The 52,509-nt window shown below is 37.6% G+C and overlaps 2 protein-coding genes across 2 annotated transcripts; both read right to left on the bottom strand.

The window, feature by feature from the left end:
• Positions 1–12,221: 12,221 nt before the first annotated feature.
• On the bottom strand, positions 12,222–27,742 carry pde9ac (phosphodiesterase 9ac). Its single transcript, XM_053507279.1, has 19 exons — positions 27,674–27,742; positions 25,598–25,668; positions 24,603–24,680; positions 24,467–24,510; positions 24,261–24,315; positions 24,076–24,146; positions 23,882–23,969; positions 23,715–23,796; positions 23,546–23,620; positions 23,353–23,439; positions 23,166–23,270; positions 22,972–23,054; positions 21,842–21,998; positions 21,619–21,732; positions 19,015–19,119; positions 18,792–18,920; positions 17,186–17,281; positions 12,704–12,781; positions 12,222–12,257 (listed from the first exon to the last, which is right to left on the bottom strand). Exons 1-18 carry the CDS (start codon positions 27,740–27,742, stop codon positions 12,731–12,733), a joined length of 1,560 nt encoding a protein of 519 aa, XP_053363254.1. The 3' UTR covers positions 12,222–12,257; positions 12,704–12,730.
• A 5,597-nt stretch (positions 27,743–33,339) lies between these two features.
• hepacama (hepatic and glial cell adhesion molecule a) lies at positions 33,340–48,721 on the bottom strand. Its single transcript, XM_053507283.1, has 7 exons — positions 48,516–48,721; positions 43,192–43,530; positions 40,563–40,844; positions 38,315–38,408; positions 36,947–37,011; positions 36,029–36,105; positions 33,340–35,914 (listed from the first exon to the last, which is right to left on the bottom strand). Exons 1-7 carry the CDS (start codon positions 48,601–48,603, stop codon positions 35,612–35,614), a joined length of 1,248 nt encoding a protein of 415 aa, XP_053363258.1. The 5' UTR covers positions 48,604–48,721; the 3' UTR covers positions 33,340–35,611.
• Positions 48,722–52,509: the final 3,788 nt, after the last annotated feature.

The following is a 52,509-nucleotide window of genomic DNA, read 5'->3' as shown; positions in this document are numbered from 1 at the left end:
TCCCTCACTTTCAGATTGCAGCCAGTTTTGCTTTTATGGATATGGCATTGTGGGTTTTGAGCTCTCAAATTCCCAAACATTATGCAAACTCCTTTCAGAATCACCTAAATTCTTTTTGGTTTGCCTACACAGCCATTTCATAACCCTAAATTTTTGAACAAGATACAGTACAGTACAGTAAGCTGTGATCTAGCCAGTACCAGACCAGTGTCCCACTGAGATGGATGTGGATTCACAGAACTCTGACCAAAATAAAGTGGTAACTAGAGATGGATTAATGTTAAAAGGGGTATAAAACCGGATACTGTAGTCTAAAGGTGTAAAGGCAAGATTATACCATGTTGTATTATAAAGGCAGTCCCAGTTTGCTCAGAGATTAAGAGCTGATTTACTTCTGTGAACATGTCAGGGTGTTAAGTTTGTATGTCTGAATAGGGTGAAGTCATCATACTTGCATGTAATGTAGTCATGTCCAGAAGGGCACCAAATCTGCTTTAGGATTAAGAGAGAGAAAAAGACATTGAGACAGCCTTGGAAGTTAAAAATAAAAAAAAGAGAGAGTGCTGTGTTTTACAGTAGGAGCAGTAAACAGAATGCAACATGGGTATAGCTTTGTTTTGTAAAGTGGGTATGTGAAAAAATAATTTGTGTAAAACAAGTAAATTCTCACTCATCTTTTTCTCATATCTGTAATAAGGAGGATCAATCACAAAACAAGTAAGTTTTAGCAGTCACAAAATAATCAATGCTGTAGGTATTTCTAAATGATTTGCTGTTGTTCACAGAATAAGTGCAAGGTATGCAATCCTGCAGGATTAGATCAACCATTTTATATACGAGTTATAGAAAGTATTACGTTTTTGCACTCTATATAATCTCAGAGAACACAATATCATGATCATGGTTATATAATAAATCTATTATAAAACAATATAATCATATCGTCATGTTTGATGCCAACATGAAACACAGAGAGGTAAAAATGATCTACTTGATCTGCTCGCTCCTGCTGTCCATACAGTTTTATTATATGAACCATCCTGGGAATTCAATAGATTTATTCACTTTCAAATATTTTTTCTTTTTTCACAAAGATTTTTCAACTATTATATACTGTCTGTAAGATCTTCAAAGGACAAAATTTTTTAAAAGTTGTATGTAAAATGTGAATTTGTTTCCAGTCTAGGATGTAATATGGTACACTGATGTTCACACTTTATTGTGGAAATCCTTACTGTTTAAACATTAAAACTATTACACTTTGGAGAAACATTACTCAGAGAGCTGGAAATAAAACCACAAAAGAAAGATTAAGTCTCATTACAACTTTTCAGCATTCGTCTGATGCCCCGCTGACAGCTTTAGTAATGCCACTGCTCCACTGCCATGTAAGAAATACATCTGCTACACTAATGTGCAAATACACATTGATTTCGAAGCATGAGCAGTGGTTCAAGTCAAACCGGGAAATTTCTCATCAGCGGTTTAAAACTAATTGACATTTACAGGAGACTTCAAGTGAGACTCTTAGTAAACCATTCGAATGGTGAGTTTGAAAAAAGGCGTATTTCCATGAATTATGATCTCGAGGTGGCTCGGAGCTCACTGCAGCTGTTTCTGTAAACATTCAGTGAGTGGAACGCATGATCCTTTAAAATCGATAGATAACTTGTCGCAAACTTGCGAAAGAGACTGCTTTTGGGAACTGTCCACACAATTATTTACGAGTACAACTTGCACATCACAGGAACTTGGCTGGGAGTTATTGCCACATCCCCCTTACAGTCCTGACCCCGTTCCAAGCAATTTCTACATGTTTGCGCCTTTAAAGGAGTCCCTGTTAGGCCAGCGTTTCAGACTTGAAGTGAGTCAGATAATGGCTTTGGGATACCTCTAAAAAGGTTCTATGTTGGGTGGAATCATTCTACGAATGATGGTATAGAGAAATAAAGGTAATTTTTACTTTCATAACTGTTTTCTTTTATTCTGCACTATCGAAAGTCACCGTTTGACTTGAACATCCTTTGCATAAACCAGGCCAAGTATTGACCACTAAAATCTTGCATAAGAAAATGCATAAAAAATGTATCACTGTCCTTAAATTTAATCACACAGATGGCTGGTCAAAATTTAGCCTGAGAATATAATCTTAGTGTCTAGGTGTGAAGACTTTTATTAGGCACTTCACAACAACAGGTCTGTTTTCAGTGTGTGCTTCTCCCGGGACCGGGTACACTAACCAGACATACAGAAGAGCCGTTTACATAGTACACAATGCCACATGGAGACCTCAGACTGTTTTCATCATTGAGGAAAGAACACATGGTAGTTCTAAACCAACACTGTGTCAGCATGTTCACAAATCAGATTTGGTTTCATGCAACTTCCCGTTGACTCAGTTTAGTGGAAAAGTTGAGTCAAATAAAGAACTGACAGGAAATAAAATTTTCTAGATTGTAATCCGGAAGAATGATTTAACTTAAACTTCATGAGGCTTCTAGCTTCAAACAATGTGCTCTGTAAGAGCTTTAATCACTCTTCCAGAAAGAAGAGGAGGAAAAAAAAACATGTGAGAGCAGAAGAGCAATATTTAGATTTAAAAAATGGATCCAAGCGTGTGCTGTATAAGTAATGGAAATTTCTTTAGTGTGAGTGATGAGAGGCTGCTCAAGTTTGCGGTATCCAACCGGGTGGGAGGAACATCGTCTCACATGTGTGTCTCTGTCAGAGCACTTCACCCTTGAAGTTGGAGCACAGGCACAAATGGAGGACAGGCTTTAGAGATGATTTAAATATTGAGTCATTAATTTCTCATCCAGATTTTTGCCAGTGGAATGATTCCACGATTGGGTAATTTGGTGATTTGTATAAATAATTTATTTTTTCCACTAATTATTATTATTTTTTTTTTACTAATATTGACTGTATTTTATCTGAAATAAAAAATTGTGTTGAATATAACAGGTTTGAACGTGCAAATCGTTAGGTAAGGATTGCACCATCAGTTTGGTATTTGCTTTAGATAAAGCAAATACCAAACTGTGGTTGGAATGAAGACATTAAAACATTAATGGTTTAATTCAAATATTCTTTACCTATGATTCGAGCATATGATTGTATTGCCTTGGCCTTCTAAGTCAATGTCACAATTTTCTTTATGGACATAAAGGAAAAAGGAATAATGTGACGGGTAATTCCAGAACATTTTAAACATGTGTATGTGTTTAAGTAAATGGATGGAACATTTTTCACGGCCTGTAATGGCCACTGATAAGAGTGTTTCAAGCATGAGATGTTAAATGGAATTGCACATTAAGTATTTTAATGACATTTTAAGGTAAAGTACAGTTATAGAAAACTCAACCTGGCAAATAAAAATGTAGATACTGTAGGTGTAGATAGGTTTTTATTTTCATTTTTTAAAAGATTATTATCTGAATTATGCACATGTATTGTTGCGAAGGACACATGACAAAAGTTTATAACGTCATTCTTTTTAGTGATTTTATCTTTTTTGCTATTTGGAAATATGATTTCATTGGTGCAAAATGTACTCAGGAATGTTTTTATTCTAGTCTTGATTATTCTACTCAAAAGCAGGCATACTTACTAGTCCAGTGTCACTTCAAGTCTCTGTCTCAGCTGTATAAGCACATCTGCACTGCACATGTATAATGCATCACATTCCTTATTACATCTAACCATAACTACAATGTTAGACTTCACATTTGGTTTCATCACCTATTGTTCATATGTGTATTTATTAAAAACAAACAAAAAAAAAAACAGTGAAGGAAAAAAAAATCAAGAATGATCAAGAGTTTTTTTGCTGTATTGAAAATAAAGTAGTTGAAAACATTACTCTATTAGCTTTGTAGATTGCTCTGCTTCTTATTTACCCACCAACTTTATTTAAGTGACTTCCAGATGGGATTGCTCCAACAAGGCCAGAGTTACACTGAACCAAAGGCTGTGTTTAAAGAGAAGTCATATGAAATGTTGTTGATTTGAACTCATCTGTTGCTACGGGACGCCTACAAGATTTCCAAGCCGACTTATACATTTTTGCTCAGTGGAAATTCCCATTGTTGGGGACCACAAAAAAAAAGAAGGTATTTTAGATTACAAAAATAAACAAACACGTTTAGACGTATCCTGAGAAAGTGCTCAGCTCCCCCACAAGCAGTTCTAATGTCATACTTTAAATGTAAGATGAAAGAAAGTTCGCGTTTACCCACTACCTGCAGACGTATCATTTATCGCACTATTATGCAAGGTCAAAGCACTTAAAACATAATGGCTGTTGCTCCCTTTCTAGCCTGTCTTTAAGGTGCCGTGCACAAGACGACATCTTTCTATAATTACAGAACTGGAGCCAAGCTTTCATAAGCCTTTGCGTGTACATTCCTTGATTCATCCGTTTTAAAGGAATCTCATGACAGGAGAGTCTGGAGCAAATGGAGTTAAATGAGCACTAGTATGATTTCGTGTCATGGTGCAGCCATCAATTTGTACTTTTTCTAGTCTTGTTGCTTTTCGGATGGATGAGAGTTTCTATAAACTTTGAATAGTCAGTTAATGCAAAAGATAAAGTCACACAGTCCTTGAGACATACAGTAATTAGACAGCATGTGCTATTAATATGAGGAGTAACCACCGCTTTGGGTCAACTTCCATGGAAAAACTTACAAAGGCTGGTTTTGCTCCTCTGCTCTTCTAAGTAGCAATAATCCTAGCAAATCCACCCCTGGAGACGTAAATGATTTGACAATTTTCACAAACAAACACCGAGATCTGTTTCTGTGCTTTTATTTTTTCAACATGTACCTAATTACACCTTCCAGCCTCCTTTGTGTCCCCTATTTTATGTGAGGCATATACTGTAAAGAACAGACTCAAGCAGAACAGCCCTGTAGACTTTTCTGTATTGCGTCTGACAGGAAGTGGAGGATCTCTGGTGCACTCAAGAGAACTACAGATAACCTGCAGGCAACGGGAGTTACCCAGGCCAGGATTTGGAGTTGGAGAGCAAAATCTTTTTCTTGATGCTCATAAACACTTTTCTCAAGGAAAAATGCACTCTCGGGAAAGCCAAGCAGATACACTGCTGATCTTCTGCCAAAGCAGAATGAAAATATGGAGTTCAGCAGCCAGCCAACATATTCATCTAACTGTTACATTTTCCCACTGTTTTCACTGCATTGAATTGCGAGAGCCTTTATATCACACCATTACATTCGTTATACAATTTTTTATATCATGTATGTAACTACAGAACAGTTCTCACTCACTCATTGTCTATACCTCTTTAGCCTTTCTACAGGTTCGTGAGGTGGCCTGGAGCCTAGCACAGGGCACAAGGCAGGGTATACCCCGGACAGGGTGCCAATCCATCTCAGGGCACACACACTCTATAGGCAATTTGGGAACACCAATTAGCCTAAACTACATGTCTTTGGATTGCGGGAGGAAACCGGAGTACCCAGGGAAAACTTAGTAAGCACAGGAGCAACATGCAAACTCCGTGCACACAGAAGCGTGGAATCGGGAATCGAACCCGGACCATGGAGGTCCATGGCGACAGCTCTAACCACTAATCCAACAAAAAGCAATTCAGTTTATAAAATATGCAAAACACAAGTAAGACCTAAAACATAGTCCTCTCAGTACAGCAATTTACCAACAATTACCAATTTTGTAAAATTGTTTTAAATAATAAAAAAAATTGCGAAAACAACGTAATGTATACAGTATGTATTATATTTAATGCTTTAGAATGTTAACTATGCAGCACAATTTATAAGTGGTATAAAAAAGGGAAATTTCTCATTAACAAAGGAGCACCTTGACTCTACTAAAAACTAGTGAAATGCTGAATAAGTACATCAGTGTTGCAGGGGATAATATAGAGAAATTCTGGTAGTTTTTACTCTTTTAACCGTGTTTTTTTTTTATTCTACACAATCAAAAGTCCCAGTTTGATTTGAACATCCTTTGTTCCTTTGCTTATGTTCCTTCTTTAGAAGGAAACCAAGTTTGTCCTGAAGATTCTGAAAACTTACAGATGCTAGAGACAGCTTCTTGAACTCTGGAAAATAGTTTCATCTAGCCTGCCAAAACTCTTTGTTTTGTCCCGTTGAGAAAACGCAACAATTCCAACACAGAGGGTTTCCCTTTCAAAGAGTTTTTTTCTAGCTTTCTAAAAAAAAAAAACAGGATCCATTTGAGGAGATATTAAGGAGAAGAGACTATAACTAGATGTACATATCTGTTTATTAATAAAAAGTTAAGTTAGTTAACTGATTATTAACTTCCTGAAGGGAGTTTTAATGACATTAAACAACACATAGTCTAATGAAGAGCAAAAAGACAATTTTACAATTTAAACTGTAAGCAGAGGCGATAAGCCAAATGTCTAAGCATATTTATGACTACGATATAAGCTTTCCTCTTGCAGATCAGGCCAGTGAGATGTTTGGCCAGCACAAAGGATGTTATGACAAGTTGCAGACCACAGACTCATACTTTGTCTACATGAGAAGACACAGTGCGACAAGGTCATTTAAGGGCAGACACACAACTTTTATCCCCCATTGACCCCCCCTCCCCCCCCGCGCGCGAATTCCTTGCACATTTGTTCCAACTTTCGTCACACTGTCTAGCCATTTCAGACCCTTGCTGTCATTTATCAGTACTACGTGCACACTTGTGCAATAATGCAAAATGCTCAGATTTTCACTGAGCAGAAACCTGTTACAGGTGTTCTATTTTAAGAGTGGGTTCAGGATGTGAGAGAATCCTGTCTTATAAAAAACTCAAAGGGATGTTACTTTCTCACAAAGAGAAGAATGCCCCCGAGCCTCTGCTTTGTACCTCACAGGAAGATGATTCGAGTTGCACGGTGTGTGTGTGTGTGTGTGAGAGTATTTATTTGTTCACTCACAGTCCTCCTGTGAAGTAAGCAGGCCATATGTCTGAGTGCAAAGTTCCTGCTATTAACAGGCTTTTGTTCTCCCACCTTGTTTAATGCAAACCCACCATGGATGATGGCACTGACGTGCAAAGTCACCTTTATGTGTGAGTGAAAAGTACTAAAAAGAAAGGTCAGGGTCATTACCATTGAAGCAGTGAAGCATTTACAGTACAATGAATCTGCTGGAAATAAAAAGTAAAAACAAAAGAAAAAAACCCAATAATGTTTTATAGATTAGTTCTCACCCATAAAGGGAAATTAAAGAAGGATTTTCAGTTTCAAGAGATGAGTCATTTAGTCCGGGATGGCCGAGAATTTAGGCAGAAGTTAATCAGGGTTCATCCCACACAAATGACCCTAAGCTCTGACCTGCTCTTAGAAAACCCTCTGTTGAAAAAGACCAGACTGAAGAGGTTTTTAGAACTAGAATAGCATCAGGGTTTGATGGTTTGTGCTCTAGTAAGGGGATATAAAGACTAGAGTACACTTGTTTGTGGATAACAAAGCTCCATAAAATTGTTTAGGTCCTTTTTTGGCCATTAAGCAAACAAAATCATTGGAAAATCCCAAATTAATCAAGGAAAAATAAACATTACAGGGTGCGGTGTTAAAGCCAAATAATCCATGACGACATGGTATGACATGGTTAAGACAAAATGGATGGTTATTTTCGTATGCTCAATTTTTTTTCATTTGCCCATGCCTATGTACTGTGCAACAACAAAGACAATTCAAGGACAATTCATACAATATGTAAACACAGGTAATCATTAAAGCAAAGTGAGACATGACTTTCTAGAAAAATACTTAGTAACAGTAGGGTATTCTAATGTATTCAGAAAAGTTTTCTGTTTTTTTTTTTTTAATTAATTTGCTAGTGACTTTTTAAAATGGTATTTAAATATAGAGGGTTTTTTTAGTCAATGGTAACTGATAAAACCACATTATACTTCACCATTTATAGTTGCATTGAAGGCTGTAGAACATCTGCAATGCAATTTAAATCCTGTTTTCATTTGTGTTATAGCAGACATAAAACGTCACACCCTCACCAGCCTCTCTTTTGAAGAGAAAAACACAGCCTTTCATGTTAAATAGAAACTTTGTTGTACTGACACTGAAGACTCATTCCACAAATCTTCTGACCAATATTTAAATCAATCAGATTCAACTTCAGAGTTTTATCTAGTCCACTGAAAGGTTCTTTGTTTTGCTCCAGAACAGTACCAGTCTTTGATGGATTGTGCTCGAGTAAAAAGGAAAATAGTTTCACACTTGTTTGTGGTAAAAAAAAGGTCCATTAAAAAAAAAAGGTTTTTTATCCAACTAGCAAACTAAATCATTGGAAAATCCATAACTAAGTAAAGAAGTAAAAGCCTCCCAGGGTGTGGTGTTAAAAAATAATACATGATGGCATGATGTGACAGAGCTGACACAAATTTTCCAATAATTACAAGTTAATAAATGATGTCATTCTTTTTAACCATTTGTAGTTACATGCAATGCTGTGAAACGTCCAGGAGTCACAACAGCCCTTGTTATCACTTACTTTATAGCAGCTATAAACAGTTCTCTCTTTACCCTCCCTCTCTGTTTTTTTTTTTTGCCCTCTTTCTTGAAGTAAACAAGACCATCCTTTGTCTAGAACACTCTCCCATGCAGAAAAACTCATTTCGTCTTCTTTCATGTCAATTCACCTTTTCAAGTGTTTTTCTTTATTGAGTAACATCACATGTGTGAATTCATTTATTATAGCCTTATGTATTCTCGTCCACCATTCAGGTCTTTGTGAATTAGATGTTACCATAGAAACGACAGCATGTAAAATCGTAAAAATGTAAAATCATTTGAACTTGTCAGTGCTTTGTTGTTATACTGACCAGTCAGTGTGGTAGACATTTTGTGGCTAAAAAGAATACAAAGCAAATTCATTCATTTTGGTTATAGACAATTCCACTTCTACTTTCAATTTGACTATAGCATTTGCACCTTTCCAGATTTGATCTGTTTTGAATTACATTACAATGAACTTTCACAGGCAAGCCGTTGGTCAGATAAGTTGTGATAAGAGACTAGGGAAAGGTTTAGCAGGCTCAGATTACCGAGCAGCCCATATCTCCCACACATTGTGGTTAGAATCTGCTACTACCAGACACTAATTGATTCCTTTGATGAGCCAAGAGCAAACAAGATCTAAATTGATATGTACACCAACATACAGTACATTGTCCTAAATGCTTACAGACTGTTTTGTGAGTGACAAATCTTACAATTAAGTACAATTATGCGCATGCTCTGATTAAAACAGCACAGTACTTGCACACGCGGTGCTGTTTTACCTGAAGAAATAATGAAAACTTATGAGTAGGAAAAATGGTACATGGTAACTATAAATAAGTGTCTCTTACATGTATCTTACCATATGTTTGTCATCATGCGCGGTGGCCCTGGAGAAATGTTGCCACCCAGTGGAACATATAATTACAGCTTTAACACTTGTAATATAATGTTCATCATCTTCATGTTTATACCTTTTACTTTTTATTGTATTGCATAATGGAAAAGTTGCTTTCTGTACCTGGTAAGATATTCTCTATTCTCATCACCTCATCACCTCAATATATAAACACTATATTGCATATAAGCACTTATTACAGCGCATGTTATTTGTGAGTAGATGCCTTCAGGTGGCTGGCAGTGCATCTTGGCACACTACTAAAGACTGTGGTGGTGAAGCTGATCAAAAGTAACAACTATTTAGCCCAAAAAAAAATCACATCTGCCTCATTCCACACGTTTATAACAGAGTAGGTAATAGAATGTGTGGTGGCAGTTTATGAGCTTAGGGATACACCCATAATAATTATTATTTTTTTTAAACTACAGATAAACTGAGTAATGATAAAGTCCTAGTTTAACTGGCGTTTTAACAGCTTTTAACAGCTCTCAATTTTTCTAATGGGGTCCACCGACACAGATTAAACAAAATACACAGATTAAACTAGCCAAATTTAGTGTTATACTACAACTCTGACAATAAACTACTGTATATTGTCTGCTGCTTTTCTTTCTACTGAAAATATTTATAAAGCGAGTGTGTGGGGCAGCGTGATTCTCACCCCAATGGTGAGAGCACTTGTTGTACTTTTCTTTTTTAACCCATAGAATTATTGCAATAATACTATGCAGCTAAATGTTACTATGCATTGATGATTCTTTTGATTAAGTTTTTCAGTCACATTTTTTAGGTTAAAGTACTGGAGTGCTTGCTTTAAAAATAATTAACATCAATGTATTTTTGTCAAAATTCATTTACAGAACCAATTAAATAAAAGGCTTATAGAAAGATTAAAGAACACCTGATAAAAACACAATTAAATGACAAAAGGGCAGCCATTGTTTGATTTTATGTTTATTTAACAGACCCCAACCCACCCCCACAAAGACAGTGTGTGTGTGTGTGTGTGTGTGTGCACGCGCGTCTTAGGTCATGCAGTTAGGCAGTGATAAAGTATTCTTTATCTGCTTTAGCTATCATTACCACCACTATAAGTTGATAATAGAACTTGGAACTGTTCAAAGAAATTAGTTTTCTTTTCTATGATAAATACAGTTTATGGCTGATTGTATTTGTAAAGAGCTAAGAATTTGTGTTGACTTCAAAGCTTTGCGTCAGAGCAATGTAATGGGAACCTCTATATAAATGTAGTGGAGTCAAAAGTACAGTATTTGCCCCTGAATTGTATTGGAGTTAAAGTCATATGTTTCCACACACACACACACGCACGCACGCACGCACACACACACACACATACACACACACATACATTTAAGGTTGCTCTGGCTACTGCACATGCACTTTTCTCCATAACAAGCAGAGCAAGCACTTAACAGTGCCAAGTATATTTACGGCTGTTTCTGTGGTGATGATTGCTGCTTTTGGCATGAAGAGAAAACTTAAAAAATGTGTCTGTGATTAACAGGGCCACAGAAAAAGAATTGCCCTATACCTTACATTCAGTACATATTAAATTTGTTAGTGTAAGAATGTGATCAACTTATCTTCTCTTTCTTTTTATACCTTTTAATCAACAAGGTTTAATACAATTTATATCCTTTATAAATTCTGCACTGTGTATGCTTCTTATTTTTTTACCTTTTTTTTTAAAATAAAAATGTATTTAGCATTTGTTATAAATTATAGTGAAATTTTATAGTGACCTCAACGAATTTAGGATGGTTAGGATGAGAAAGGGGTTGAGGCCAACACTGGCGAGTGATCGGTCCAGTGAAGGAAACCTGCACAACGTTTGAACCCCTTCAGTATTATCAGTAGGAATCCCAGAAAGAGATAGTCCTGAGGTAGGGACAACAATGAAGAGACCAAATGTCTTAGGGGACCCTCCATCCAGCCCACAGTGGACCCATATGTGTCCAGTGGAGAGTCATTTGCAGGTTCTTATTCTAGAAAAAACTTAATTAGTGAATACAGTATATGAAAACCACGTCATTACATTAAAGAAAGAATTAATTACTGAGACTTTATTGTGCTATTTAGAGTAGTCATTAAAAAAATACAAAATACCAATAACAAAATAATTTAATGAAAAAAGGGGTTGAATACAGATTAATATTCAACAAACACAGTACATACTAACTTAAAAATTCTAACTTATGAAAGTTCATGCGTCACTCAATACCTTTGTTTTTTTATTATTATTATTATAATCATCACATTATTGCTAATTGTATGTAACAACTTTATAGATTATATTCTGCAAACCTTACTAGTAAAACACAAAAGAAATCCAGGCATATTTTTGGGTATTATTAAACTGCTCCAGTTTACAGGAGTCAATTAATATGTAACGTATTTCATTATGCTCAAGCACTTGTCAATAAGTGTTAAGACTTTACTCTGGCCTTGTTTGTAAGATTAATCAATAATGGTGTCATACAATATAATTAATGCTATTTGTAACCTCTAACAAACATCCCAATGTAACAATGCAATGCTAAAAAGCTTAAGACAGCACAAAAAAGAAGACAAGAAAGAGACAAACGTAGCAGACCAACAGTCTTCAAGTCTATCGGCTTGCAGCTATATTGAGAGAGCCCTTGCCCCCGTTCCACAATCCTGAGTATTTCACATGCCTCTTTGGATTCAGCACAGTCAGAAACCATCTCGAGCCCCACTTCAGCTTCAGGGAAGACCTATGAATGGAGCATCTTTATCAAAGCCTTAGACGGGCGCTCTGTGGAAGCGAGCCAGAAAGCAAGAACCCTGAGGGGGGAAAAACATACAGTAAACACAACAACCTTGTTTCGACATGATTTCAACAGTGCTCTGATGACTGGCACAACGGCCAACAGCCAGTCCTTAGGCGAGGGGGGCAAGCTTGGTGAAGTGTTAGTATAGCTGAAGCAGAGAAGTGGAACCGGCTAGTTCAGAGTCTATGAGAAAACAAATGGCTGCTTTCAGGAAGATAAAGAGGAAATCAGTATATGTAAGCTTGCTCTCTATGCCACAAAAGGAAGTTGTTTATAATTAAAGGAACAATATATTTTTTTATACAGTTATTTTAAGTTGCAGTCTAAAGCAGTATTTTGTCACAAGCTGAAGCTTTATTTAGTAGTATACTTTATACTGAGCATATTGGGTGCTGCTTGCCTGAGAGCTTGGCTAGAGAGAAAGTAAAAAAAAAGCACTCAGCACACTCATCTACTTACACAGTATCACTGAGCTCGCCCCAATGCTTATTTCTTCTTTCCTCCTAATGACATATTTTCAGTTTTTTTCTTCTGCGCCTCATTAAACAAAAAGAACATACTTTTATGTTAGCATGTGCTGAGCAAAACAGCATCAGTCAGCTAACCAACAATTTCCAGTCACAAATTTATGGCCTTGTAAGCAAACATATATATAAGATGATATATTATCAGTTTACCCCTAACCTCACATTAGCAAGTGACAAGCTGCTTGTTTCACTACAATTTATCACTTTTTTTGTTCAGTTTCCATAAGAAATGGTAGTACTTTCTAAAACTTAATGGTTAAACACAAACAATTCCATTAAATAATTCACTAATTAGTGTTAAAATTGTTTGCCTGATTTGCATAAAATATTCTAGGCTTTTTATTAACATTAGCAATGCAGATTAGCAAAGTCAGCTAACATAACAAGCTACAGTATGTAAATTTAGCAAAACGTTGTCTGCTATTTCTGCTTCTTTTTTTCTTATTGTACTGTTTTTATGCACAGTTAATGAGTTGTGATGGTACTGCAACTGTTTTAACCCGTCATATTTAATTAAATTAATGTTTTGAACTTTGTTGCCTTCTATTGTGAACACTATTGTGTATAACCCTGCAACCAAATGCAATAACGTTATCTTATCCTTGGTTATATCATAGGATCACGTTTAACTTTTCAATTAAAAGAACATAGATCATAGATCATATAGATGTAAGGGACTGCCCCTAGAGGGCACTGTGGCTGTGTTTTGTTTCGTTTGTAGTTTTGTTGGAAAGACCCAGTTTCCCAGAAGGCACCTCGGTCAGGTGAGGAAGGAGCTCACCTGCGCCGAGGCAGCCAATTAGTGAGACTATAAGTAGCTGGTAGTTCTGGGAAACTGGGCCGAGCATTGTTATTGTCTAGTGGGCTTTTGTTTTGTTTTGTTGTGTTTGTGCGTTGGGGGGTTTGTTAGTACTGGCTCTGTTTTATGTGGTTAAGGACTTAAGTTAATCCTGAGTTAACCCATTTATGTGTGAGTATGTTGTGTGTGTTTATGGTACCGTTAGTATGTCTTCTCCTGGGTTTGACCGAAGCTCTAGGCCTTGGTATGCTCTACGAGTGCGGCGCTGAGGAGCGCGAGTGTATGACTGCCGCTCGTAGGAGCGCGAGTGTATGACTGCCGCTCGTAGGAGCGCGGGTGTATGAATGCCGCTCGTAGGAGCGCGAGTGTATGACTGCCGCTCGTAGGAGCGCGAGTGTATGACTGCCGCTCGTAGGAGCGCGAGTGTATGACTGCCGCTCGTAGGAGCGCGAGTGTATGACTGCCGCTCGTAGGAGCGCGAGTGTATGACTGCCGCTCGTAGGAGCGCGTGTGTATGACTGCCGCTCGTAGGAGCGCGTGGGTGTGTGGGAGTCGCTCGTAGGTGCATACCAGGGGTAAGTTTACGTCTAGAAGCTTTGGTCTTATGTGTGAGTCTAGTAGAGTTTGATTGAGTTTGTGTATATGTGATTTGTTAAAGGGGGGCCTTGGGGCCCTGGTCACGGCACCTAGCTACAGCCGTGCGTCTAACACAGAGCAGACCTGTCATGTGTCCCAGGTATTAGAGCCTATGTATGTGTCCCAGGTATTAGAGCCTATGTATGTGTCCCAGGTATTAGAGCCTATGTATGTGTCCCAGGTATTAGAGCCTATGTATGTGTCCCAGGTATTAGAGCCTATGTATGTGTCCCAGGTATTAGAGCCTATGTATGTGTCCCAGGTATTAGAGCCTAACGGTCTGCCTGTGTTAGAGAGCCACAGTTCCATCACTAAGCGCCAGTTAACCGTGACGGGTTCCCAGAACCCCAGTATGTCTATTCCCTGTATTCCTGTGTGTGTGTTTAATTTCCAAAACCCTTGTGTGTTAAGTTTACAGAGCCAGTATTTTGTTTATTTAGTTCTACTGTGTTTGGTTATGTTTTGTTATTAAAAGACTCTTCCTTTTGAAAAGCACCTCTGCGTTTTTGCCTGCCTTTTTAAGCCCACGGCTATACCATCAGCCCTTAGTCCCAGATCATGACAGAATGCTCGGCCCTAACAAGGGCATAGCAGAGAGACAGCCACGAGAAAGGTCCCTTCAACCCCCGAGAACCTCAGAGGAGACTCCTGCATCACAGAGCTGCAGGGGAGGCACCGGCTGGGAGGACAAACCAGTACTGCATCCGCCGCCCGGCTTGGAGGACAACCCAGTACTGCCTCTGAGGCTCAAGTTTCACGAGCAACGCAGTGCTGCCTCCGCCGCCCGGCCTACATGATCCGGTACTGCCTCATCGGCCGGGTCCACAAAATGGATCCGAAACCATCAACACTTGGCTGGGAGGACAACCCAGCGCTGCATCGGCTGCCCGGCTTGGAGGACAACTCAGCGCTGCCTCCGAGGCTCGAAGTTCACTAGCGACGCAGTGCTGCCTCCGCCGCCTGGCCTACATGATCCGGCGCTGCCTCATCAGCCAGGCCCACAAGGCGGATCCAGGACTGCCTCCACCACCCGGCTTCAACCGCAGGAGCCCACCATCGCCTCACCTTGACAACGAGCACGAGTCGTTGCTGAGGCCGGGCTGATAGTACAGATTGCTGCTGCAACCGCCGCCCGGCGTTGAGGACAACCCAGTGCTGCATCGGCCGCCCGGCTTGGAGGACAACCCAGTGCTGTAGTCGCTGCATGACATGCGAAAGCGATTATGTGCTGCCTCCGCCGCCCGGCCTACGCCAGCGATCCAGTGCTGCCTCAACTGCTTGGGGCACAAGACGGGTTCCAGCATCTGCCTCCACGGCTCGACTCCGCGACTTTTCGAACTCGCCCACCCGCCCCCACCCAGCGTGGGGAGCTAGATCGTCGGGGGTTGGGTGATGGCATCTCTGTCAGCGCTCCGGAGGAGCGCCTTGGGGGGGGGGTACTGTAAGGGACTGCCCCTAGAGGGCACTGTGGCTGTGTTTTGTTTCGTTTGTAGTTTTGTTGGAAAGACCCAGTTTCCCAGAAGGCACCTCGGTCAGGTGAGGAAGGAGCTCACCTGCGCCGAGGCAGCCAATTAGTGAGACTATAAGTAGCTGGTAGTTCTGGGAAACTGGGCCGAGCATTGTTATTGTCTAGTGGGCTTTTGTTTTGTTTTGTTGTGTTTGTGTGTTGGGGGGTTTGTTAGTACTGGCTCTGTTTTATGTGGTTAAGGACTTAAGTTAATCCTGAGTTAACCCATTTATGTGTGAGTATGTTGTGTGTGTTTATGGTACCGTTAGTATGTCTTCTCCTGGGTTTGACCGAAGCTCTAGGCCTTGGTATGCTCTACGAGTGCGGCGCTGAGGAGCGCGAGTGTATGACTGCCGCTCGTAGGAGCGCGAGTGTATGACTGCCGCTCGTAGGAGCGCGGGTGTATGAATGCCGCTCGTAGGAGCGCGAGTGTATGACTGCCGCTCGTAGGAGCGCGAGTGTATGACTGCCGCTCGTAGGAGCGCGAGTGTATGACTGCCGCTCGTAGGAGCGCGAGTGTATGACTGCCGCTCGTAGGAGCGCGAGTGTATGACTGCCGCTCGTAGGAGCGCGAGTGTATGACTGCCGCTCGTAGGAGCGCGAGTGTATGACTGCCGCTCGTAGGAGCGCGAGTGTATGACTGCCGCTCGTAGGAGCGCGAGTGTATGACTGCCGCTCGTAGGAGCGCGAGTGTATGACTGCCGCTCGTAGGAGCGCGTGGGTGTGTGGGAGTCGCTCGTAGGTGCATACCAGGGGTAAGTTTACGTCTAGAAGCTTTGGTCTTATGTGTGAGTCTAGTAGAGTTTGATTGAGTTTGTGTATATGTGATTTGTTAAAGGGGGGCCTTGGGGCCCTGGTCACGGCACCTAGCTACAGCCGTGCGTCTAACACAGAGCAGACCTGTCATGTGTCCCAGGTATTAGAGCCTATGTATGTGTCCCAGGTATTAGAGCCTATGTATGTGTCCCAGGTATTAGAGCCTATGTATGTGTCCCAGGTATTAGAGCCTATGTATGTGTCCCAGGTATTAGAGCCTATGTATGTGTCCCAGGTATTAGAGCCTAACGGTCTGCCTGTGTTAGAGAGCCACAGTTCCATCACTAAGCGCCAGTTAACCGTGACGGGTTCCCAGAACCCCAGTATGTCTATTCCCTGTATTCCTGTGTGTGTGTTTAATTTCCAAAACCCTTGTGTGTTAAGTTTACAGAGCCAGTATTTTGTTTATTTAGTTCTACTGTGTTTGGTTATGTTTTGTTATTAAAAGACTCTTCCTTTTGAAAAGCACCTCTGCGGTTTTGCCTGCCTTTTTAAGCCCACGGCTATACCATCAGCCCTTAGTCCCAGATCATGACAATAGAATGATATGCTAATTTTAGATAGAGGCTATAAACCATTATGTATGCACATTAAACCTAAAGAACTAAATAAATACTATATAATATAAATTAAAATAGAGTTTATAAAGAGTTTACCTCAGTCATGGCATCATCAATCTGCTTGAGCTCCTCGTAATGATCTCGCGAGTCTCTCAGTGGTTGAACCATGATCTCCTCGATCTGGGGGAACAACTTAAACAGATATGAAACATAGAGTCAATTTCTTTATTTGGACCGGAAAAAAACATCAGATATTCAGTTGTGCCATATACAGTGCGTATTGAATCGACTCCTTTAAAATAATCATATTTTGTTGCTTTGTAGCCTGAAATGAAGACAGACACAATTTTTGTTTTATACAGCTGTATTTACTTAGTGCAACTTTTGATATCCAAGTAAAAGATACAACACAAACATGTTGGAAAAAAAATAGAAACCAGAATCAGGATCAACCTTTTTCAATCTGGTGAAGCTAATCACCTTCTCAATGGCACACAAAGCTTTGCATATCTAAACTTTGCAATATTTTCCAATTCTTCTTGGCAGAATTCCTTAAGTTGATTTAAATTTGATGGTGACTGTTTGTGGACTGCAGTCTTCAAGTCATTCAACAGATTTTCTGTCCATGTAAGGACATTCACCCTTTTCTCCTTCAACCACTGTGTGTTTGCTGTGTGCTTTGGGTCACTGTCACGTTGGAAGGGAAACCTTCTTCTCATTGACAACCTTTTGGCAAAGGGCAGCAGATTTTCCTAAAGAATTTGATGATATTTTGCCCTGTCCATTTTCCGTCTATCCCGACAAGTGCTTCAGTCCCTGCTGCAGAGAAACACCCCTGTAAGATATTACAACTTCCATGCTTTACTATACGAATGGTGTTATTTGGTTGGTGAGCTGTATTAGATTTCCAGCAGACATATCTAACCATCTGCGTTTTTGTAAAGCAGTCGTGACTGCATTTGGCCTTTCTTGAGGAGTGGATTTTTCCATGCAACCGACCTGTACAAGCCACATTTGTAGAGAATATGTAATGTTATATGCATGCAATGACCAATCTTCGTCATAAATTCCTGCAACTCCTTCAGAGTTGCTGTTGTCCTCTTGGTAACCTCTCTGACCATTTTCCCCCTGGCTCTTTCATCCAGTTTGGAGTGACGTCCTGATCCTGATGTGTTGAACCAACTACTTCTTAACAATAGACTTTACTTTTCTTTTATGCAGTAATAAAGTCTTTGAAAACTTTTAAATCCACTTGTGCCTGTGCACAACTTTATCTCTGAGATCTTTTGACCGTTTGTTTGAATTGATTGTTTGCTTCAGTTGCATTACAGGGAATGAAATACTGACCTAATCCAGCCTTTCATACTGAGCTAATCAAAATAATGACAGCTGGTCACAGTTGAAAGTCATATGGCTTTGTGTGCCATTGATAAGTTGATTAGCTTTACCTGATTGAGTCACTATTAGGAGAGGGTGATCTTTATCTTTTTCTTTCTATTTTCTTTTGACATGTTGGTGTTATATCTTTCACTTGGATGTTAAAAGTAGAAATGAGTAAATACAGCTATATAAAACACAAACTTTAGCCTGCAAAGCAACAAAACGTGATTATTTTAAAGGGGGTGATTCTTTTTTCTATACTCAATATCTGTGGAGCGCCTCATCTAAGGTTAAACAAACATCAGTAATCATTGTTGCATACCTTCATTACTGTTTCGAACATAGGGATGAGGACAAATTTAATAAAGCCAATCTGAGCAGTGGGCTTGGTCACTTTGTCCCTGTCCATAAATGGAGCGACAGGTAGACCCTCCGACTTCTCTCTGTCACTCTGAGAAGAAATATGCATGTATATGCATCACTATCTGCAAAGCAACATAAACGATAATAGCAAAGAAGAGTGCAGGAGAACACATTGTGCAGACCTGCATGAAGTACTCCTCCAGAAGACAGTCTACCCATGGCTCTGCAACTTCTGTGGGCCTGACTTCATTGGAAATGTCACAGCATTTGATCAGGACCATCTTCAGCTACACACACACACACAAGGGGGAAACAAAGAGGACTTTTGTGTAATGTGTCATCAGAACTGTACCTTTCATCAGGTGCCATGCAAGAAGACAAAAAAGCCACTCATCACGTTTGGCCATATTTGGAGTTGAGTTTAGCATGCATCGTGAGAAACTAATACAGAAATTGTGTGCTTGGTATTCAGATAGCTCCTGGAAAATAAAAACTCTACAGGGTCGCGGGGGGCCTGGAGCCTATCCCTGGAGTCCCTGGGGACGATGTGGGGTACACCTTGATCAGGGTGCCAATACATTGCAGGCCACACACTACGGGCATTTTAGAAACACCAAATAACCCAATCTGAATGTCTTTGGACTGCAAACTGGATTTTTTTGGGCCCCTCTGTATAAGGTAATAAAAACAAAAAGGAGTAATATTTAAAGTCTAAACCTTGTACTATATTGAAAACTCTACAACAACTCATTATTTGATGATTTAATTATTTTGTTAATAATATGCACTTATTTCAAATCTGGTGGCTGCAATATCCTCTAAAAAGTTGGGACGGGCCAATTTAAGACTAATAACAATATGACACTTTTTTTTTCACAAATTACAAGGTGATGAGAAACAAGTGCTGTTTCACCTTTTACCAACAGATGCACCTGCAAATTATTTAATACTTTTAGAATAACATTCCTCAATCAAATCTCAATGCGTAAAGGGCAGGGTTAAAAACTACTGAATATGTGTGATCTTTGATCCCTCAGACATCACTGACATGATGTCTGAAAAACATACGTCTGTTGTGCATATCATGATGTGGCCTAAGGAAGATTTTGGTAAACCATTATCTAGTAACACCATTTGTCGGTGCATTTGCTTAAATGCAACTTAATGCTTAAGGAAGCCATGCATTAATACTGTCCAGAGACTTCAAAGACTTCTCTGGGCTCGTTCTGATCTGAGTGGCACACTGGAAACATCTTTTGTTGTCTGATGAGTCAACGTTTTTGTAAACAACACCTGTCATGTTCTCTGGGTCTAAGAGGGAAAGGACCATCCAAACTGTTATTGGCATAAGGTCCAAAAGCCAGCATCAGGTAAATTGCATATCTGTAAGGTCACCAATAATGCAGAAAAAAAAAAATTTGAAGCATGATATGCTGCCAAGGTGGCTTTGTAGTTCACCTTGCACCTCCAGGGTCCGAGTTTGATTCTCGGCCAGGTTTGATTCCCACCTCTGTGTGCTTGGAGTTCGCATGTTAACCCTGTGCTTAATGGGTTTTCTCTCACAGTCTAAAGATGTGTATGTGTGTACCCTGTGATGGATTGGCACCCTGTCCAGGATGTACTCTGCCTTGTGCCCTAAGTCTCCTGGGATAGGCTCCAGGCCCCTGCAACCCTGTATACGGGATTTAGCGGTATAGACGATGAGTGAGTGAGTGATATGCTGCCATTTAAACTTTTCATAGATATTCCTGTATTTTCCAGCAGGATATTGCCAAACCGCATTCTGTTTGATTTACATATACATGGCTATGTACGGGTGCTAGACTGGCTTGCCTGCTCCAGTTGAGAATGTGTGTTTCATTATAAAGTGCACGATATGGCAATGAATACCCTATACAATTGCACAGCTAAAGACTTGCATAATGGAAAAATTAGGAGACTCCCATTAGCTTAACTTGTCAAAAGGCTTAAAAAGTGTTATTGACAGAAATTATAACAGTCAACTTTCCCAAACTCAGCTTTCCCTTTAGGTGCAGCCACAAGATTTAAAATGAGTGCATATTTGTAGCAATGTTTTCAATATAGTACAAGATGAAGAGACTTAACGGTTGGCTCCTTTTTGTTGCACACTGCCCAAAAATGTGTTTAACTGGGGTAATTTATAGTCGATTAACATTAGTCGCACTATTCATCCTTCAGTAGGTTTTTACAAAAAACATACAATTAGCTATTGATTTTAATGTGCAAAGAGGAATTACTTTAACCCTAAAGTTGATTGAAAAAAAAAAAAAAAACATTTATAAGATTACAAAGTATTACAAAGACTTGGACACGATTTACAAAATGAATGTTACTTTAGAGAAAAATACCCCATATCAACACTAAAAAAATTATTTTATGTGGAATAAACAACATAAAATCTCTTGAGCTGTTACTATAGAAGCAATGACGTATCAGAATGAGAGCATTCATATAAACCTGTGATTCGCCCTACAGCAAGTCTTATTGTCAGAGCCATACTAACCACTTTTTAACAAATTAGATTTAAGATTTAAGCAGAGCTGCTTCAAACATTCTGCAATTTTATTCTTGTAATCTGAATAGACCTTCTAGCAATCAGTCTACGATGTTTAACACAAGTTTCAATACTGATCATTTTTTCTGCCTATGAACTGATGTATCTCTCTAGACTAAAACAGCTGAATTCATTAACGTATTGTAAATACAGCCCATTGTTCTTTGAGTGAATTTAATTTACTGTACCCTGTATGGATTTAAGTACATACACAAGTGACATGTTCCTCGTTGGTGAAATCAAAATTGTCCACTTTGTGCTTGAAAGAATCCAGGATCTCTCCATGCCTGGCCATGTCAGTAGCCAAAATCAGTGTGATGATTGCCTGTAGGTGATAGGATAAGATGTTAAATGGCAGCTGTACAGTATATCATGCAACTTTTTACTCTAAATTAATCAATTGAATTTCCACTCTTATAGAGAGCTGCACCAACCTGACGGATATGTTTAAAAGCTTCAGAGTCCACGTTGGCAAAGATGTTACACTCAGGCAAAGAGAGGATCTGAAATGCCACAGCACAGTGGTGGTTCTCCAGAGGAGAGATGTCATTGTAACGTACAGCTAGCTCAGTGCGTGCATTTATCTGGTATCTAAAAGAAAATTGATTTGTTTACACTGCATCACTGTTAAATAATGGTTTATTGAATAAGCTTATTGTACATTGGACAAGTGTTGTTTAAGTCAAAGACCTGGACTTTTTATTGTGCAGAATAATCAGAACTGAACACAAATAAGAGACTTAAAACTCCCTTTTTCTCTCTATTTAATCCCTGCTGCATTAATGCACTCTGAACTCCGAACTCTGCACTAGTGCTTGGATACCATCAAGGTGGTTTTCTATGTACACTGAGGTCATGTTCGGACTGCCTGATTCATGCCTGAAATGCTGGCCCCTCAGGAACTACTTTAATGGCCCAAACATGTGGAAATGGCTTGGAGCGATGTCAGCACTGTACAGAGATGTGGCGATAACCACCAGCCAACTTCCTGTAATGTGCAAGTAGTGTTCCTAATGTTTTTAATTGTGTGAGGGTGTTGTATGTCTACTGGAGCAGCTCTCCAAATTTTCATATATTTTGCACAATACGATGACAATAAAGGCCGGCAATAAATGAATTCTATTCTATTCTATTCTATTCTATTCTATTCTATTCTATTCTATTCTATTCTAATAATTGTATGTACAGTTCCCAAGACAGATGCTTCTCTTCTGCAAGTTGGCGACAAGATCATCAATTTTCAAGGCTCAGGCGTTCCACTTATTTTATGTGTTTATGGGAACAACTGCAAGTCGAATCCGAGCCACCTCGGCCAGGAACATGATTCATGGATGTACGGTCTTCTTTAAAATATTTTGGCCATGCAAATGATTTACTGTGGCTATTAGTCTCATTAGCATACTATGCTAGACGTCTTTTGTACATGTTGGTTTCACACCTTTATTTACAAGTCACCTTTTGACTTGAACGCCCCTAGTATGTGTTTATGGTGTGCAGTATTGTATAGTACTGTGGTACTGTATATTAAGTTTGTATATTAAGTAAATAAATTTTTATCACGTACGTGTTATTGTAGCCAGGATGGTCCAAGTCGTGACATACCGCAGCAGTCATTAAAATGCCCAAGTCTGACAATGTGAGCTTTTCCTAATGAGCAAAAACACAAATGCATACACACACAGCACACACAAACAAAATGTTTATGGGCTTCTATTACGGGGCAGCTGCCATGCATTTAGTACGCAAGAAAGTTCTGACCTGAAGATTGCAGAGGTGAATCATGCCATACATCATCTGGCTCACGCAGAAGCAGTGCCGGAAGTTATGGAAAGGGTTGCTACGGTAATTTTCTTGAATAGCAAGCTGGAAAATTATGGATCTTACCTTATTATAGACTCTCTATATTTATATGGCCTTTTATACTGGCTTAAACTTGATCCCTTACCAGCCAACGTTTGAGAGTAATGGGGTTCATGTTGAACTCCTTCACCAAGCCTAAATCATGGTACATGTATTCCAAGCAACTGAGCATCTGAAACAAAATCAAACCACAATTTAATTGTTACATGCAAAAATGCGTTTTAAGTGCAGAAACTTCGGTACATCCAAATGTTTACCCTCCTTAGAGGCACACGTACTTCATTATGCTCCCAGTGCCAGACATCAAAGGTTGGCTTCTTTAGAGCTTCAATAGTTTCCTGAGAGAGTGTGTACTGAGAATAAAATAAATTAATGGTGTAAAAAAAAAATTTTGTCCATTTTTTTTTTCCATTCTAAAACTAATTTGAAATATTTTGTTAAAAGCACCTTTGGATAGCTGGGCACATCACGTCTAGGAGTTAATTTCTTTCCATCATCTGGGAAGTTATACTTACAAGGACAATTCACTCTAATAAAGAAAAAGTTTTTGTTAAATAGCTACTTCTTGCAACGTGTAGCTAATTCTACAAAATATTTTGATTGAAACTGCTTACCTTCCTCCTCCGTGGGAAGTCATCTCATCTCTTAGCTTCTTCAAGTCGTTCTTACACTTTTCAATCTCCACAACCTTCAGACCCTCCACTATTTGAAAAAAAAAGATGCAAAAACCTAATTACAAATGTCACAGACGACTACATCATATACTTAATCCTTATACAAAGACATCAAGTATGCATGAAACACATACACTCCACTCTCTTCTCCAACATAGCCAGCCTGTTGGTGACTTCAGTTTTTAGTTCATTGATCTTGAAAGCCCTGAAGTAGAGAAACTTTTTTTCAGACACATAGCTCAAGAAAATGTCAGTGCAATGCGTCTGAAATGTAAAAGAGTGCCACTTTGGTCTCTGGGAAAACAAACACTGGCATTACCTGCTGAACTGTTCTGCCACCTGCGATAACACGTTCTGAAACATGTCTTCTTTCTCTGTACAGGGAAGCATACAGACTGTAAATCACAAACTGACCTATACAATATAGACTTAGGAGGCAGTTATCTGTCATTATAAATGTCAATGGTGAAGATGGAAATAGTCATTACGGTGTTGGGAAGTGCGATGTGTTTTACTGTATATTACCTCCCAGCTGACTGCTGGATAAAGGAACAACTTTATATGGGGAACTGGAGGGGAAGAAATAATGTAAAATAATTAGGTATCAAAAGGAAAATTTTATGAGGATGTTTTATATTAATGTAACAAATATTAATGTTACTTGAGTGTGTTGGTGGGCATGGTTGAATCAATGGACACCAGAGCTCCCTCAGGGTTCACCAACATTATAGCTGTGGTCCTGTCAAAAGACATAGGATCAGACCTATTCGCAGTACATGCAAGTCTGTAGCACCGCCTAAGCCACCAGGAGGCTCCACTCACTCACTCACTCACTCACTTACTCACTTACTCACTCACTCACTCACTCATCGTCTATGCCACTTTATCCTGTATACAGAGTCACTGGGGGCCTAGAGCCTATCCTTGTAGACTTTAGGCACAAGAAGGGGTACACCCTGGACAGACACACACATTTACACACACTCACACACTATGAGCAATTTGGCAACACCAGTTAGCCTACTCTACATTGCCTTTGACTGTGGGAGGAAACTGGAGTAACTTGAGGAAACCCACCAAGCACGGTGAGAACATGCAAAATCCATGCACACAGACCCCGAGGCAAAAATTAACCCTTTTGGACCCTCCTAAAACAGCAACTTTTTTTTGCCAGGATGTGTAGGATGTCACTTAAAGCACTTGTTTACTCTTTAGATCCTAGTTTTTTTTTTCAGTTAAAAATGACTCTCTCTAGTACTCCTTATGAAGATCTTCAAAGTTTGTATCATGAATTGTATAAATAGTATTCAGGATTGTTTAGTTTTATATGTAATTTATGTAATCTAGTCTCTTTCAAAATAGTTTTATAAGTGATTAACAATGTTAACTATGATGTATAATGATCTGCATAAGGAAATAAATCATATGTAATTGATGTAATTGATACTGTTATAAAAAATTGTGATATTTAAAATTTTATGATTTATTACATATATATGATGATATATATTTATTATGCAATGTTGTAGAATATGAGATTTGAGTTATGAAGAAAATCACATGCATTTAAAGCTTAAACCAAATGATTCTGTTTTAAACTTACAACAAATGTTATGTCAGAGTGATCTGAACACTACTACTACTACTTCTACTAACCTCGAGATGTTGGAAGAAGAGCACAAAAGCTCTTTAATGTCACACGGACTGCAGTGACGACTAAACAACACCTAGAAAAAAGCAGTGATTCATCAGCATTTACAGTGATCAAACCTCATCAGGTATAATGAATAATACATATAAATTTAAATTATTTAGAAAAGAATAGATGCTTATACAAATTAATTAAGCTTCAATTATGCTGTTAAGATTGTGTAGAGGTTTGTCTATATGTACAGCAGGAAAGATGAACAGATCATTTAATTTTGATTCGTGGGACTAGCGTGGAGTAAGGACCTACAGGTGTGTGAGACAGCTCACTCAGCTCCAGCCTCCAGCACTTCCTAATCTAGAGTGGACGCATGTCATGTCCAGTTCCCACTTGGCCCTTCTGCAGCTTGCGTTCCACAGAGAACTAAGCAGTGACTACATGATCATTATTTATATCAATATGAAAAGTGCTTCAAGGATAGTAGAACGTAAATACAATTAATTACACATGCACTGTTTTTAGAGTACAATTACACATGCGACTACTCTACCATAGGGAGAAGTATGAGATTGAGATGTCCCCATGGAATTATAGTGTAAATTGCCCTCTCTTTTCATTACAGTCATTTACTTCTCTTAAGGTCTTTCCTCAGGGAAATGCACCTGAGAAGTGCTGACAGTAGTGGTGCAGGTCGAGCATGTTAGCCGCAGGTGTGAAAGCAGCCTATTATGCCATTGACACCCGTGAATCAGGTCGTGTTCAGCTTTATTTTATAAGCTATATTTTATTACCTTCAATTCACTACTAAACTACTGCACATGTTCTTAACTACTAGTCCCATTCTTCTTTCACCTGATAATAAATCATCTCCTTGGTGACATACTTTCTTTTCTTAAAATAAATAAATAAATAAATAAATCATATTTGGGACAAATTGAAGGCCAAACAATTAATGGAATATTCAATTTAATCAAATGTTATTTTAACTTTTATTTTGTTGTTTTTGTTGTAAATGCAGAGCAGTTTTTTCCTTATCTCTTACTTTTATTATAATAAAGACATTTATTCATAAGGTCTATATTGATTGTTTTGCTTGTTCTGCTTTTTCATTGTTGATTTTAATGAATATTTTTAAGTTCAACTTGTTTAATTTGACTGGTATTTTGTTTCTTCCTGATTGCACTAAAGCCAACTTGACATAATATTATTTGTAGAGCACACATTTTATAAAAGTCACAAAATGGCTTTAAAAAATGGATATAGATTGAGATCTCAAATGAGCATGTGAGATGTGATTGTGGTAAAGTACAATATAAAAAATTGAATTAAATTAAAGTAAAAATCTCCTCAAGATGAAGATTTGGACTAACTGGAGAGACATCCTCTTCTGGGTGACCCTGGATGCTGGGATACATTGCCCAAATATAGCAAAAATTAATGATCCACTCCTACACAGGAAATTTTTAAATGATTACTAGTCTTTGATCATTTTCCATAATAATATCTTCTTTCCATTAGTAAACTAAAGAGGTTTTAATTGTCGCAAACTAAGTGAACATTGGAAAGTTTTCTAAAATAATTTAGGCAAATGAGCTTTAAATTACTACATGTGTTTTTAATCTTATATTTTTTCTATAATAAAATGTAATTATAGAAAATCTTGAGAAAATATCAAGAAATTTAACTTGCTAAGATTTTGTTTTTGCAGTGTAGGTACCTAAAGAGTTTATCATTTTAAATAAGCAATAGTACTCATAATGCAATGTATCTATTTAAAAAGTTATTATTTATTTTGTGTCTTTCTAATAAGTCCCGGAAAGACAGATATGTAAAGAAATATAGGGCCTGATAAGCTAATAAAAGGAACCTAATCCTTTGTATTTTATATCACCTTTTTTCAATTAATTCCTTTATTATGTATATTCCATTTTTACATATATAAATTCAGGAAAGACATTACAGACAGTCGCATTGCAATGGACAGAGTTTTTATAATTGTGTGTGACCAATAAAATTTAAATACTTTAATATGGATAGCGTCTGTGCTATCTGAGCCATAACATATCCAGGAATGCACTACTGACCTTCTGTACTTTGCCATCCACATCCAGGTAGATGGCCTTGGGAGCGTAGGATGAAGGGCTTGATCCCATGCTGACAGTGCAGACTCCGAGATAACAGGAGGAACTCTGAGACCCCCTCTGGAATAAAGCTTTCCTAAATTCAGAACCACTGGAAAGCAACACAGGACCCCACTGATGACGTGCAATATCAGTTTTTTACATTTTTTTTTTGAGTTGATCGGTTTAATATGTATTATAGAATGTTATTTTTAAGAAACCAACGGTCCTCAGCTTCTGGCAATTGAGTCTGTCTTCCGAATAGACGAATACTGAGTAATGCCAATAATATCTGAGTAATACTAATATAATGTACAATCTTACACATACAGCATCCCATCATCCTGTCTTTGTGTACAATAAGTATTAATTCCCTTTACACACAATATCCATATGAACTTACCTGATGTGATCAAAGCTGTTCTCCTAAGGTGTATGCAGCCCCTCACTGTTCCAGGTGCTATGCATGGAGGGAAAAGTGAAAGGGGGGAGATGTGGAGGGATTGTAGGATTTTTAATGTAACTGCAGCTCCTCACCGTTGCCAGGGGACTGTTACTACATGGAGGAAGTGGGCTGCTCTTGCTTCTCTCAGATATCTTCAGTTCCTATTGCAATCGCTTTTAAATTTTTAAAAATACATATAGCTGCGTATGATGTCAGCTATGAAAAATTACGCTAGATGGGTTTATTTTGGCTTGGATGGAAACATATTGCCAGCATTTTACATGCACCATAGTTGTGTTAAACTGAAATCAATCCAACTGACTAAAAAGGATCTGCTTCTGTTGTCTGTTTAAAAGTTATTCTTTTAAGCTATCTTCTTAAATTATAGCCTGCACCATATATTTAATTAGTTATCCTTCTCATTAATTCTACACAACACTGATTATACGTTCAGTATGGAAAGCATTATAGAATCAACTAGTTCTGAACTATATCTCAGTATAGTATAGTAGTCCCCTTAAATCCTAGGAGCAGATGTTTTGGTCAGATATAACAAACGAGACCTGACAATGTTATACCATTTTTGCTTCTTAAAGCATAGTTTGAAATCATTGTTAATTATATATGCCTCCAAAAACAACTTACAGGAGAAAATAAAGCTGTAAGTGCATATGGCTGAATCATTAACACCCATATGAGAAGAGAATTAGGGTGTCAGCAGTGGAGGCAAGAGTGAGCCTGCTCAACAGTCCTGCTCTAATTAGGCTCCTCCCTGGGGGGTACAACATGCTTCTCACACCTCCATTCACGAAATCTACTTTGCTCCTCCCTAAACCAGGCAGAATACACACATAGACATAGATCAGTGTGTGTTTAGGGCACACTGGATGGGAAAAACAAGAACAGGACTTAAGGGGACCAGAAACCAATGTGGATTATAGTATTTTTTTTAAAACCATACCTTTGTTTGTGTATATAAGTCCTGCTGTATTACACAGAGGACACACAATGCTGAGAAGCTGGAAAACCTTATGCAATCCACCACATTAGACATTCACACTTTGGTTAATCAAGGATACGAGAGGCTGCAATTAATCATGAGACAAAGGCGAGGCGTCCAATCACATTTGAATGATAAGAGGTGTTCAGGTGGAGATCTGAGAGAAAGACATTGTTCTGATAATGGAGACTCAGCTAGACTGGCTGTGTGTGACACAGATGAAGCCAGTAATATGGAAAACTCCTCTCTTGGACTCCTTTTATCTTCTTCTATCTCTGATCTATATCCCTATCCTTTTTTTAATCTTCACCACATGTGTAGAGCTTGAAAGCCTTGAAAGCATGAAGATTTATTGACTAATCCTAGATCGTTAGGAGACATGGCACTGTACTGTAAATGCCAAGTGATCTTGTGATCTCATTATCAAAGAAGAGGAATCAACTTATTTCTTGATTTTCATTTAAAACTTAAGTTCAAGTTTTAAATGATCCTATAAATTTTTGATTTAACAGAATCTATAGAATCATATCATAAACGGAACAGGAACTGGAAGTTCCTGGTTCTTTATAAGCACTTCATTTAAAAAAGCCCACTTAATTAAAACTCTCTAAAAAGTAATCAGAAACCTATTCAGTAAAATGGATCGCATTACCAGGCTGATGAGACTTGATTTGGTTCTATATTTACACTGAAATACTCTGAAAAACACATGAGTTGACTAAATGATACAATTTCCTTCCATGGAACCTGATTAGAGTTATTAGCATTTAGGGCCATGCAGAAGCACTCAGTAAGCTTAACTACGCTCCAGTGAAGAGTTCTTAACCCATGAATAACAACTTTGAGTCTTCTGGGACCCATCCTGGTTAAGTATAATCAAAGATGGCTGTAGTCCAAAATGACACTGAAGGACAACTATCATTACTTCATGTAAAGTAAACCATTTGAAAAATGAAAAAGTGGTGGTCATGCGAATGAACAGGAGCGTAACTGAACTGAACTGGAACTGAATTAATTTATACAAGTTACTCACTTATAGAGGCTAGTAGTACCAGTAGTATTATATTTACTCACTATGGATTCTGGAAAAATTTATATTTTTAACTTAAACCTAAAACCAGTAAATTTTCCTGTGTTGTTTACATTTAAAACCATCTGGACTGATATACTGTATATACTGTAGTGTGTTATTTACCACTGGGGCTTTTTGATAAGATAATTTTGACTTCATTACCTTCTCTACAAAAGTGGAGGTTGCAGGTTAAATAACAACTCAATTCAGATTAGCATTGCCTAACCTTGCTCCAGGATTGCTCTGTGTGCATGGAGTTTGCATGTTCTCCATGTGCTTGGTTGCTTTCCTCCAGGTCCTCAAACTCAAACCATGTCAACAGTCCATTAATAATGATGACAAAATACTGTTATGATGCCTTCATGTGTAAACTTAAATATTTAAATCTAGGTATAGGCTACGCATCAGGCAGTAACCTGGTAGTCATAAGTTTGCTTTTAAAAAATAACAATAAAAAGTGTCAAACTGCTATCTGCCTTTATACTTCGACAGCTAGAACCTGCACATCCTATAGTGTTTAATATAATTAAATGACCATGTGTTTATCTTTGCATGGGTCATTTACTCATATTGATGGATCAAGAGTTTACTCATCCATTGTTGGAGTGGCTGTCCCACAAATAGATTCAACCCACTGTATTATTTACAGCAACAATTCTGAAATAATTTGAAACGATTGGATCATGAGAATATAATACATACATTGTGAAATATTTGGAAATATTGGAAATTTTACAATGTATGTATTAAACTCTTACTATACTGTATATGTTTATGATTTTTTACTTTTACATCTAAAATGACAATGGCACCATTGTTACAGACCTGTAATGTAACACTCATGACCGTGACATAAAAAAAAAAAAAAAAAATCCAAACAGAGCATTATTTTAAAATGGCTGACGCATTTGGGGAAATACTATCGTGTTAAAAATCTCAAACCAGTAATTCTAGAAATAATCTTCTGTCTGGATTTAAAAATGTCATGGTCACTAGCATCACATTATAGGAGTGTAACAATGAGAGTATTGTCATTTTGGTTGCAAAGGTGTTGTGGAATTCTAGTGGTCGTTGCTAATGTTACACTTTTGACTGGTGTTACAGTTCTATATTGAGAGTATTTTCTGTCTTTTACATTTAATTTCATTCTTAAAATGCATGTCAGTAAAAGCACACACTAGTACTGTTTTGCATCATTAAAAAAAAGAACACAAGGACTAGAACCAATAATAGCCCTTCATTATTATTATTATTATTATTATTATTATTATTATTATTATTGTTGTTGTTGTTGTTGGTTGGGTTAAAACATTTGTTTGGGAGGCTATTACACGTCTGTAATAAATTCAGTGTCCATTGCTACTGATAAAAGTAAAATTCCTATTCAGAACACTGTGTCGCCATCTACTGGTTGAAGTGTATTATTGTATAATATCTAAAATATGCTGGAGTAGTCATGGATGCAAATAATTCAATATATTGGATTTATAGTTAGTACAGTAACATTACACAAACCTAATTCATAATTGTCTTAGTGTTTATTACATCTTAGTTTAGTATTCAGTTTCTGCTAAGTTTAATAGTTTTCCATACACGTACGCGCTCCCACATCACACAGGATAAACAGCACCACAATCTTCGGAATCACCATCTCATTACAGAAAAATCACATTATGTGTTAAATAATTGTTTACATTTAATGAACTAAATAATTAAATTATATACACAGATCAGCCATAACATTAATAACATATATGCATTGTGTGTTCTGACACCTTTTTATCACAGCCAGCATCGATAACCTTTTCATCAATTTGATCTACACTCTTCTATTGAATTATACTACACGGGCAAGACTTCATGTGCAGCAGTATGCTTTGGCCACTCATGACCCTGTCGCCAGTTCACCACTTTTCCTTCCTTGGATCACTTTTGGTAGGTCCTGACCCTGGGAACATCCCACAAGACCTGCAGTTTTGGAGTTGCTGTGACCCAGTCCTCTAGCCATCAGATTTTGTCCCTCGTCGAAGTCAATCACATCCGTATGCTTGCCCATTTTTTCTGCTTTCAATGAATCAATTTCAGGAAGAAATGTTTACTTACTGCTTAAAATATCCCACTCACTTCCAGCTGCCACTGTAACGAGATATTGTGTTTGTAGCTACTGTGAAAAGGGCCAAATTATACTACTGATATAGTATACTGGTAACACACAGGTCATTACTGATGTGGTCATAATGTTATGTGTGTATATATATATTTGGTGCTGTGTACTGTAGGGTGGGGTCGCTGTGGATATGACTTGTTTGTCGGGTGCATCCCATGGGTTCTCGCTCGGTTTGAGATTTGGACGGTTTGGAGGCCAGGTCGGTGGCCTTGAGCTCTTTGACTGCTGGGGCTGTGCATGTTGGGCTGTGTTGTACTCTGTGTTTTGGTGTCTTTCTACTGTGGCCCGACATTGACCTTTGCAGTAATTTGGGATGCATTGGCTTTTTTGTGAGATTGGATAATCAGTATTAATGTGTTTCATGTTACATGGTGTTATCATGGCTGATCAGTGTATACATAAAAACAATATTTATAAAACAAACAATGTTGTATGCTTTCATTTATATATTCATATATTAGAATATTGTTTGTTTTAATTTATTTTTAAATTGTATGTATTGAGCAATATTCATGTTTTTTTATTGTTTATATTCTATTTATAGAAATTACAATAAAAATATAACTTTATTTTCATGCATTTAAATGGTCACTGTGGATAAGGCATTGAAGGTTTATAGTGATATGGACATTTTGTACAGTATTTTTACACACATGCTGTATATGTAAAAATCCTCTCTCTGGTACCACATAAAAATAACATTTTGCAAAACTAGTGTATGGTTACAGCATTTATATTATATAACACTTGTTCATGGCAAATGTATTCTAGGCAACATTGCTGTAGTCAAAGTACAAAACCATGACTGTGGAAGCCACAGACACAAAATTTTAATAGGAAAGGCTAAAGACAGTGCGGATCATTTGTCAAGCTGAATATGAGAAAATCTTTCGTAAAGAATGCAGCATCATTTAATCAAGAAATGTTATATCTCGTGAAATGAAAAATTCTTTTAAATTAAGATGAAAACAATTAGGCTTAGGACAAACTTAGGACAAAAGAACTGGCACTCTATTAAAGTTGGAAGAGCTGATGTGTCCAATATACAGTATGCAGTGTGTGGGAGTCACTCAATCACTGCTTTGTCATCAATTTGTCATCAATGTCAAGCTTTTATAGAGCATTATGTTCACTCACTTATTTCTTCTCTGCACCACTCTGCAAAGGCGGTCTGAAGCCTATCCCAGGGAACATGGGGCGCTAGGCAGGGTGCGTCCTGGATGGGGTGCCAGTCATCCGCGCACACTCACACTCTCACTCACACTCTATGGCTTGTCTTTGGACTGTGGGAGGAAACCATAGTACCCAAAGGAAACCTACGATGCACATAGCACCAAGGCTGGAATCGAACCCTTGCCCCTGGAGTTAGCCACAGTGTTAACTACACCACTGTGCCGCCGCATCGTGTTCATAACAAATGTAAATCAGCTGTGCCATGAATATTCCTGGTATTTTTTACGGTTGACTGATATAGCATGAAAATAATCAACGTTGCTGAAAATTCTATAAATCTGGCAGGAGGTTTTGTTTGTCCTAGGAAAACATTTACACAAAGTTTTACCAAATAATTAAAAAATGAGGCTCAATGTACAAGCCAAATACTGGATATCAAGTGGCACACTTGATAATAAGTGAGAATATGGCTGGCTTTTGTTTTTAGGGCATCTACACAGACACATTCTGAACCATTCCTAGTGGGAAAATGTACCACACTTCAAGAAGATAGTGTCATGTGTAATTGCTAAGGGCAGACACTGTGAAAAGTGGAACCCATCCAGATACAAGATGACTCACCAGACAATATTACTTTCCTTTTCCAAGCTTGCAGTCATTATATAAGACTGGGTTTGAGTTAGCGGTTGTTTTCTAAATGCATACACTTTATGAAAATATCACAAACATTTCATTTTTTAATTTTTTTATTTAATGGCTGTCCATTTAACTATTTAATGTGTATTGCTATATTAGGTGTTCGATATTGCTTTACAAATTGAAATGTTCCTAAAAAGAAATAACATTGCAGTAAATGAAGACACACAGGTCTGTTGAGTTTGAACTGACATAAATCCATTTCACAACATGACACCCACTTTTATCTGACATTCTCAATATTTTGGGGGGCTTCAGAAAGATAAATGTGTAGCAACCTGGGAAATTTTCCTTCACACTGACATCTGGTGGCTTTCATGTAATCAGGAGCTCACTTGACTTTTTGAGGGGTGTCAGGACATTTATCATAAATACTGTACCTGGTTTTAAAAGTCAGTTTGATTCCTTGACTTAAAGTGACCTTGTATGTAAAGGAATTAAGAAGCTCTAAGTGTGAGATAGAAAAGTGGTTCAAGACAATTACGAATTCTTTGACAATCTGTATGAATTTCTCAAAAAAGAGGAGTGGCAGATCCTAAACTCCATGGAAGTACAAGTACAAACTCTAAAAGGCCCCTCGGTGATTAAATCCCTGTGCATAGAGCAACATTGCTAAATGCAGAATCCATTTGGCAGTTCCAGAAAGCCAGACAACCTTGGAGCTTAGTATTATGTTATACTTGCTTGGAAATTTTACACAAAATTAATTGGGACTTTCTAGATACAGACTTACTTGAAATATGCTAAGAGGCCATTGATATTTACTGTATGATGCGGTTACTGCCAATTCAATAAATCCAAACAAGGATTTTCAGCCTTTGTGGTTTTAAAGACTAATTATGGGAATAAAATGGATGTTGGACATGATCTCTGTCTAAAGCTGATGTCCATTTAGCCAGACATCAAATTTCTGACAGCTGCTATGCAGCAAGAACACCCTTCTCATTATAGGTGAGGTGCAGGTGATGCAATGTAATGTTACTCAATGTGTGATTCATACCCAGTGCATTGATATCTCACCCAGACTGAATCTGTGAATAAATCTTGTGGTGTTAATATCAATTGATGGACTTGTGAGAATGAAAATTTTGTTTTGTGCTGTTAATTTCCTCAAATATTGCATGGCAATGCGCAACATGCATTTGATGAAAGGTATGCAAACGTTGGCCTGATTCAGTCTAAGAATTTTATTTTCTCTTCTCTTTTAGTGACACATTTCTCGCCATGTGAATGGTTTTCCCAGACCGCTGCAAATTATCATGAATGTTCTCTGTCTCTCTCTTTCTCTCTCTCTCTCTCTATATATATATATTTTTTTTTTCTTTTTGAAAGATTCTTTGACTTAGTGGTTAAATGCGGCTATGAACGCTAGTCTCGTGTATAGCCAACTGTTCTTCTGTATGCGAGGGGGTGGGGCTTGCAGCTGAAGGGTGAGGCTTTCGTGGTAAGCTTCGAAGGTGTGGTGAAGATGATATAGCCATGGTGGTGGTCGGGGTTGTAGGAGGAGAGGGAACAGGGGTGCGAGGGTATCTTCTTCCTGAGTAGGTATGTGCATCTGGAGAGGAAAATGTGCTGGGATAGCAAGGTGGACTGTGTGGATCCAAAGGGTGGATGTAGTTACACGGCTCCTCGTCTTGTTCTTCGGAAAAGTCCTGCAGTTTGATAAGAAAATAATTTAATGCAATCAACCAAGCTAAAGAGTGAAGTTATCCTTAGATTTAAAAAGCAATTCAGCTTTAACAATGCTGGAGACATATTTTACTTACTGTTTCCTTTAGAACATATAAACCACCTGGGCCTTTACGATTATGGTAGCTCCTTCCTGGAACAATATCAACTGCAACTACAAAGTATGGATATGTATTGTTAATGCTTATTTGGTAACAGTTTAATGCTAGGATGAAAAGTCTTAAATGGGTTCAATTTGAAAAAAAAAAAAAAAAAAAATATATATATATATATATATATATATATATATATATATATATATATATCCCTCAACAACAGAGCAGAGCCCTATTTTAGGGATTGATGTACTGTAAATGCACATGGCTAGGAAAAGTACCGTAACACCCAGATTACCCTCTCTTTTTTTTATGAAAGTAGTAACATGTGCTAAAATTAGACTAACACTAGATGCTGACTCTTTTGGGTTAAATGTCACATCTATTCTGACAGCAGACCACCAGCTTGCTTTTAATTGTGTGAAGACAGTGTATTAATGGGCTCAACATTTTGTTCATGGGTAATTTACAGTTTAATTAATTTACATTTTATTTTGTAAATGTAATTTCCAGTTCCATTTTTATTTTATAGACAATCCTACCTTTAACATTATAAAAAAAAACTGTGAATTTTAATTTTAATTTTTTTTTATTTTTAGTTTATTTCTAAAAATTATTTTTTTGGTTATGGCCAGTCTTGTGAATGTGCAAATTAATTTAAGTTGTAATTTTGTCAGTAGTTTGTATGTGAACTAAAACATTTATTTAACATATGTTCTGATAAAAAACTGTCAAACTAAACATTTATGAACGTAGGTTCATGTCAGGTATTATGAAGTGTAAAGTTAATCTACAATAAATACAAAAAAATGCATATCACAATTACAATGTGCAAGCAATTTATAATTGTGTTGCTTATGAAATTAAAAGTTTAAGTAGACTGAAATCCTGAGGTGTTACCTTCATGATTGCCATTGCTCTGCTCAACATTTTGCCTGCTGTGCATAACTGGCTGTTGCCTTTTTCTATAAACACAGATAAACAGATGAGCTTTGTTAAAGTAATACGCAAATATAACGATTAAAAAAACATTAATCGTTAAGTCTTCTGTATTTTATCAGGTACATATATGATAGCATATAAGGGGTTTATTAATGTGTTATTTGTGTAACGCAGCTTAAATAAGACAACTGAAAAATGTTTATTCAACATATATACACATTGTTATTCATAGCAAACTTGTGCATAACTAGCCATCTGTTATACGGATTACTGCATGTGTTAGTTGTGGTAATTATTACAATACTAAGTAAATAAATATCTTATTAGACTTGATTATTGATGTCTAACTTGACCTGAACAGGATCTTTGTAGTGCCAAGTGACATGGGTTTTTTAATGTAGCTTACTCTTTTACATTACCACACATAATGATATTAATTGTGATTGTCACAAGACCATCCTAGAATCTATATAGGTAATACAAAGATCTATATTATTAATTAATATTTTTTCATACTTTTTATGAAATATTTTTTTTACATTATCACAACTAATAATGCAATAATAATTCATTTTTACCTAACAGATCAAGTTATGAACCAATACAGGTTGTAATAAATAAAGACTAATACATAGTAAATACATTGTAAATAAGTAAGTATCTAATTTAAACTTCATTATACAAATCAATTAATGACTTTTATTGATCCATTATACAGATTATACATTCTCCCAAGAAGAATGGGCGACAATTCCTCCTGAACGATGTGCTGGTCTGATACACAGCCACAGGACGTGCCTGGTTGAGGTTATTGCTGCCAAATGAGTCAACCAGTTATTAATTCTAAGGGTTCACTTAATTTTTCCACTAATATTTTTAATGTTATCATTTTAGGCGCATTATATTTGTCAATACTCTTGACAGATTTAGATAAAGATCAGATCACATTTAATGATACATTAATGCAGAAAACTATAAAATTCCAAAAGATTCATATACTTTTTCTTGCTATTGTAACTTATCTGTATATATACAGTTTATATATGAAAATGAGGGGCAAAAACATGCCAAAGAAAAACAAACCTGCTTCAAACCTAAGAAAACCTTCAAGAAGCTTGTAAAACTATTCCAATGCAAGAATACAAGAAAGTCTGGTTCTTTTTTATAGCAAAATATAAAGAAATGAGCAGCGCCTCAAGCTGTTTGCACAGTTTTGTACATTAAAAGCCATTAAAAGTCACATGAATATCCATAAATTATATAAATTGTTATTAAAACAATTTATTAATTGAGCATTGTTTAATGTGACACAGAATGTGAGATTACTTTTTGGAAGGCTTCCAACAGGCACACACCGTCACCAGGGTTATAAGCAAGAAAATTCCACCAGTGGAAAGAATGATATAGAGAGAACTTCGCCCTGCAGAAAAAAGAAACACCAGGAAAGCCACTTCTGTCAAGATGCTATTCTTTCGAGCTGAAAAACATGTGTCGTTGTTCATCCATCTTCTATTACATACATAGATGCAGCACTACTGTAACTTGATTTTATCTCTCAAACTAAACCAAGAGCTCTTTAAATTGTACTCAAAAGAAACAAGAATGTAGATGAGTCTCAGAGCTCAAGCTGTGACAATGGCCTGGTTGTGTTTACAGGTTTTGTTAGAGCTGGAATGAATAGTGGTGCAAGTTTTTTTTAAAGGGCAGTGGGTGCAGAGAGAATGCAGAACCCCACTGGGTTACTGCAGTGCCATAACTGTGCAGTAGTCCATTAAGGAGGAGAAGGAGGAGGAGGAGGAGGAGGAGGAGGAGGAAGAGTGGTGGAAGTGGTGGAAGCAGAGGCAATAGTTAGTACGCTTCACAGGCATAAAAACTTCACTTGGCCCTTTCAGCAAGCACTGTTAGTAGCACATATGACATTAGAAATGATGTTAAGTTTGGAGCTTACCACAGCTTATTGTAGTAATACATAAGAGTAAGTATACAATAAAAATATGAATCGATTATAAAATAAGAAATAGTAAATATTTGATTGATTTTAAGCTGCACAATTATTGAACAATTATTATGTACAATTTTTACATTTTCTTTTACTGGAAAAATAATACAATCTTTTGAAACAACATATTAATCTCAAACTCCATTTGCACCTCACTCATTACATGACTTACTTTATTCGCGCTTCCTCCGATCTTGAAATCAAATATGTTTAACTGACCTCAAAACTCTACTCGGAAGTAATGCTCATAGCTCGTCTGTAATAATGCTATCGAGTCTTTCGTTTTCCATGCAAACCATCAAGCTGCCAACTACGGAGCATGGAAGCTAACAAATGGTTCCTCTAGGAAAAAGACCTGGTCTAACCTAGTGCATCTTTGCAAACTGCTCTACATGCTGGATCTCAAGTCAGCATGAAACATTGAGAGGAAAGCATTGTCTAACCTCTTCCGCATACATGATCTAATAGATGCTCATAATAGTGTCTAATTCTAGTGTCACTGTGACTGATAGAGGCGAGAGAGAGAATATTATGCTGCTCCCCTTAGGAGTCATCACAGCGGATTATTTGTCCCTTCTCACTCTGTCTTCTGCATCTTTTCTGTCACACCAACCTCCTTCATGTCCTCCTTCATGTCATTAATGAACCTCTTCCTTTTTGGCCCTCCTCCTTTCCTCCTGCCTGGCAGCTTCATCTCTAACAATCTTCTCACCCCTAATCCCTCCCGCACATGTCCAAACCATCTTGGTCTAGTCTCTCTAACTGTCACAAAACTGTCCTACTTGCACTGTCCCTCTAATATACTCACCACTAATCCTGTCTAATCTCACTCCTAATGACCTCTTTTAACCTCCAGATTTGTATTGCTCTAATTCTTAATTTAAAGTTCAAATTATTCTTTCAAAAAGGAGAATTTTAGATAAGCGACAAATGAATTGAAGCCAGTATGACATAATCACTATCATCATAAATAAAAATAATAAATTAAATCATAAATCATAAATGAAATCATCACTATCATCATCTGCAGTTGTGCTAATAAGTCGCTGACCATACAATGTAAAGACCTCGGAAAATTTTAAATGAAAACCAACAGTGGCTATCCCAGCTAACCTAAACATGAGCAATGCTAGCAAACGATGCTTATTCTTGGCTCAGAGTACAAACACATAGTAAAACCTCCAATATTGATTTAACACTTTCAGAGTTTAATTCCTGGGTGTTATTTTAACACTCTAAGTGTAATTCAACACTGGGAAATTTGCCGTCTAGAAGTGCCACAGTATCTACCTGATTGTGTATGTGTGCCATAAAACTAGCATAGGATTGTAAAAATTGAATAGAGTTCAACCCATTCATGTAGGCTTTAATTAAATGTGATCCATATTGAATCAGTGTGTTTTCTTACACTTATTCAATATTAAAAAACTATTCTGCTTGGTAATCACCCATATAACACATAGACCAGACAGAAAATCTAAAAATACAGAAAAAAAGGTTTACATTTCCCATCATGTATCTCTAACATGTAGTATGGAGTGAGAATCAATCCCTACTGTGGAGTACAACACCTACTGTAGACTGTGAGTCTGACAGGAATGCTTTTCATGCTGCTGATGGGGTTCTCCACAGTGCAGGTGTAGACATCATCATCTGACATCAGCACCCGAGAGATATTCAGAACTTTGTGGTCATGTGACAGGAGCAGACGTGTGTCATTGTTCATAGGCTTCCCGCCCTTCAGCCAGCCATAAATAGGCTTTGTACCCCTGTCGTGAGAGCAGTTCAGTGTGAAGTGTTCAGTAAACTCCAGCACAGACGAAGCCACCAAGTGCACGAAAGGCCTGGACACAGGAACTGACAACGAAAGACAAAACAACAACAACAAAAAGATTAAACTGAAAAATTATGTCATTTAAGCAAAACTGCTTTGAAGAAGTATCATGTGGTTGTGTCAAATATGATACTCTGTTAAAGAAGGGTCGAATTATTGTCATGCATCAAGAAAAGACAACAACTATGGAGATTTTTGAAACTACTAAAATCAGGCTAAGAACTGTAAAACGCATCATTAAAACCTGGAAGGATGGTGGTGAACCATCATCTTGGAGGAGGAAATGTGGTTGGAAAAACATCCTGAATGAACATTATGAGAGATCACTTACACATTTATTGTAATTAAAGACAAAAAAAAAAAAGGGGAAAAAAACAGTAGAATTCACAGCTATATTTAAGAGTAAAAGTGAGAGCATTTCCACACACACAATGCAAAGAGAGTTCAAGGGATTGGGACTAAACAGCTTCATAGCCTTGAGAATACTACTTCGCAGTGAAGATAATCAGAAAAAAGGTTCAATTTGCTAGGGGGCATAAAGAAAGGACTGTGGAGCCTTAGAAAAATGTCATGTGGACTGATGAGTCTCCAGAGAGATGGGTGCATCAGGGTAAGAAGAGACGTAGATGAAGTAAATAACCCTTCATGTCTAGTGCTTATTGTACAAGCCTGTCGTGGCAGTGTTATGATCTGAGGTTTCTTCAGTTAGTCAGGTTCAGTGTTCAGCCACATTACGTGCCCAAAAATAGAGGTCAGCTGATCACCTGAATATACTGAATCACCAGGTTTCATCAATGGGCTTTTTTGTGCCTGATGACACAGGCTTACTCCAAAATGACAACGCCAGGATTCATCAGGATCCAATTGTGAAAGAGTGGTTCAGGAAGCATAAGATATTATTTACACACATGGATTGGCCACCACAGAGTTCAGATTTTAAACTTATTGAAAAGCTTTGGGATGAACTGGAGGAGGCTTTGTGGAGTGGTTTGACTCTCCCATCATCAATACGAGATCTTGGAGAGAAATTAATGCGACACTGGACTGAAATAAATGTTGTGAAATTGTATAAGCTTATCAAAATAATGGCATGGCCATAATCAACGCAAAAGGCTGTCCAATAAAATATTGGAGTGTGAGACTTTTTTTGGCCAGGCAGTGTAGGTCTTACAGTCTATAAACAGGATTATTTTTGAGCAGCTTATTTCAGTCTCCATAACAACTGATATTCAATCAATTTTTGTCTTCTAAAATAGTGGGCTTTAAGCACTACATAACAATGCTCAAACCTCTCCATCTGGTACCAACAACAGTTAACCAGAATTAAAGTCATAGACCTTACACTTGTTCTTCATTCTCATGTGAAAATTAACTAAAGTTCTTGACCTGTAATCTGCATTTTGTTTTTGCCATGGTCTGCTATCATGATTTGATGATTAGGTATCTTTATAAACACTCAAATAATGAGTTACACACACACACACACACACACACACACACACACATATAATTGAATTAGAAATTACACTTCTAGCCAAATGTATTAAGATGGCAAAGAGTCAAAAATCTGTCTACAGTACTCAGGTGTCACTTGTTCGATACATGCCTACTTCATTGTTTCCTGAAGATCATGTACAGAAGAAGATTTCTTAAGTGATACAGTCACCTTCACCATTGCTCAACATATTTCTGTCGGCTTTAGGTCTAAAGATGATTAGGTATGTGACAACCTGATATTTTTTTTTTTTACAGTTAACATGGCCAATATCACAAATGTGCTTATGTTTAAATAGGGACCCAGAAATCTGCAGACTATCGAATACTACATATGTAACATTTTAAACATTTATTTTTACATTTAAATTTATTATTATTAGTAGTATTATTTATTTATTTATTTATTTATTTATTTATTTATTTAAATTATTTGACATATTTTTACATTCTAATTTTAAAATGGAAAAAAATTACAGATTTTCAATGTGGCCTCTGGGTTTTTGGACCCAAATAACTATCACACATTTTTTTTTTTTTTCAATTTTCAACTTAAGATTCAAATCTGTATTTATTTTTGTTAAATTTTTCAGCGCACAGGTCAAAGATTTCTGGTTCATGGAGTAGGTGTTTGTTTGTTTGGCAGGAAAACTGGAAATGGAATAAATCTTACATTTTATTTTATTGCTTTGAAAGCCTTTTTCAACTTTCACCCAGTTACAATACTACTCTTAGAAACTCAGAGCTGACTCTCAGATAACTGTGCTGTTTCAGCACATTCTGACGTATTAAAAATTACACCCTCAAAATATACAACAGTGTGTTTGTGCTGCAGCGTTAAGTGGAAAGCTACAGTACATGCCTTCCTCTGCCTACCGTCCACAGTGAGGTTCAGGTGTTTCTCCCCGGTAAAGGTGTCATCAGTGATGGAGATCTCTACTTCATAGGCACCCTCATCTGACAGCTGCAGGTAGTTGAGCAGCAGTGAGCCGTTTTCGAAGAGCATGATGCGGCCACGGTATTCGCTCCGCAAGTTCCCAATGATGTCAGTGCCGATAGACTGTACCACAGTAACAGGTTTGTCCCTCTTTAGCTGCCACTTGATGACGGGTCTGTCTGAGCTGGTGCTAGTATAGCTGACGGAAAGCAGGGCCGAGCTGCCTAGGGTGCCCCTTATGATAGAGGATGGGCAGGTGATGTTGACACCACTGACGGCTTGATGCACACAAAACAAGGATTGTTAAACAATTTTTAAAAAAATCAGCTAAAAACGTTCTATTATGCTTGACTACACAATATAAATTAGAAGAATAAGAATAGGAATAATAAGAAAAATAAAAGGAAATAAGGAAAAATAAACATCATTACATTTACAGAGGATTCGCCTGTCGTTGGATGCTCATTACTAGCTAAAAAGTAAAAGATACAGGCACAATGAAAAGTGCAGCAGCGATTGGATATTGATTGCTTTTTAGTGTGGCATGGCAAAAATTAGAAATTACATTTTTTTTAGCATGGCACTTTGTCCGCATGTTATAAATGGAAAGCAATGCAGTCTGTTTATTGCATTTTACATTTTCTATTAACATTTTTCCCCTTAATAATTGCTTTTCTATTAGACATCTTCTTTATAATCTTCAAACACAACTAAACTCCAATCAGCCATGTTTATGACCAAGATACAAACTCACACGAAATAAAGATCCAGTTAGCTTTATAGGATTTTTGCCAGCCAGTTGATTTTACAAAGCTCTCGCTACTTGCAGTTTTTAATCCAGATTGAAAACTCTATAGAATACCTTTAAAGCTGCACAATGCCATGAATGATAAATGCCCTCACCCTGAATGATGTAAAGGTTTTAATGCTTGGTGTAGTGTTATGTACTATATCTACATAACAAAATGCACATTTATGGATCATCATTATACAACTGAGACTTACAGAATTATCTGTAGACCATCTAAGATGGCTACGTTTACACTACAGGTCTCGATGCCTAATTCTGACTTGTTGCCTATATCTGATTTTTTGACCGTCTGTTTACACGTTCTTTCAATTATGTCTCATATCCGATACACGTGTTTACACTCGCCATGCCATCTGAAACATCGCGCATACTTAAAGGGAGGTTCTTGCCCTACAAACTAGCCAAGATAGACGAAGGTGAAGTATGCTTAGCGCTCTGCGATATATGCGAAGTTCGCGAAACGTCACCATGGTGTTAAAACGGAGGAGGAGAAAAAAACGGCATAATTGCAGCCTGCGCATATCCTTCATATACCAAATATTGATTTCTTAATGTGATTTAGCCCAAATAAGCATTAACACAAGGCGGTGTGTGTCTTTTCGTCTTCCATGTCACCTGCGATGTTATAATTCCACACGCGCTTCCACCGGAGAATAACAATGCGTCATTAAACCGAGAAGAAGTCCCTGTTTTAATGACGTACAGAACGCAATGACTCTGGAAATCCGATCTGTCTGTTTACACGACAATCACATTAGCACATATCTGATTTATATTTGATTTATTTCCACATATGAAGGAGGCCTGAAACCGATCTCGAAATATCGGAATGCATGCGTTTTTTTCCTGTTTACACGGACATAGAACATATCGAATTTGTGTCACATATGAGCAAAAAATCAGAATTGGGTCAGATTTACCTGACAGTGTAAACGTAGCCTAAAATAATTACTAGTGCATGTGCATCTAAAATCAGCAGGGATAGAGGCTCATTACATTGCTTACTCAGTAAGATAAAATTCATCTGAGACGTTTCTCGATAACGCACACTCTTAGCACGCTAAACAACTCTTAAGATATATCTTACGTAAAGTGATTACTTTTCTAAGTGTGTTTCCCAAACTGTCCCTTAGGAGTCTTCTTAAGTCTTAGGTCCGACGCGGTGGCCATAAGTATGGTTTATCATGATTCACCGGGGTTTTTGGCGCTGTGAGTACGTTTCCATCTTTCCGCGCATATTTAATTTTTTTGCCGGTCCTCACAGAAGCTTGCGGTCCTTGCAGAACTTACTCGCCGACGTTCTGCTGGCGTTCTGTAAAGTTTAAACATGTTTAAACATGTTTAATTTTTCACACGGAAAGATGGAAATGTAATCACAGGGCAAGAACTTGCGGTGAATCATGATGAATGATGCAAACCGCATTGGTGGGATTGGGGTACCGTATCTCACAGCGAGTCAAAGCGCATAGGTGAGATAGGTGTATTAAGTCACACAGAAAAAACTCCCAAGGTTTAAAACTCCCAAGTTTATTTTCTCATTTAACTAAATCAAATTTCATCATAAAATAAAAAGTGTCAAAAGAAAAGTCTATCCAGTCATGAATGATGGTTAATGATCAATAAAACATATTTTAAACAAAAAGCAGCGAGCAGCTGGACATCGGGACGTAGAGCGGAAGTACGACGCAAGCGCCTGGCAAGCACAGGTCTGAGCAGGTCAAGAAGCCTTGGAAGGCGAAACCTTTTGTTTAAAATAGCCACCTCAGGCAAAATATAAAAAGGGCTGAAGTTTTGCCTAAAGGAAAAATTTACATGAACCGCACGGCTCCGCGGACGGCGCCGTCTTCAGTTTAATAATACGCTGTATCGCTGCCAAATTATTTGCCACTTATTTAATATTAAAAGTGATCGCCAATTTTAATGCATTAGCCATATTATGAAATAGGCTAATTAAAAGTCACTCTATTAGTTCTGATATCAAATAAAATAAAATTCTTAAACAGGCCTACAGTATATTTCATCATTAATATGACTTTGATAATGTGCCATAATGTGCTTCCATACACCGCTGATTTATAAAGACTGCTGCACAGTGGTGGCGACTAGCATCTTGAGCTGAAACTACGCTAGGAGTGAGTTAAGGTTGGTCCTGACCAACCTTACGAACGTGTGACTTACCTAAAAGATACTTAGCGTACAAACATTTCGGGAAATGCGCCATAACGTTAAGAGAGAGTTTAAGGTACAACTTAAGAACTACTTAGCGATAAGAAGCTTTCGAGAAACCGGGCCCAGGTCTGTTACTGGATGCACAGTCACTACAAAAATAGCAATTTCATTTTCACATCATGGCACAAGACTCTCAGGTAACTTCAATCAGCTGGGTGTCAGTATAAAGCTTTAACAACAGAGTAATATACTGTATTCACAGCTTCATGGTGTGAATAAGACGGTAGCTATGCCTTTAAGGATAATGTTAGGTCATGATTTAAACTATTTAGGCTAACCATTATGGCCACTTAGTACTAGCGGTGGAAGGTAACTAAGTACATTTTTAAAGTACAGTTTTCACAAAGTAGTTTTATTAATCATTACTTTGTACTTTTACTCCACTATATTCTACAACACTTATCTGTACTTTACTTCACTACATATGACTATATATAATTGAGTATGATTTGGATTCCCTTTGTAAAACGCTCAGTTATGTACCAGGTGTTTGAAATTTGAAGCATAACAAGTTACAGATAACATAACCCCTTGACAGTTTGGAATGAGAGAGAGATAGAGACAGAGAGAAAGTATCATTGATACTTAAGTAATTTTAAGTAGGTTTCTAACCTTTTAATACTTTTAAAAAGAATTTAAAAGGATAACTTCTATTTTTAATTGTGTAATAGTTACCTGGGAAATCTCTACTGGGAGAATTGTATTAGCCACAGAATACTATTCGAATTAACTTCAACTATGACTGAATAATACTGTATGATAGAAACACTGTAATTACACTGTCCATACCATTTGCCAATATTACCTTAAGTACATTTTGCCTGTTTGTACAAAATAATTAACTGACCACATGTTAAGTGTGAGTTAACCTCAACATTATAAGTCGTAAGTTTAAGTCACATCATTTGTGGCTACAACATAAAAATGTGAGGAACATCAGATGCTTGTATGTAAGATGCCTTACATATTCTTTATATTTTTCCAATTTCAAGTTTCCTAGCCCAATGTTGCACAGCATTGCATTGCACATACAACTGCACATATCTGTACTTTATTCCAAATATAGTACATTCTGTTACTGCCGTCTATAATTTATATATTTTCTGTTATATTTTTCATAATTTTTTCCCACTTGTACACAAGTAAATTCAGGTTTATGTAAATCTCATAGGTGGTCATACAAAACATTTTATTGCATTTCATACTGTATGTTTTTATGCGTGACCTAAATGTCCATGCCTTATTAAAAAACACTCTCTGCCCCTGTCACCTATAAATAGGGATAATTCAGGACCAATCTCAGACCTGCAATGTCGACTAAATATCATCCAGGCTTATATCGTGCAGAAGCATTATCATTTTTGTAGCAAAGTCATCTAAATGTTCCAGGAGGTTCAAAGGCTGTTCCTTTACCCAGCCATAGCAGGATTGTGTAGTGCGAGTCAGCATGGCATGTCTTCATCGCCTTGGTAACAGGCCTCGGCGTTCACGGCTTGCCAAAGAGAGCTAACAAAGGCCAGGATTGTAGGCCTGTCCTAGTCCAGTGAGGGCCAGCTGGGTAAAAGCCATGCTCTTGTGTGATTGGTGGCTAGCAGACAGTGGCGGCTCAGTGATTTTTGCTAATCAACACACAGCACAATGACACAAAAGTAGTGCTTGGAGCCAGGCTTCGGCTGCTACATGTTCTCCTGCATGAAGCAAGCTCTTTTCCTCTAAAGTATTTTTCCATCTTATCTACATCTTACGCACCATCACTTATGGATTAACAGCATGCTGACTTATAAACTAACAATTCATTAGGAAGACTGGAAATAAAACATTAAAACATTCCGCATATAAAGCAAAAAAAGCAAATTATATAAATAATCACATAACATTCCTTTGAAGCAAAGTCTTTTGGCTGGAGCACAAAATTCACAAACCTTTGTCCTGAAATTAGAAGTTATTTCACTGATGGCAAGGAATGCAAATCAATGTCATGACCTAAACATTTTTATTTTTAGATGTTAAATCATAATAATGCCAAATATGTTCATAGCCTAATAAGAAAGATATAACATACAACACTCATTAGAATTAAGCAAGCAACATCACAAACCGATTGTCAAGCAATCTGCAGGATTTTCTTCCTTTTTTTTTTTTTACTTTTTCTTTTCTTTTTTTGTCTTTTCTCTGCTGAAGATTTGACCCTGGTTCACATGACAGCACATATTTTTTACTTACCTGACAAGAAAAAGGTGAGGATGCACAGGTTTTGGAAAAGTAAAAAAACTCCTGCCTGATTGGAGGAAGCCTGCCTCTCTGCCTTCATCTTGGGAGAAGCGTTGTGTTTTTCTCCCCCGCACTCAGCATGGCTTGGCCACTCCAGGCACGTCTCCGAGAACACACAATGCTTCCTGCCAGACTGGACGCTGCCTGCTCTGAACCCCACTCTCAGGACCCCCAACTGAACAACTCTCTCTCTCTCTCTCTCTCTCTCTCTCTCTCTCTCTTTCTCTCTCTCTCTCAGTAGCTTCCCAGTGCACATCTATTTTCAGGGGTTCCGCTGCATGTGTCCTTATCCAGTAGTGTGTATTGTGTGTGATGGTTTTGTTCAGTTAAGAATACTGATTTTCTGAATACTTTTGTATTTCTTGCACAAAGCCTGAAGGAAATAATTTGAAACTAATTTATAGTCTTATTTTAGGACAGAAACTTAGTCCTTCTTAAAGAACATACAGGCTAATAAATAACTCTTGTGTTAACGTGTAAGATGGTCAGAACAAGAGCCCAGAATGAATAGACCTGCTGTTGCTGAAAAACACTCACCCTCCAACAACAGAGCGCCATCCTTTCCAGTTTACTGAAACACTGCTCACTTTCTTTTTTTTTTAAATGAGCCTTTCATGCCTAGCTTCTTGAAGCTTTAACGAAGGGGTGGGAGAGATAAAGAATTTGTGGGAGAGATAAAGAGCATTTTATATAAATTCTTTAGTGTGTTGTAGATCTACATGACATCCTGGATAAAGTATAATGCTCCAATTTTAATATTTAAATGACAGCATGGTGCCTTTTTCCCCAATATGACATGTGACTATGACTAACACTTCTAGCGGCAGCGACTGAAAGATGATGGCATTGTGCTGCAATCATTTTCTCTGGCTCTAAGTCTAGGAAATATTGTTTAGTTAGCGAGTAGGATAGAATTTGAATAACACCTCTGGAAATTTGCAGCATGTCATGCAATGAAACATGATTTTCTCTGAATACAATGATGTGTGTTTTAGAAAGAATGAGAGTTAGGCACGCAAAGAGCAAAGTCAGAAATCCCCCTTTTCTGTTGCATGAGTCCTCTGTTTGAGCTAATCAAAGCTTTTATGGAGATCTAAGAGTGCCCTTTAATACCCTTACACAGACAGGCTTTGGCTCAGGCTTTTTAGCCATCTAAGAAAGATGAAAGCCCCACTGAGATGCTCATCTTCTGATCATCTCAATCGGGTGAAATCATAAGAATGTGTAGGAAGGAAGGTCAGTGGAGTGCATGGGCTTCCTAAAACATGTAAAACCACCAGTTTGCACCTCCTTGCAAAACTATTGTACTTGAACAATATCTATGTGCTTTACAATATCTATGTTATATGTTTTTCATCAAAACTCATCTTGATACACCAAACACTCAGTGTTCTTTTAATTTTCATTCTGGTTTTCATCTCAAAAAAGATAAATAATGTTTAATTCATTGTTTTGCATACAAGTATAAACATGTACTGTATATCATGAGTATACTTGAGTATAGTATGACTTTACTTTAGTTATATTATCACGTCTAAATATAGCCCTATTTGCAGAAAAGTACACAATCACACATAACACAATCACACATGAAGGTTTACTTATTTATAGGTTTTGTTTTATTATGTTTCCTTTTTTTTGTGAGGGAGTTTAATAATTAACTATACACCCTCTTTTACTCACTCATTATTTATACTGCTTGTATATTCTCTTATATTATTTTGTCTTGTACAGGGTCGGCAGAAACTGGAGTGTATCCAAGGGCACAAGGCAGAATATACCCTGGATGGGTGCCAGTCCACTGCAGCCTCAAACACGCACACATAATGTACACACACTTACTGACACAGTACGGGTAGTTTGGAAATGCCAATTGACTTAATCTGCACCTTTTCTAACTATGGGAGAAAACCAGACTACCCAGATGAAACCAGGTATGTAGACCAAACGGCGGAATCAGCATAATTAAGATATATTTTTACTGAAGATTTGAATGGAGTAAACATGGCAGTTGGAGTAACTTTGTGTAATTCTTTTCCCCTCAATACATAATTTCAAATACATTTTTATACAATAAAAATAGTTTGTCTATAAATTAGCTTTAAAATAAAAGTATTAGATTGGATTTTTGAAAGAGAACTCTACATAAACTCATAATAAATTTTAGGGGAAACAGGTCACAGAGTTAATATGTAAATGAAATGTAAGTCAGAATCCCTGTCAAATCCTGACATGTTAAATCTCCTGAGATATCTGAAAGAAATCTTTCTTACTCTTTACTATAATGTCCACGAATTAATACATTTCCATAAACATATGCATTTTTAGCTAGCACGTCTGTAACAATGAATTAATACATACAGTAATTCTTAGAATATCAGAAAATAGTGCAATGTATAACATTACGATTTTTTGACTTATATAAGATTGCACATAATAATAATAATAATAATAATAAGAAGAAGAATGATAATGATGATGATGACATTTTGCAAACAAATTCTATGTATTCATGTACTGGGAATTCATTTACATTAAATGATTATACATGGACCTTATAGCAAAGTCATTTCTTTCAGATAATTTGACTTTTCACATATGACCTGACAAGTGTCCTCATCTACTCTGGTTTCTTCTAGAGTTTGCTGGTCACCATGATCTCCACTAGAGGGTGAAAGACTAACTTGAAAAGACACCATATTCCTTAAATAACTTCTGCGAAACAAGCAGTGCTGTTCCAATGACGACATGAATATAAAACTTTCATATATAAAACTTTCGAGATTTGAAGAGTTAAACAGTTAAACTTGATTCCCTATTCACTGCATTGCAGCCTATGCTGTGTATTTCGGATCTGTTCTCTGCAGGGATTACATGTGATCTCGGCAACTATAAATACGACGTGTTTCTGAGCTGAGCAGCTTCAGTGTCTGACAGAAGTGTCAACAGCAGTGCAGCACAGGTCCTATAACAGCTTCACAAGTGTGTAAGAACAAGAGAAGAAAGAGCTGTCTTGCAGGCTTTGCGTTGCCATTGGCAACCTGCGATAGTGCTGATGGCAGGCTCTAACTCCTGGAGCTGGTGACAGGATTCATTGTGAGGAGACGCTGATACCTGCCTGGGCCCCATGCGTGTGGGAGGTAGTGTGGGCGGCCGGCTAGCTCCACTGCTCATTTCTGCACCCTGGGAAGAAGCCAGCTTCAGCCATAAACATGACAAACATGACAATTACTGTGAGGGTCTCTCATGGGCCTTCTGGGCCAACTCGGCTTGTGAGATACTTTTTACTACAGCATGATATGAAAAATCTGCCACAGGGTATATTTCAATAGCAATATAATGGTATAAACAATTCATATTATCACAGCATTCTGTATACTGCATTGATGTACTTTCACAGTACTTACTGTACTGTAAATTTGAAACTTCACCCCAGTGTCAGGTGTGATCACAAACATCTCTGAACACCACAAGGTCTCAGAGTGCAGAAGTGCAGGAAGTTTGATTTAGGTAAGTCTGGTGCAATGTGACAGCATTGCTGTTTACAATGCACCTGCAGATCTATATTTGTCATTCAGAAATAAATAAGTGGTAGCATTGCTGCCTCACAGCTTAGGGTACTGTGTGTGTTTCACGTGTTCTCTCCATGTCCATGTCGGTTTCGTCAAAGGTTCTTCAGCTTCCTCATCTTCCAAAAACATGCAGGTGGTCTGGCTTTTCTAAATTGCCCCAAGCAGGGAATGTTTGTATGGTATCCTGAGGAGCGGTTGTGATTTCTGCCTCATTAGTACAATGCTCCTGAGTACAGTTTTCTACAGATCCACAGTCCAGATAGAACCAGATAGAGTGGTTAGTAAACATGAATGAATGAATGAATGAATGAATGAATGATGTGCTATATGCTTTGGCCTCATAAAGATCCACTTAAAAGTCTTTGTGAAAGTTA

This window comes from Clarias gariepinus, chromosome 11 (genome assembly GCF_024256425.1).
Source record: "Clarias gariepinus isolate MV-2021 ecotype Netherlands chromosome 11, CGAR_prim_01v2, whole genome shotgun sequence".
In the NCBI taxonomy this organism is placed as follows: Eukaryota; Metazoa; Chordata; class Actinopteri; order Siluriformes; family Clariidae; genus Clarias; species Clarias gariepinus.
This window is presented reverse-complemented; position numbering and strand designations above follow the sequence as displayed.

Coding starts and splice junctions, on each gene's coding strand:
- pde9ac (XM_053507279.1), bottom strand. CDS start 27,742: ATGGGATCAAGCCCTTCATCCTACGCTCCCAAGGCCATCTACCTGGAT. Junction 24,147..24,260: donor GTGGCAGAACAGTTCAGCAG/GTAATGCCAGTG, acceptor TCTCTACTTCAG/GGCTTTCAAGATCAATGAAC. Junction 19,120..21,618: donor ACGAGGAACATGTCACTTGT/GTATGTACTTAA, acceptor GTGTGTGTGTAG/CTGAAGATGGTCCTGATCAA.
- hepacama (XM_053507283.1), bottom strand. CDS start 48,603: ATGAAGGCAGAGAGGCAGGCTTCCTCCAATCAGGCAGGAGTTTTTTTA. Junction 40,845..43,191: donor CCTGAACCTCACTGTGGACG/GTAGGCAGAGGA, acceptor TTTCGTTGTCAG/TTCCTGTGTCCAGGCCTTTC. Junction 35,915..36,028: donor TATATGTTCTAAAGGAAACA/GTAAGTAAAATA, acceptor ATCAAACTGCAG/GACTTTTCCGAAGAACAAGA.